At 38.1% G+C, this 72,089-nt stretch overlaps 2 protein-coding genes across 3 annotated transcripts; both read right to left on the bottom strand.

The window, feature by feature from the left end:
* Positions 1 to 17,055: 17,055 nt before the first annotated feature.
* ptger3 (prostaglandin E receptor 3 (subtype EP3)) lies at positions 17,056 to 44,784 on the bottom strand (the record flags this gene model as incomplete). Its single annotated transcript, XM_079245613.1, has 4 exons — positions 43,984 to 44,784; positions 43,020 to 43,338; positions 23,298 to 23,503; positions 17,056 to 17,277 (listed from the first exon to the last, which is right to left on the bottom strand). The coding sequence occupies exons 1-4, from the start codon at positions 44,776 to 44,778 to the stop codon at positions 17,056 to 17,058; spliced, it is 1,542 nt and encodes a 513-aa protein (XP_079101739.1). The 5' UTR covers positions 44,779 to 44,784.
* Positions 44,785 to 45,857: 1,073 nt separating this feature from the next.
* zranb2 (zinc finger, RAN-binding domain containing 2) lies at positions 45,858 to 50,577 on the bottom strand. Of its 2 annotated transcripts, none has more exons than XM_079244520.1 (10): positions 50,440 to 50,577; positions 49,810 to 49,862; positions 49,596 to 49,704; positions 49,309 to 49,391; positions 49,137 to 49,213; positions 48,854 to 49,003; positions 48,613 to 48,764; positions 48,076 to 48,135; positions 47,390 to 47,629; positions 45,858 to 47,264 (listed from the first exon to the last, which is right to left on the bottom strand). In XM_079244520.1, exons 1-10 carry the CDS (start codon positions 50,550 to 50,552, stop codon positions 47,207 to 47,209), a joined length of 1,095 nt encoding a protein of 364 aa, XP_079100646.1. In that variant the 5' UTR covers positions 50,553 to 50,577; the 3' UTR covers positions 45,858 to 47,206. The 2 variants fall into 2 exon arrangements, with proteins under 2 accessions (XP_079100646.1, XP_079100647.1); XM_079244521.1 differs by having other exon boundaries at positions 45,861 to 47,264; positions 47,480 to 47,629.
* Between the last annotated feature and the right edge of the window lie 21,512 nt (positions 50,578 to 72,089).

Here is a 72,089-nt window from a genome sequence, read left to right on the forward strand (position 1 = left end):
AATAAAACTGCTTTTCATGCTGGATTATCCGTAAAGATTCCATCATCCTCATGAAGCTGATCATATCATGATGTAAGAATGTTTTATAGTAAGACCAGTTTTTCCGAGCTGTTCACAGTGCGTTTGGCAAGCTGAAAACATCACACACATCTTCCCTCCCCATGATCTTTTAATGATTTCCCATTAAAACAAAGCCTCAAAACAAATGTCGCTGACATTTCACAGTTTTAAGGTAAAAAAAATTTCTCTGCCTATATAGATGAGAACCTGCTGAGTTGAAAATTACTCTAAAATACATTTTACAAACCATTCTGTCAGTCGGTGAGATTTATCCTTTTAAAATCCAATTTTATGACTTTTTATGGGGTTTTAAACTCGTAAAGACCCTCGACAGGTATACTGCTGACACTGAGCTCCTTGAATATGAAGTTCTCTTTACGAACACTTTTAATAACTTCTCTGCAGGGATCACATCAACATTTTGCAGAATCACAAGGTGGTAAATCTTTCACCCTATTTAATTCCCCATTATACTGCTGCAGATTCCCAGAGAGGGATGAGTGTTTTTTTCATTCCTTTCAAATAAAACTCCACCCGGCAGATATGTGTGCTATTTAGCATTTAACCACTGAAAGTAATTTATAATTCCTGAATTTTGCTGTTGAGACTAGTGTTAGGCCAGCAGAGAAAATGAATCAGACAATGCTGTGTTGAAAGGAAATATGATAAGTTAAAGCATGAAATAGTTTTTCCATTTGTAAGCAGAGCGTTGAGGGTTTTTTTTTTTTTTTTTTTTTTTTTTTTTTTTAATAAAAACAGTCATATTCTTGGATAATTGTGCTTCAAATTGATTTATAAAATATTTTCTTACGTAATTTTATTAATACATACTCATATTCTTAGCCTAAAAATGCTAAAATAAGCAAAAGATTAAGATCAGAATCACCTTTGTTTACAAAGTATGAACATAAATGCTCTCGTAGAAAATACAAATTTAAGTAAAGAAATAAAATAAATAGAAAGTAACAAATAAAACAGATTCAAATAATGGTGTCTATAATAATAATATTAAAAAATAGAATGAAAAATTCAAATATACCATCTGTAGTAGTTGCTGTGGAGGAGCAGCAAGAAAAACCTGAAAGTGAAAAGGTGCAAATACTGACTGTGTAACCAGCTGGCTGTTCGTCTCTTCAGTAAGATGACTGTGGTGGGAAAGTTGATGTTCCTGTCCCTGTTAGTCCTGGTCTGCAGGGTTATGAAACACCTTCCAGATGGCAGCAGTTCAAAAAGATTGTGTGCAAGGTGAGAGGAGTCCTTTATGATGACACAGAGCAGGAGAATGTCCCAGCTGGTTTAATTCCTGTCAAAATGCAGACTTGTCCCCTTTCTGGATGAGACTGATAATGGTGGTGTTGTCTGCAAACTTTAGGAGCCTCACAGAGGGGTCCTTAAAGGTACAATCATTAGTGTAGAAGATGAGCAGTGAAGAGGATACACCCCTGGAGGGAACCGGTTTCTGATGGTCCAAGTGACCTGTTGCCTTCTGTCAGTCAGGAATCTGAAGATCCATACACAGGCAGGGAGAACAGTGAGTTTAAACGGTTTGGTGCAGAAGAAATATGGGGATGATGGTGTTGTATGGTGAACCATTCGCGTTCAGAAGTTGATTTACTGCTATCCGGTCTACTATAAATTTGAGAAATTATGACTTGTGTCAATGTTTGATTACCTTTATTCTTCTCTGTCAACCATGACCCGTCTAGCTGTCACAACTGCAAGAGTCAGATAAACAACTCAAATAATCAGCATCAATCCCCATATTGATTCATGCTGAACTGCCTACAATATGTTTTGAGTCACAATGTGTCCATCTTTCAGTGGAGGAGACATGTAAGGCTAACATATTCTGCCTTTTCGTGTGTCTGTATCTGAGTGGAGAATTTAAAACATTTTCAGACAAGAAAAATGAACCAGTTTCATGCATGTGTGTCAGAATATAGAAATAAATGTCGAAAGTCATGTTACAGCAGAAAAAAAGGTGTTTTATGAATGAAATACAAATGCATTTAAAATGGAAATGGAAATGGAAACATAAGCAGGATGGTGCGATTGTCCATGTTCACAAGACCTCTGAACCATTTAGCACTTCAAGAAGTCACTGCTTTATGAAATGTGATTTATTTTAAAACAAACACACAAACAAAAAAATAAAGTAAAAAAAATGACTGATAGTTGTGGTACTACAAATAACTTGGGTGAAAAATATATGTCACGTGTACCAATTACACCGGTAACAGTTCATTCCCCTGAAACATGTTTACGTCTTTATGGTAGAGATAAATTGGAATTATACATACCAGTGAACTGTTTAGACCCAAGATTATCATTATAGAATAGTTTACGTGCAACTTAGTCACAGAGGAGCATGCACATCAAGTAAACTCAGAGAGTTTGGTAGATCCCAGCTCCTCAACACCAGTGTTGTGGTAGCTGTTGACAGAAAAGATTAATTTCAAGTGTGAAAAAATACCAAAGGGATGACGGCCCTTCCAATCCTGTGTTGTATGCTGAAGTATAAACTTCAATGGTGATGTTGTGTGCCCTCATTCAATGATGATGGGAGTGGATTGAATGATGTCACAGAACATCAAGAGTGGAATGAAGTGTGATACACTGATGTTGTGATGTTGTGTGCCCTCATTCAATGGTGTTGTGGGAAAGAGAATCCTGCTTTGCAGAGCTGCTTGCTTATCAACTGCTGCGTGTGAAACAACGAAAGTTATGGTCTCATGGTGTGTGTGTGCGTGTGGGAATGGTTACCACCTCCCTAGCGCTCCCACGTTATGTGGCAGAATGAGGGGTATTAAAGCGGGGAAGCCCCAGACTTCGGTGGAGTCTGCTGCGGGTCTGTCTGATCAGGACGCCCAGCTGGTTTTGGCACTCTCTACTGGGGTTGTGGGCTCCCCAACCGATCGCGTTACGGTAAGAGCTGGAAACTGCAAGTGCTTTAACCAATGATGTATTGCTTGCTCTTGTGCTGCCTGATTAATAAAACGCTGATTTAATCATTGGGGCAAAGAGTTTGCGTGTGTTCATTATTTGCCGACTTCCTACGATCCTGCAAGATAAATAAAAGTGTTTCATTACATATGCCTTATTGAATACCACAAATAACATAATTATCTACTCGTAATGATTTGCCTGGAGGCAGATTTCTCTTTGTACAAAATGAGCACTCCATCAGTACAGTCCATAATTCATCTGGTCAAAGTGTCACTGAATGTACAAACAGCTTTTATACACACACTCGTCAATGTGCAAAAACATGCTTGTCCACTGACTTACAATTACAAGTCTTTGCCTTACAAATAAGTAATAAATTAGCATAAACCATTTCCCAAGAAAAACAAGCCGATCATTTACTCCATCAGTGTAACCAATAAACCTGCAGCGTTCATAAAGTCCTGCTTTGACTGACTGCAGCCATCTGGTTGTAACTGCACAATCGGCCATGCTAAGGAACATTGATATGGATGATTTAATGAACACATCTGGGCAGTGAACAGTAAAATATTTAAGGTTTCACCTGTGGCTAATTTGTTTAAACAGGAGCTTAAGCTTTGCCTGGCTGCGGTGAACTCCATCTGTTGTGAAGGCAGGTTTAGCCTGTGAAAAGCACTAATCATCACAGCATTCACAGTCATTAGAGTCAGCATTGATCATGGATCTGCTGCATGTGATACTGCTCAGTCCAACTTTAGTGTAGCAGCTGGTGTAGATCAGTATACAAGGTTATATTTCTACTGTTTAATTAGAAGAGACCCAAATCCATGCAAGCTTTTTATAACCCAAACCATCAGGGACACACTTGCTGGTGCAGATTCTCAGTCATCCATGTCATGGTAGTTTGTGAAGGTAACTAGATTTCTTTTTCTTGTCTTTTGAAGATGTTTCACTTCTTGTCTGAAATGCTTCTGCAGTTCTAACAAGTCATTGGGGCATTTCTGCTTAGTTGTTAAAGGAACTTTTACACTTGGAAGGTCATAAAGGTGATGTGTGTCACTAACTCACAATGTGTGCTTTGTTCAAGTCAGTGATCCTCACTGTATCTGGATCAACAACTGATCTGAACATTAAAAATTCATTCATCACTCATTCTGTCATTTTCCAAACCACTTATTTAATTTCTGGGTCCCGGTAAAGCCGGAGCCTATCCCGGCGATTAGCAGGCGAGAAGCAGGGTTGAACATTTTACATGTAACTAGAAATTCAGTCCCAGAAACCGTTAAAAAACATCTCTGGTTTCATTTAAGTTTGACAACTTTCCAATTTAGCAATTCATTCTTGATGGAAAAACAATGAAAATCATAGTGATGGAGCAGGTCCATATTTATAATCTTCTTATTTAGCATTTCCTTCGTGTTGAGTGGCACTGTATCACTGATTACAGCAGAATCGCTCGTGTGGCTTCACTCAACATGTTATTGGTGATTATTGAGCTGTGTCGAGTGAAGTGTTCGTTTTCACTTAGTTTCTCAGCAGAAAAGCCTCTTCTCTGCCTTCTGATGCTATTCATCGTTTAGAAAAGACTTAAAGACTTGTTAAACACAAAATTATCTTGCAAACTATTTAGTAAAGTCACATTCACTATCTTACGATGTTCTACAAGAATGTTTTTTTCTCATTTAGACCAAAACTACACACAGATATGACAGCTTTTCAATATACTTCAACATTATACATATATTTAAATATGTGTGCTTTACTGGAATGCACGATCATTTAACCACTGATAGATTTAATGTCGCTAAATGTCCTTCCTAGTATTTTACAGTGAAAGAGGATACCTTGTTTTGTGTTACTAATAGTTTAAAAAGTCAACAAGTAAAGAAGTAGTTTATAATGGCTCTGCATATGGTGAGTAGTCATTATGAAGGGATGTTTATTGTATTCAGTTAGAGATTTAAGGGTCAGGGGGGAAAATCCAGGAACATCAGAGCACATAGATAAAGTATGAATTAATCACGCACACAAAATATTTAGTTGATATTGTGTATGCAACAAACTTGATGATTATACTCCAGTGTAGCGTACGGTATGCATCTGCAATCTGCACCAGGGAGAGGGAGGACTTTTCCTCTGAGAAAGGTTTAAGGCTATTCTTGCAGAATAAAAGTTTTCCATCCATTTATCTTGACCAAATTTAGCCTAACTAAATCAGTAAAAGGTTTATTGTAGTTACCAACATACACAGATCAGCAATGTCCTGCACAATAAAATGCTCTCCGACAGTTTAATCTCTGTGGTAATTTAAACTGCAACAGTTTAAACTGGATCGTAATGACATAACCAATGTTTTTCACTTCACTTCAGTTGCTTTAATGCTGATCAATGTTCAGTGTTTTAGTAGAAAACAGGAAAAAATTATCACCGTCTCCAAGGAAACAGAGTGGAAAGACTGGCAAACAAAACCAGATGGAGCATAAACAGTTTGTGGTATATTAAGGCTCAGAAAAGCATGTTAAAGAAGTGGACACAAATACTGGTGCAACCTTCAAAACTTCAGCAAAAAAGATTTCTTTGTTTAACAATTCTGAAGACATAAACTTCTATATAATCTGTATATACATTTATATAAAGGACATTTATATGCAGTGACTTTGCATGCAAATTAAATCTTAAATATGTCTGAAATTTAATCTTTAACTGTTCCTTTTATGGCAAAATTATAATTGCTCAACACAATCTTTGATGCAGAGAAATCCCACAAATGACCTCGAAGTGCTGATTTATTATTAATCATCTTCAAATATCCATTTCACAGCATGCACAAATCATTCGTGAGTATAATCCATGCAGGCTCAGATCTGTAAACAAGCCTGTCTATAATAATACGATTTGATGATGCTAAATATTCTAACTTACAAACACTTTATCTTACAGCTAATGATTATGACTGGCTAACAGCTTCACTGCAAACAACAAAGTTTGTTTGGCAATACTTGTTGGATGCTCTGATATGTAGCACCAAAGGAATACTCACAGTGCTTGGTTAAGATCTGAGAAGGAAAACTTTCACATGTTTTTATGCATAATTTGGAGCAATTTCCAAACAACTAATGTTCTTAAGATGAACAGTTGCACAATGTGAGCGTGGAAGAAGTTACAGTTGCCTCTTTGCCAAAGTCTGAAAGAAGAGCTAAATGTTACAATTAACTTACGGGACGTCGTTTGAATATTGAGGAATAAATCAAGATACTTCTGCTTCAACGTGTTCATGTGGAAAATGTAAGTTGTCAGGTTAAATTAGTTTGGCTGTAGCCAAGTTTGGCTGAATAAAGTAGCTACAATAAGATACGAGGCACAGAAGCTTTTTGCAAGTACTACAACAGTAAAATGTCTGCAAGCACATAAAAAATAGTTACTGAATGATTGGAGCAAGCCAACATTAAAATACTGCAATGCAGGATTTGTGATGTTGAAGGTTTATCTGTTCATACGGTTATAACTGTCTTAATTGCAGCCATTGGAGATTTGTTTACAAGCCTTTGCTAATAACCTAATTTAAAAAAATAACATTTTCTATGTTTTTATGACGTAATTTTTACCCATATATGTCAGCATTTTTCTTTTTATCGTAACATGGGATTTAATTTAAAATTCAGTGCAAAATTTTATTACTTGTTGATTATGTCTTAAATGATATAGGTCCCATGTATCCCATGCTGCACCAGCATGCTCCAGACAGCTCAGATCCCTGTGGAGGCCTTTAATTCCAGGCTCAAATCCAGGGGTGACAGAGCTTTTTCCATAGCTGTCCTGAAGTTGTGGAACAGTTTGTTGGTCCACATTAGAGCTGTCCAGTGTGTTTCTGGTTTTAGGTTCCTGTTCAAGACCCACTTCTTGGCACTGGCTTTAGAACATTGTTGAGCTTCACTCATTCTTTATTGCATTTATTTTATTAGTTTTTATTTCTTTTTCCAGCCTTATGCATTTGTTTTTACTGATTTTATTGTTTTATTGTGTGGTTGTTTTTATTGTTCAGCACTTTGGGCAGCTGAGGTTGTTGTAAACGTGCTACATTAATAAAAACCTCGACAACGTTATTTTCACTGACATGCTCAAATTCTTATAGTTAAGTTATAGCATCAGGGAAAATTACAGAAGAAGTGCTTTTCCTAAGCAGGCAGCAAAGTATGTTTACTCAGTTTAGATTCAAGCTATTGAAATAGTCCAGACAGGCTATTCAAACAAACAAACAAATAAAATAAATCAAAACAACAAAGACACAACAGTACAAGGTGACCAGTCATCTAATTGTTTTTCAAAAGGAGGAGACAGTGTGATCTAATGCTGCTCAGTCATGTGCACCACAACTTTGACACACTTTTTGTGTTAATCAAACTGATTTCATCCATCCCAGCAGTTAATCAGGCATGAGGCAGGGTACAACCTAGTCAGGTCCCCTTCACCGTACAGGCCCTGATATTATATTTTCTTTGGTCAAAAATACAAGAATTACCGGCTGATGCTGCTATCAGACATACTGCTGTTGTTTTTCTAATTTGCTTAAGTGTAAATGCTTTTATATTTTATGAGATATACAGTATTTTGACATGTCCATCATGTGTCTTATTGGTAAATAAATGTTTGTGTTTAAGTAGCACCACATAACTGCCTGGCTTTTAAAGCCTGTGTTTCTGACTTGTTTTGATGGCATAGTGACGTTTATTATGAACATTCCTGGAAAGGTCCCCGACAGCTTCCTATGAGATGGAAAGGAAAAACAGAAAGGGCCAGAGTAATATATAAGACAAGAGTCAACAGTGGACTATTTCACTTGCTGGATAGCGCTCATAGAAGCGAGGGTCTGCTAGACGGATGTCGAATTAGCAGGTTGGTTACAGGTAAGTTTTATTTATTCCTGATTATTATATATATTATTATATATGTTAACAGAGGGTGAAAACATCCCACCTTCTAAAACATCTGCATTATATGTTAACCAACTACTGCTTTGATTTGATGGCAGTGAAAATACAGAAATATCAGTTCAGGCTTCCTTGGTTCAGCAGCTCAGCATCATACAGATCGAAACAAGCTGAGGCTAAATCTGGTGTAATGTTTATACATATGGTCCCTGACAAATAAACTAATACTAATAATAATGAAAAAAAGAAAAAACAGTCTCACATATGTAGCCAAAATCGCCATGTTGCCTACATGGGCACTGTGTGTGAGGGCCTGTCGCGCTGTAACCAGCACAGAAGAGCGGGTTAGCGTGAGTTATGGCGTTCGGTATATTTTAAAGTTCATCTCATTTCTACATTATTTGTTCAGCTTCTTTTGTCTCTGTTTGACTCAGATGGGAAATATTTTGCTGCATTGGTCCCTATGAGTGTGCATCTTGATATACGCTAGCTGCATTCTCTTATGCAAGTGAGTTCATGGTTTCATTTTTGTGCATTAAAGTTTATAAAGGGTTGCAGTACATTTAATTTGTTTGCTCAGGTTTATTCTGTAACTAATGCACATTATATTGTGAAATGTGTAATATCAGGTCCCATATTTACTTGTATTTTTGTTTTGTTTTCTATCTTTGTTTTAGAAAGTCACTACTGTTGTCTATTGACAGGTTTAGGTGTAACTAAAAACTATAAAATTAATACTGTGCTACTATTGAGTACAGTCAGGAAATGAAAGACCCACAAAAAGAATATTTTGTGTCGTGTCACATTCTTCCTGATTGGGGTCACACATAAAACTTTTCTTAAGTAGAAAAAGCTAAAAGGAAAAGTTGGTGTCTTAACTGGTCACTTTGCTTTTTCTTCTTGTAGCATCCTGCAGTGGTATTTTTCATGTTCTCTGCACTAGATAAAGCTATGAGAAACACACTGACCTAGTTAGCCTGAGGTACACCAGTAGGCGTGTAATTTGACTATGTAACTGGTACCATCTGGGATTGATGCACTTCCCATTCAGCCTGTTAAAAGTATGCGTCCTTCCAATGACTATGCATACATTTCAAAGTGAAATTCCTTGATATTAATGCTTATTTTGGTATGAATGTTTCAATCTCAGTCAGATACTGAGCATAATGATTCTGCTTGAAAGTTTGGTTTGTAACAAAAAAGCAATAAATTAAAGCAAATAGAAGATTCCTCCATATGGTTTACAGATGTTTTGCCATGAGATCTCATGAGTCTGTGTTTGAGGTGGTGCTTTGCCTTGTTCCCTCTGGCCCAATAAAATATTGCAGAAACGTTTCATTACATTTTTGTGTATTTAAAGTTTGTATTTAAGACTGAGCATGTGTAAGTAAAGCCTCATGCAATCTGTGCCCAGCATAAATCAGATCTCCATTACACCAGAGTTTCACGTGCCTTTTCAAAAGTCCCACTATATAAAATCTATAGTACAATGTGCAATTATGATGTCATTCATTTTTTCCTGTTTATTTATGTCTGGAGTGATGACTTTCTCTGTATTGATCTCAGCTCTCGTACAACAGCTGTGATGGGCTGTCTGCCATGATGAGAATGGCAGAGAAGCAGTGAGCCACCACTAATGGCAACATAATTACAAAAACCAATGCCTTATGCCCTAAGCCAGTTGGGAATTTTAAAGTGATTGGTTTATGATTTACTGACACATATGAGTCCCTAACTGGCTTATACCTAATGCTTTACGGCTAACAAGCCTTTGTTCAGTCAGGGTGGTAAATGTTGAGGTTGCAAAAACCTTAATGAAATTCAGGCAGATGCTGTAGTTTCTACATCAAACTTTATGGATTTGTTGCTTTAGCTAAACCATTAAATCGCAATTCCACATCCCCATGCGCTTGGATGAGTTGCAAAGTACACAACATCTCAAGGGCTGAACTCTGTGTGTAGCAGTAGATAGGGCAAACTGCGTTGCTACGCAGAGCTCAAGTTCTAGACAGCACAAACATCCTCTATCTGGTCCACATTCATGTTAGCTTTGCACAAACCCTGTTGAAAGTATGGGTAAGTATTAGTAAATAGCTGCTGCTTATCTTAGTAAAAGTGAACTTCCACATTTGGCTGCTCTGTGGAAGCTTGGTAATCTTAAAATGGTACCAGCTTCCTCCAAGAGTTTGTGGTTTAGCCTAAGATGAAATACACTTTTTCACAATAAGGCAGTCATGGAAAGAGCATGCTGCAGAAGGAGAAAAACAGCATTAACCTTGAGCTCTGGCTGCTCTGCTAGAAGCAGACTGTGAGGATTTCCATAGAAACCAGAGCACGACAAGGACTTGGAATCATTTACCCAAACTGATTCGTTAGCAAGAACCGAGTTTGTGCCAGAGCCCTGCGTACTGCTGAACATGACTTCTCACCCTGTGAAGCCATTAGAAAGCAGCCAAACACTTTGTGACATCAGGGCATTAGTGGAATTCAGGCATTTTTGTCCAAAATGAGAAGCTTGGATTCATAAAAACTGTTTCAAGGCAGTGAAATTGTTTGATTACTTAACTGAACCATCTGTCCAGAAGGCATAAAAATACTCTGTTCCTGAAGTCAAATACACAGAATGGGTTTTTTTGTTTATTTTAGGAGGTACATAATAGTTGTTCATTCATGATGTTGTTCAATGAACATGACCTCACTCACACTGGTTGTAAAACTAAAAGAATAACACTTCCTGCTTTACAACCTCTATCCCTCCCTTCATTGATGCATGTGTAAATGAGACTGAAGCTGGCTTGTTCAGGGCAGTCCAATCTGGTATCTGGCTGTTTAAACATGAAGCAGTTCTTTTCTGAGAGGCGACAGCAAAAAAACAAAACAAAAAAAAGAACAAAAAAACAAAAACCTACACACTGTGTTTTGTGGATTCCTGGAACAGTTTTTGTCTTTTGTTCCATCAAACCTCAGTTACAGCTGCAGAGGTTCAGTAACAATAAGCACGATGAACATGGAGAAAACAGCTAAAAAAAACCTCAGAAATGAATTCCGATTAACTGGCTGAGATTTGGTGCTCTTACACAGATATTGTGCTGATGAATACAAATACTGAGGTCACATTGTAAAGCTTTGGTTTGCCACCAACTGAAATACAGTTTTCCAATATTTCATTAAAAATGTTAAAGAATTCCACTTTAAGACAAATGGTTGAAAGGAACCATCCAAATCTGTGCCCATGTTTATTTTTTCCAATTCAGATAATTAAACCTGAAAAAGGATTGAAAAAGGGAAATGACATTTGGGAAAAACTATATGAAACTGTTAACCATATGATGTGGAGCATCTCATTTCTGAACAGTCTCAGATCGAATGATGGTCAATAAAAACGCAGAATGAATCAGCAGGAAAAAATTGTAGGTTTATTTTTAACATCAATATATAATGTTGTGTCAAATAGTCTTTATGACCTTATATGGTGTTCTTATTGTGCTAATTACAAAAAAAAAAAAAAAAATCAAAGTAGAACTTAACTCTGATATTTTGTATTAAAGGCTCTCTTCTCATCCTGCAGCTCAGAATATAAAAAGTAATTAGGGAGATAAGCAACAACATGTTTGTTTGTCATTGAGGGCTTTTTCCTAAATAGATGAAAAGCCATTTGCTCCTCGGAGAGCTGCTCTGTTGCATGAGTGATGGGTTGTTTTCATGAATCTATTTTCTCTGGACAGTTGCTGTCCATCTGCACAGCCACAAACATCAGACTATCTTGTTACATTCAGACAACCTGTTCCTTTTTGTCATCTTTCCTTTCGGCTGTTGTCTCTTAATGCAGGCTCACAGAACATCACATTTCAATTTTTTCTTTTCAACAACATTGAGATTAACCTTAGTCGACGGTCAGGAGAAAACAAACTGTGCACAGGAGTAATTCGTTTTATGAAGCACTGCCAGCATTCTTCCACGTCAGCTGGGTGGTGAGAGGGAATATATTCAAGAATCCTTCAACAAGAAGATGAGCAGGGTTGGTCTCCATGTTGGCAAAGATCCACTGTCTTGATTTGAAGTTCTCTGTTGAGTCAGTAGTAAATGATGATGTTCAAGCATACTTCCACCACATTTTCTATTTTTAGAAACACACATGACATTTAATTTCTGCAGAAGTAATTTAAAGCATTACATTAGCACTTTTCCATGTATGCTGCCGTTTTTTAAAAGTTAAGTGTCAGTAATATTTCTTAATTAATATTTCATGTAAATGCATCGTAAGTTGTGCTCCGAGCAGCTATATGACCTGTGTAGGTGGAGGAGAGTGGAGAAAAGCCGGAAAATGTTATTGAAGATAATGAAGTCACGAAAAAGAATAAGGTGGAAATATCATAGGGAAATTCTCTAAATTGATTATGTTCCCAGTTCCCAGAATATGTAATAAGTTCGATTATCAGTGCCAAAGAGGTTTCGTACTTCCATGCTGCCGTGGGAAATAATGTGGAAGAAACTGAGAGGTTGTTCATTTCAGACATAAAAAGTTGTGCAGATACAATGATGTTGAATTGTTATAAACATTCTTACTTATTCCAGTCAAGGCTTTTCTTAAAAACAGGTCATTGAACTGGTGTAAATGAATTCAAGATGTTTCTTGCCTCATTTAAAAAGCTTGTGACTTGTGTGGAGACCGCAGTATATAACCTTGGTGATTTAGTAGGTCATATGTGAGTTGTTGACCCATCAGGCCAAAAGGCTTATTTATCTGAATTTAGTATTCTCTCCTCCTTTCTACTATGTACTGATTTCTAGCATTCATTCACAGCCATATATGTTAAAAGGTATCTGAATTCCTAACACACACCTAGAGACAGGATTGATTGATTTGATGGCAGTGAAAATACAGAAATATTCACCTGCACTGAAGTGAAACATTTGTGGAAGGATCAACGGAGTAAAGGCAGCGAGCCGTTCCTTCTGAAGAGTAAAGCAAGTCAGACATAAAAAAGAGGGTCGTTTATAATAAAATGCTTCCTGGAAATCCTCTGGTGCAGAAGCTTCTTAATCACATGTTTTACAAGGCATAGTGTTTATCATAGTTATTGTTAAAGGATATTTTGTATAGACATGAAGCAGAAATGCCAGATATAAAACAATTAATTTGTTAAGTTAATCTTGATTATAGTTATTATTGATGAAACAAATGAAACCAGCAAACAGAAATAGACATGCTCATCAATGAATAAAAAATGCTTTAGAGACTTATTACTCTTCATGACTATGGGTGACAGCTGCAAGTCATACTTATTATTATCCATCACTGTTGGATCTCAGTTCCACTTTTTGCTGTTTTCAAAGTGATAATCATTGCACATCCAGATGGCTGTGAGGTAGAGGATGGCACCAAAGAGAGGCAGCAACGATCTTTTCCATTTAGATCCATCGTCGTCAGAGTCATCGCAACCTGAAAATGCAATCTCACATCTTTCGCTGGAACATCTTTCTAATCCATCCCAAGAGTTACATTCACAGAGAAATGGTCTACAAGGCCTCCTTTTGCTTTCTGAAATAACTGAATATGTGCTTGGAGTGTTAAAACTGCACTACATAATTAGAGATGGGCTTTGTCTCTGTAAATATCGATCAAACTTTACATCAAGGACTGACTTCTAATCAGCTGAGTAAACTTTATTTTTTCAGACAGAGATAATTAGATCAGGGATTGCTGGCTGGACTTTTGAAGATTTTTGGACCAACACTCGAAGCCACAACTCTAATTCTGATTAAACACCTGGTTGGTCAGAGAAGGGCATAGAAAAGCCCACTTCAGTTTAATATTCTGTTCAGGAGCAAAGCCAAGTTAGCATCCATCCCACACAGCAGATGATTCTGAAAAGATGCATCAAACCTTCAGCTGGATTTCCTAAATGCTGTTTCTGTTCATAAACCCTGACTGCACAGACCAGAATAAAGTAGATAAAAAGCAGAAAACTACAGTGCTATGCCATTGTTAAGCCTTCACATGGAACGACTAAGAATCTTATCATCCTCTGCTGCATGCTTCATTCACTTCCTCGCAAATACGAGAAGACAGTTAAATCATTTAAGCAATGGATTAAAGAAGCAGCATAAACATTAAAACTGTAAAGCAACACTCTACAGGACTAGCTTTTGTCTGCAGGAAACAAGCAAAGTTGTATTCGGTTTTCACTTTGATTAATTACTGTTCTCCAGCAGTAATAAATCTTTAAGAGGCAAAGAAAATTCTCCACAGCTATAAACTCTGCGTTGGAATATTATTTTGGTCAGAGGTCAAAGGTTCCTGGATTGTTTCTCTGATATCAAGGCCTTGCAGAAGCTTGCTCAAGTAAAAGGGAATTAATGACCATTGTTGTATGTGAACTGAAACTAGGAAAATGCCATCTGACAGTAATAGATGGCAAACTGCCTTGTCTGGAGCTCCATCGGTGCTCAGTGTATAACAGAATAGAGCAATACTTTGTCTCACTTTAGTTACAGTTTTTTATACTGCAGAGCACACATTTTTATGTGACTTACCTCAGGGATCTGTGAACTTTCAAAGCCCATCTAAAATTTTGTAATATTCAATTATAAGGAGTTAAATATGTGATGTTTTACGTTATTTAAATAGACTTTACATGACTTTTCCAATGTGAAGATGGGAAGAATAAAAATGTAAAAAGCTGCATTCAACGTTGATCCTGTATATTCCCAAAAATTGAAAAACAAACATGTAGAATTATTACAGAAAATTGTAAAATTAGAAACTGAACCCACCAACCATCTATCCATAAAACATGGAAACATTGATGCAATACATCAGGAGGTGAAACAACTACAGAAGAAACACTTCTATTCTATCTGTTCTATTTTGTTTGTGCTGCCAACATGAGTTTACAGAACAGACAAATTTGCCCAAACATATTTACTTGTTCTGAGGTCCTTTTTCATGCTCATCCACATTTCATCCACAGAAGGAAAAAAGAACATTAAAATAATCAACAAGTGAGGTGTAATGATTTCCAGGAATGTAATGAAAAGAGGATGAGGATGGTGTTAATGTAATGAGAAAAACCCCTGGACGCTATCTCAATCTTTTATGCACAGTATATGGAAACACACACCCATGCTCAGACAGGAAGTATTACCCACAGTTGTATCTGTAAAATACAGATATACACCTGAGCAACAACTGCAGCTTTAAACATCACATTATCATAGCAGGTCTCCTTCCATCCACAGACAGGAGTAATAAAATGATTAAATTTCAATCACATTTATAGAGTTTAGCTAGCACTTTGTGCAACCCTCCCCATCAAGCCTTTTTACCACCATACGTTCTCAGAAGAATTCTGTCTCCAGCTGATGTATTTCTTTCTAAATCAGCATCTCCCAGGGGAGTATCTAACAAACTGAAATATTGATATGTCGAGGTAATGACACTAACACCATTTCCAGTAATAGAAAAAAAATATTCTGCAAGCAAGAAAACATAACCCACTTTAAAAATATCTGCCGAGTCACCAATTTTGATCAATAATACTGTCAAACAGCGACAGGTGTATTATGACCTTTTTTCTGTGCAGTAATAAAAGTCAATTTTATTGTCTCAATCATCAAACAGGCATCCTGTGATGTATTTCAGCCATTGCAGGAGACTGTTGTTCGCTTCTTTTTGCTCTGACTGTATTTGGGAGAGCACATTACATATAAAAATTTAATTAAAAGTGCTGATGAAGGAGAAGTGAGTCATTACTTTTACCTCAGCTGAGCTTTCAAACATCCATGCACCTCCACAGTTATTCAGCTTGTAGGTTGTAACAAAGTCACCAGCGTGGTTTTTGCATTGGCACCTGCGACCCATGTTTTTGCATTGCAATACAAACTAAGCACGCATTTTAAAATTCAATTCACACAATCTGCTTCTAAAATGAGTCACTTTAATAAGAGCAGAATAACTTTCAGAGTGCTCCTTGGAGCTATTCTGCTCTCTTGACAGAGGTTAATGTAATGGAGAAGTGGGAGCCCAACTTTACTGCAGACTATCAGACAGATTTTGTGGCTTAATGTTACATCATTATGTCTTTAATGGTATTAATAAAAATGCAAGGTTACCAGTGCCGTCTGTCTGTGGGACAAGAAATGCACAGATGAAAACAAGACAGAAACCATCATAACATAAATGGTTTTCTTCTTCATTTCCCAAGTTTGTTTGCATTGGTATGATGCAACATTTTTGACAGAGGTGCTTCAACATAAGAATAAGGAAAGGAAATCAGCATCGGCTGCCGTCATAATTCTCTATATGAGTATTTAAGATGTTTTCCTACATTTACGTCTGAGCACCTGTGCAGTAGTCTTTATTTTAATGTTGTCATTTTACTGTATATTTACTTTTACTTGTTGCAATGAGCTGAAACACACACACACACACACACACTGGGGCTCCAGTGGTGAACACAATCAGAGGATATCTGTCAGAGCTCAGCTGCTGTTTGTGGTTATAGTTTTACAAACGTTTGTAAGGCAAAAACATACCACTGAATTCATCAAAAAGATCAATTTTCCTCTTCCCTCCACTGAAATAATATCTGGGTAATTTATTTATCCAGGACATAAATTCAATTGTGACAGGAGCAGAAAACTTTGGGGCACAATAAACACTGTCACACAGTGGTTGAATTGGTCACATTTGAGAGAAATTCATTGTTTAACTTCTGCAACTGCTTGGCTTTGGGCTTTGTGCCCCCCTGCAACACAAAAACAACCATTTTTTAACCTGCACAGCTGTTAACAAATTGACACATCAGGTTTTTTTTTTTTCAATCTACAACAGTTTTACTAACACTGAATGAAGACAATTAATCTGGTTTGGCTGCTGTAATTGTTTTTATAGGATTACCTATAATATATATACTGTGTTTTTAAAATGTTTGTCATAAAACTCCAAGATGAATCCCTAGTGCACAGATAACTGTGAAAACATGTAGAAATGTGAGCAACAGCATCAACATCAAGCTCCTTTTGGTCCCTGTGTTTGTCTGAACAATGTCTGTGTCACGGTCAGAGACCGGGGTGGACCCAAAAGCAGAATGCACAGATGGAGAGGTAAATGAAGTATTTACTTAGTAACCAGATCCTGTTGGTCTGGTCCAGGGCCAGGGATGGACTTCTCAGATAACTGGAGTTCTGGTGAGGGTGGAGGTTGCCGGGGTGTGGTCTCTGGTTGTGGTGGTTGATCTTGGTTTGAGGCAGGGCGAGCAGGCAGGCACAGGAGGTTGGTGAAGTTTGGCTGAGGAGAAGGATCCTGATCCAGGAAGTCGTCTATAATGGTTTGGACGTGCTAAGGAGGCAAAGAAAAACAAAAATGAAATCTTGAGCTATGAGTCAAAGGGTAAGCACTAGAATTGGCCTGATTACCACGCAGAAAAGAGAGACAATGTAGCGAAGACTGGAGCTCCAGCTTGTCCTTAAATAGCAGGCTGTCATATAGGATAATCAACCCGGAAGATGGGCTCCAGGTGGTAGCAATTCAAGCTCCAGACTCTGCCCCGAGTTCCCCATGGCAACCTGCACAAACTCAAACAGTAAACCATGACAGTCTGAGGTTAAAGTTATGCACATTTGTAAGTTTTATCCCAAATCTGTTTATCTTCTTTCATCAAAGTAAAGTTTTCTATTTTCTTGAACATTTTTCCTTAATTTTGCTCTAAGTTCTGAGGATACATGTAAAATACAAGCTGAAAGAAGGAAGACTGCACAACAAGCATAGATGTATGCTTTATCTCAGCTGTTCTCAACAAGGGAGTCTAAATAATCCTAATCTGTATTAGTGTCTTTTTTTGCTTTTATTCAAACAGAAATAAGTGTTTGAGAAGAACAAATAGCTGCTCATTTTACTCAACATACTGAATGAGTTTTTTTGGCTTAAAGGGATATTGAATGGAAAATGTCACTTTTCTAAGTGATTAGAATTGTCTAGTGTGGTGTTTTAAGTCACAATCAGACAAAAATCTCCTATAAAAAACAAACCCAGGACCAATTAATTTTTTGTTGACTTAAAATTAAGCATCAAAAAAGCTTGTTTTTTAAAATATCCATTTTTATGATGTTATAATTAGGTTCCTACCTTTGCTGATCTTCAACACCGCCCATATCTGAGTCTGGTTTGCTCACCCTGCTCGTCTTTGGCCCATCTTAAAGTGCATTCAATTTCCCTTTAAAAGTGAAAAATTGTCTTTTTTTTGGTTTTAAAAAGGGATGTATGTTGGAACAATGATGATTGTCTGGCAAATGAGACAAGCTCTCTTCAGAAAAAAAACTCCATAGCAGTTTCAGCTTGTCTTTTTGTTAACACTTAACAATAAGGGACACAAAATTTGCTTAGTTACTGTATTGTTACTTTTTTTCTTTTTTGCGACAAGCAGGCCTTTTTCCACAGATTGATATGATGTGTGGTTTAGGACGTCTGCACATACAACATGTAGCAAGACTTACAAAATTGTGGAAATTAGTGTGAGAAGAGAGCTGAGTTTGGATTTCTCACAAATGCTACGACTCTTATCATCTTCCCACTCAAATTTTTCTTATAAGAGACTTTCATTTGCTTGTCCACCTCCCACACTGCGACCTCGGCGGGTTTTGGAAACATACAGCCTTAACTTGACCTGATTTGTGAGTCCTTGGCCAGTGTTTCCTTGAAATAAATTTTGATCAGTCCCTGCCTTTTTGTGCCAAACCTTCTAAGTAATCATGAGCACTAAATAGTTTCACTGTGAAACTAAAATAATTTTATGACTTTGAACTGAAAGTTTTAAATATTGTAACTGTAAAAGGTCAGTAAGATGGTAGAATATGACAAAGAAACTGTGAGTAAAGGCCAGACATGTAATGATGCTAATCTTCTTTTTCTTTGTGGTTTGCTGCAGTGATCTGCCTTCATCTAACTCAATCCTCTCCTTCCTCTTCTTTTACACCAATGAACTACATCAATGAACAGATATGGCTAAAAGCTATTTTTTTACACATACAAATCTTTGTAATTATTTCCAAACATTCATTTATGGCTGCAAACATCATGCAGTATTTTTGTATTCCTACTCTAAACCTACTCTTATGTGCTTCAAGTTAGATTCAGTGACAAAACAAGTAATTAATTAATTGATTATTCCTTTAAAATGTGACTTCTCTGTGTTTTCATAAAAAAAAGAAAAAAAAGACACATCCCAGTTGTGAAATAGTCCATTTAATTCAGCTTTCTGGATGCAAAAAAGACTCAATGAATGAGGGATTAGTTTGATTGGTCTCTTACTGCCAACTCTAAAATTCACTGAAGCAACACATGACAAAAACAAATTATGAACATTGTGCACAGTATGGACAGAAATTTCTCGCAAATGGTGCATGCATGAGCACAGCTTTACTGTGCATGAATATTAGTTTCCTCGTGACCTTTCCTGCTCAGATCCTCAAGGCCCAGCTGCAGTCCTGTTTAGTCTTTACTGTAACAAGAACAATTGGAGGCTGCGATCTCAGCTTTTATTCTGTTCTACAGACATTTGGCTGATCCTTTTATCCTAACTGACTTACATGTGACAAGTGGTCAATTAATCATAGTAATTAATTTCACAAGCATGTCTTGTGGGAGGGAGAAACCCGAAATACCCGGACAGAACATACAAACGCCACACAGAAAGACCACTGTTCAATTGCTAACCGCTACACCACCATGCTGCTTAAATAAAATCTGTGGTGACAACAGTCAAGTAAAATGTGCTTTAACTGCTGATCTATCCATTTTCTTAACTGCTTAATTCAATTTAGGGTGATCACAGATACACAGACAGACAGACAGTAACATAAGTGACATAAGTGATCAAACAAAGACATATCAGAAAATGTAAACACAAATAAAATCAGAACAAACACAATATGTGAAACATAGCAATATATACAGAAATATGTACAAACCTTTCACACACCTCTCAAATGAGACAATGATGTTAGCTCAGTCATACAGCAATTTTTAAATTACCAATCCCCTCCAACGTGCAAGTCTTGGGGCTGTCAAAGGACTTTGCAGAGCAGAGAAATACAGACCCCTGTCAGTCTTCATCCCAGCAAACCAAATCAGTGAGAAGAGGAGACCATTAGGGAACCTACTGAACAAATGGAACAGACAGTAAACTTCCAGCAGAACCGCACTTAATATAGTAAAGTCCAATCAGCCACTTGGACTGTGGGACCAATCGATTGACCAGCTACATTTAAGGAGAGGAAATAAACTCTACAGACAGGTTTCTAATTAAAAACCTGGTGACCGACCAAAATGCATGTGTTTCACCTCGGACTCATTTGATCAACATAGGTTTTATGTTAGCATCAACCACCTAAAAGGATTATTAGCAGTTATGAATATTACTGCTAATCACCTGTCAGTGCATTTCCAAATCTCCCATGCAGTGTTATATACATAGTACATTTCAAATGTTTGGTGTGTGTATTATGTGCTTCATATAATACAAAGAAAATCTGAAAAGAGATCAAAACAGTACAAAAACAATTAAAATCGTGTTAAGATCTAATTAGACGTGTGTGTGTTAATCACAATCAAATAAAATCGTATTATTAGCATCACAGCATTATTGCCTAAATCATATTTTAAGGTTTCATAGGTAATAATGCATAGTCAACATGTAATATTAGGAGAATTACGTTAGACTGATATCAGAATATGGACAAAATATTGCTTAGGCAAATGTGCTACGAGGCTAGGGATACAAAATTACTAAATAAAAATAAAATATTAAAAACAAGCAGCTGTTTAGTTTTAACTTTTATTTAAAAGTGTCTACTTTGTGCCCACTTGCTTGCAGCATAAAACACAAAGGCTGCTTCTCCATGTTCAGTCTGGACCCTGGTCTGGACAAGCTAACTCTAGTCCTTCAATCTAAGAGCGCAGCAAAGTTTATACTCTACCACAGATCTATACAGGGCCTAAACCATTCTGTGGTTTGTAAACTATTGATGGGATTTAAAAATCTATTCTGTGACTGACTGGAAACCAGTGTAAAGATGTTAAAACTGGCATGATGTGTTCAGATCTCAGTACCAGTTAAACTGGATGAGCTTCTGCTGTTTAATGTTCTTTTTGGGAAATCCAGTTAAACAACCATTTCAGGAATCCAGTTTACTTGAGAAGAACATATAAATGCATTTTCCCCTGATCTTTTTGCGGGACAAAGATTCAAATTCAAATTGATGTTTTAAAGTTGGTAAAAAGCTGCCAGATGACAGTTTTGATGTAGATTTCTTTTACAAAAGTAGGGACACAGTAGGGTAACACACTTTTAATGCCAAAGCTTTGTCCAACATGTGATTATTTAACAGTATTGAGAAATAGAATATGTCTTTTTTTATGTATGTGGGGACTGAATTAACTTGTTGTTAGATATAAAGTCATGGAGATATGGAGACCACATACTATAAAATTCACTTGAAGCGAACATGCAAACAGTGTTTCAGAGTGTAGGTGAAATCATTAGTAAAAAAAAAAAAAGCCATTTTGATATTGATTTCTTAAAATTCTGTTAATTTTTTACATGTATTGAAAGCTAAATTAATGTTTTCATTTTGTTCCTATACTAAAAACGTATAAACACCATCTATATTGGAAGAAAACACAATTTTTTCACAATTTCAAAATTTCATTTATAAAAAGAGATTACATTTCATCCGCAGGCTTGTGGATGCTAAACTCAGTCGATGTATAAGTTTGGGAATTTAGACTTTTCAACTGATTGCCAGCTTACCATAAAATCACATTAAATTTAATGTTTTATGAAGTGTTTAAATTTAGCTTAACCTAATCTATATTAGCTGTAACTATTCTGCAACTCTGACCCTGACTCTCAGTCAGGGTCAGGAAAAAAAGGGTTGTCAACCCAGGATTGACAACCCTTTTTTTTGCTGTGGAGTGAGTGAAAAAAGAATTCTCTTCAAACGTGCCAACTATTCAGTCACAAGGGAATGTCAACAGGGAAAGGCTGACTGAAACCGCATGGGAATCAAAGAAAAACTGAATGAGTGACCCTGCAGAACAGCACAAATTGGCAAAAGGCAAAACCAAAAACCTTGTTCACTTAGTATTCACATGTGACTCAAAATAAAGACCTTTAGCCTTCTCTACACAAATAACATGCAAAGGATGTTTTAAATTACAATATGTATCAGTAAATGGTCACAGTGCTTCAGGTCAAAGTATACCTCCCACATACACACTCACACACACAGACTTTACCTTATTTGCACATTGTTGCTTCTCTTTTAGAAACATTTCTGCTTCTTTGCAGTGTATCACAGTGGCTCATTGGTACTGCCACATTAATACTGTTCAGTTTTCCAAAGCTGGAAGGCGTAATAATCAGCAGCTAATGATTGCATCCATCTTGTCGGTGTAGAGTTAACAGCAAATGTAAACATTTATACATTCAACTCACTTAATTTGCATTAAACTCTTTGGATCCATTACTCAGTCGATAGCATTTTCCAGAATCATTATATTCAGGTGCTGATGAAGCTGAAAGAACAGCTCTAATCAGACGTTGCTTTGCTAATCAATGATCTCTCTCCAGCCTACACACTCTTCTGTTTAAGCCCTTGTTTTTTAGTTTTCACAAACCTACTTGTGTCTGTTCTTGTGTAAACAGCTGATTTAAATACTGACATTAGATTTCATTTCAGAGAAACCCGTGAACGGACTGCAATCACTTAAAGTTGCATTATATGTTGGAGTCTGTTTAATAGTCTGATATCTGTTATATTTTACACTGCTCATCTAGACAAAGTAACTGAGTTAACTCCCTTTACTTTCATGATATGAACATTTATTTCTGTATTTCTGTGCATTTTTGTAGATTTTCAGTAGTTTAGATGCAAACCAAAGACCATTTAAAAAGTCAATGTTGCCATAGTTGTAAAAACCCAGCCAGTGCAGCTGTGTCTTAAACGTGGATTTGACCTGAAGGTCTTGTGGTTTATTTTGCATGCATGGTCTCATGTACAGCAATATGTCCGCTGCTGTTACCTGATCTGTCACCAGTTTGTCAAGCCCCTTAAGTTGGAAAACAGCACCACTTTCAGTGCTTTCAGGTGTTATGAGTCTCCCAGTAGGTGTGTTATCCAAATGGTGACCTGGTCGAGTAAGAACAATGTGAAGCTTAACACTTTAAAAATAGTGGAGATGCTGGTGAACATCACACCATATGTCCTCATTCACCTCACAGTGGATGACTTCCTCCTCCTGGGAACCGCTATTCCACAGGATCTCAACTAGGGGCTCGGTATCTGCTTCCTCATCAGCACCTCATCAAGCCCAACAGAGGATGTGCTTCCTCTGGCATGAACCTCCTCCTCTGTGAACAATGCAGGTGTGCTTCTGCTTGTAATCAAATGATCCATCGTCGTCTCCTCAATCACCATCTGCTCTGTTTCTGCCATTGTCATAGCTCTGCAGAGAAAGCCATTAAAGTGTGTTCTCACTCCAGAAGCTGACACTTGGACGCTGTAGCCTGCACAGAAGATCACATTTAACATGTCCTACCTCAGATATAAACTGTTATAATGGCATCTCACCTGCTGCAGGAAGTTATCGGTCACTGCTTCTCAACCCCTACTCCTAAAAAAAAAAATCATTTCCATCATACAACAACCTATTTGATAGAAGAATGCACTTCCCATCAATATCAAACACACCTTTTAACAATGTTACATGTTTGTAACTTTGTCATTTTGGTCTTTATACCTTTCTGTGTAACTTATAGGTTCTTGCATGTCCAGCTTCATTATCACTTTAGTGCCCATGTCACTATCACATGAAGTTGAAGAATGAAACATGTTGATAACAACAGACTGTTTCAATCATATATTGCTTGCTTTTATTTCATATTTTGAAGTTTAAATAAGATTTTAAGTGACCCAGCTGTAGAATCTATTAGCCATTAGATAGTCATGCACGCATCCATGAAGATAGATCAGGTTCAGATGAAGAAACAGCAAGAGGAAGGACTGGTGCCATGCAGATGTTAGAAACAGGGCTTATTATTTAGGGACTATGCATGTGATCAGAGAAAATATGAACGGATTGTGAGATACAAATCAGAGCAGGATGCTTCTCTAACAAAGTAGCCGACAGGTGGTAGAAGATGTATACTTCAGCTGAACTGGAGCAGGTCTACAGAGGTTTTAAATGAGACCCAGGCAGGGTCGCTAGCTTTGTCCAGGGTTGTACAGAGACTTACACTAAAAGGCTAAAAATATTTTTGTTTTAGCCACATTCAGTTTTTATCAGTTTCTTTACGAATATTGGCTGTTTAACTTCAGTCATCACATCTGGTGGTTTTATGACAGATGTTATCACCATGTAGATGGCTGGTGAGATGGAGATGAATGAATTCTCCATTAAGATTAAACGGTCATTCCCAAGCTTGGCCATCAATGCATTGCTATGGAACAACGTCCAGAATTACCGTATATTACATGCTGCATTTACTGGTTCTGGACTTCTGAAGTTAATCCAAGGAAATATTTGTTTGCATTTGATTCTCTGTCCACACACACACACACACACACACACACACACACACACACACAAACACATATACTGAGATGTTCTGTTTTATCAGAATGTTTTAGCAGAATGTTTCCCTCAAGCAAGGTGATGATGGTGAAGTTTGATATCAGCTCAGAGAACTACAATTCTCTGTGAGAACAAAGACAACAAATCCTGCAGTGACGGTGTGCAGACATGAAACATAGACCTTCACATTTCGGTCACTGTGGGGAGGGAGACAAACATTGGATAGTTGCTAAGAAGTAATGATGAAAAAGACTTCAGGTTGGGGTGTCATGGATCAAAACGACAGAAATGTCAAATAATTTTCTTCAGGGTACACGAGGAAAATGGAAAATTCATCATGAATCATCAGATAAAACCCACAACATCCAGGAAAAGCGAGATACTATAAATCACTGTCTTCTTATGTTTCTGTGTGATTCAAGATAGAGATGGAGTCATTGTGATATTGTACTGATGCACCAAGATGTGTATGTATGTGTGTGTGTGTGGGGGGTGTTAGTTGCTTATGTCTGTGGGCAAGCTTGGGCCATTTTTTTTTCTCTCTCGTGTATTTCCTGTTTCTGATTGTCTAACTTACATGCTTATTTCCAGAGAGGGAAGATGTCATTGCCTCTCAAACAACAGCCTGCCAAAGACGCTCTTCGTCCTCCCACTTTTCATCACCCTCTCCAAAACTCCACAGGATGCATTGGAAATATGCAATTTCAAAAATATAGTTTAACAGTTCAATTTAATCAGTTGAAGTTAGTTGTCATGGCAATAACCAAAAGGATTTGCACATCAATTTATTAGTAAGCTGAGACAGAAACAGCCACTTTGTCAACCTGGAATGTTTAAGCAGAATATTATAACAATTTCTTCTATTATCACGTTATTTACCCATGTAATGGTAAATAGCATATTTCTTACCTATTTTATCAAATTAAGGAACACTTTATTGCAAATGTGGACTCAAAGAATCCATCCATCCATTTTCTTAAACGCTTGTCCAATTCAGGATTGCTGGAAGATGGAGCTTATTCTAGCAATCACTGGTTAGAGGCAGGTACACCCTGCTAACCACGACGCACTGTGCAGCCTATAACTAGGGTAGACATTTTCTTTTAAGACATGTCGCTGTGAAACTTAAGTTTGGATATTTAAGCTTGTTTGTAATAAGCACTGAAGCTCAAATTTCCCACTCAGTCATCTGAGTTTTTAAGGTCACTTCTGACCTGGTTGATTTGGACAAAAAAAAAACAAAAACAAAAAACATTATCCCTAAGGAGTAATGCTTTAAGAATAAAATTTGGAGTCTAAAGTCAGCTCATTTATCACTTTTTATGTCATGGTTTGACTTATAAATTCAGTTTTCAGCCTCATGTTTATCTGTTATTGTAAAACTATTTAGTAATGTATACTTTTTATGTTGTATTTGGAATGAATCTCAAGACTTTAGAAAACGTGATTTTATATGTTGGTAGAAAAATTCATCAGATTTTCAGTTTTTATTGCACATGATTTGTCACAATTTGTGGAAGTGTGGGGACCCAACTGCAGGAACAGAGAGGCAGATTTTAAGTTTTAATCCAAACACTAAACTGATCAGAAGACGGGACGAAGACAAAAGAAAAACAACTACAGATAAGCTAACACAACGAACAGTGGGAACAGAAAGCAGGGAGTATAAATACAGGGAAACAAAACAAGACAGGTGTAATGAATCAACTAGTTGGATCCAGGTGAACCTAACGGGAAAGCAAAACAGGAAACCAGAGATGAGGAAACTGAACAAGGAAGACTACAAAAATAAAATAGGAGACCAGAACTAAAAAGACAGAAAAAAATCCAAAACATGACAATATTTGCTGTAAGTGTTTGCTTCTATAACAAAATCTTTCAACCAAATTAAAAGTCTGACATGGGTGAATATTTACCAGAAATACAAATTAGCTCCTTTGTCCAATAAATACTGCAAAGATGTTACCTTCTGTCCTGCACAAGATTATTTTTTACCCATTGGATTTAATAAAGAAAACAAATTGAAGCTAATTATGGATGAAGTCTGGGTCAAAAGATGACAGTTTCCATTTTCCACTCAATGGTGCAAAGAATCTAAAGCGAAGTTTCTTTTTCATTTCTTTTTTATTTCCCCTAATAGAAAATGCTAATCAGCTATATTTCTAATATTGTTTGGGAGCTAATAGAAAAGGTTGTGTAGTGGGATCAACAAGTGGTGGTGTCATGCTGCACATGCCGGCATAAACAGCATATCTTGCTAACTGGAGAGAAAAAAACTGAAGCACACACTGACGAAACCAAATTATCTTGGTAATATAGTAGAGAAAAATAGAATAAACCGGTGTTGAATTTATTGTCAGTTACATGATTAGTGTTTTCAGTGTCAGAAACAAAATGCATCAAGCATTTCCATCTGAGCTGGTGTGCCACAACTTTCCCTGAAAAAGCAAAAACTGCTTGGCTAAAAGCTTTTTTGTGGCATTATTGAAGAATTTGTCTTAGTAGCCAAATTGATACCAGTAAACAGTTCAAAGGCCTGCTTTTCTGATAGGGGTTGCATTAGTCCCTGTAGCAATGCTTCTGTGGAGACATACTGTGTCCATTACAACTGCATGGCTTTGCAGGAAAAGTGTCTGGATGCTGGTAAGAGGGACCCAGGACTGTTTAGCATCTGGAGTCGTGCATCACAAGCGCATGGGGCTACAATCCTCAACAAATCGATCAACTGGTCTTCCCTTCCCAGATCTTCACGGACAGTTGCTAAAAGAAAATGTGATTCATGGCAATGGTAAACGTCACTCTGTGCTAAATATGATGTGTTGCTGATATTAAATTGAAAATAAGCCAGTATTTTCCAGCAAATTTTAAAATGTCTTTTCTATCTGATATATTTTTTTATGTTTTTATGTTTAATAAAAAATGGGTTTATTAGATTTATAAACGAATATAATTGGTTTCTATTTCCAATTTACACAGTAACTGAACTTTTGAGGATTTGAAGCTGTAAATTTAGGGTTACTTTTTTAGGATGTGACTTGGATTATGTAATTTGAGCGAAGATTTTCTGTCACCATTTTCACATTTCACTGCATTTTTAATGTTGCAACAGTAAAAGCATAATTTACCTTTAGATGAGATACATACAAACATTTGTTTGGCACTGGTTGGAACTGAAAATCCCAGTTTCTTTTCAGGAAGCATTTTGAATGCAGCGTGGGCTCATTTCCTTGCCATCAACTGAAAAAAAAGACTTGATGAACCCCTAACCACATATCATTACAGCTGCTCTGAATTTGCAGGCTTTGCTGGGATTTTAAGTCTGATGACTCAGTCTTGCATTGCTGGAATGTGATTTTCCTTATCCTGCATTTCCCAATTTACTGCACATCTTCCAAAATTTTAATTAGCATCATCTGAAAGACACAAATTTCCAACCATCTGTAGTAATATCTCAGGAAAAAGATTGAGAGTTCTACAAAAACACCCTAAATATATTCAGTATACAGTAAACTGTATCTCTCTCTCTCTCCCTCTATATATACATATATATGTGGTTGGAAGTTTGTGTCTTTCAGATGATGCTAATTAAAGTTTTTGGAAGGTGTGCTGTAAATTGGGAAACGCAGGATAAGGTAGGTCACATCCCAGCAATGCAAGACTGAGTCACCAGACTTAAAATCCTGGAGAAGCCTGCAAATTCAGAGCAGCTGTAATGATATGTGGTTAGGGGTTCATCAAGTCTTTTCAGTATATATACAGTATACATAATCAGAATTAATGTGGTTGTAATATTTATGTAAAATTGAATTCCTACTTACATGAGTCAGTGTTTGCTGATAAGTCTCCATGCTAATATTTACAGCTATTAATTTTCTTGCTCTAAGCTGCTTACACTTGTATTAATCACAATTTTCATTTAACCTCTCAGAAGTCCTTTAGAGTGTGAAATTACAGGCTAAATAACACCTAAAATGGTAATTGACTGCATTCATGTTACATTATTGGTCTTGTTGACCATGTGAAGGGCTTCATACCACAAACTATATCCACCATTAGCATAAAACCTTTTAGTCCATATGGTTTTCAGTATTGATGAAAGAATCCAGGGCAGGGGTGAGTGTCGTGTCCACAGGCACTTCAAACTGTGGACGGGAGAATCTATAGATGTTGAACCACTAACAGCTCCATAGTCTCTTAATTCACTGTGGTGTAGTTTTCTTTACAAAAATACATAAATAAAAAAGTAAATTGAAAATCTGATACCAACAGCTATGTATGAGGATATATGTTTGGTTAGAAAAATTGAAATTAATTTCTTTAAACAAGATTTTACCAAATGATTTCTCAAGACAGCAAAAGATTTATTGAGAAGAACAAATTTTCAGCTGTGTATATATAGCCATGAAACTGATAATCATCAGCACAAATAAACGTGACGTTTTTGTAATAGTCATGAATGCAAATATAATTTTTTTCTCAAGTGACAGTTATGTTGTTAGTTTAATCTGTATATTGACTGTTTTGACCTTCATTTATTCTAACCTTACTGCACGCTTGACATGATATTACTCTTCTTTTGAAGAAAACCAGAGGGAAGAAATTACAAGCATCTATCCTCTCACATATAGACCTAAATCTCCTGTCATTAAAAGGCAGACCTGAACAGTCAGATCAGTTTATGTGGATTAGACACTGGAGAGGATGATTAAAAAGCAGCTAAATCTGTAAGAAATATGTTCCATCCTCCGGAGAGGTTGTCTGAGTGAGATTTTTATGAGGGTTCAGAGGTTGATGAATGCCATGATTACTCAAGAGTGGCTGGTTAGAATCACTTCTTAACATCCTCTTACAGCTAATGCCTCTCCCTCAGCACCATGAAGATAATGATAACCACTGTAATCACTATGTAATCTCCCATAGCACTCCAAGTAATAGCTACAGGATATCATCATTGCAGAAATATCCATTTTTTTTATCCTGTATTTGACTCTCTATCTACCTTATTCCATAAAAACAGGAATCCTGTGGCATAGCTTAAAAGGTATGAACTTGTTCAGGTATTTATTTTGCTTTCAGACCAATGGACCCTACATTGTGGCAATTTCAACTTCAAATATTGATAGGAAAATAGAAATGCATTTACTGCTTACAAAACATAATTCACAAATAAAATTCAAAAACTACAAAGTCCTAATGAAAAGAAAATCTAAGAAAAGTTGTCCAGTTGAGCCTCAGAGGCGTGTTTTTTTCTGCTGAGAATGGATTAGTGGTATGGGAAAAGCCATTTTATCTTGATAACACTCAGTTATAGATGCAAGACGGTCGATTTTTTTTTTTTTAAATGTAAAACAAAGCACTGTCACTACTTAGAGAAAACCCCAAGTCAATATGCCATTTTAAAAAATGAAACCACCAAAGATAAATCAGCTGCTTCATCTGCAGAACTTATGTTTCTGCTCTTCATCACCAAGACAGTGTGATTTTTATGAAGAATATTTAGCCACAGCTTAAGTGATCTGTGGTGAGTACAGCCTTCCACTTCTACATTACAGCCAAATTTCCAGTAATGCTTATATGTAGTTTCTCCATGTCAGTGCAGACTTTGTTGGGCGTCAATGTGATCACATTAAAATGTACAAATGCATGGATTTGATACAGGTGCATTCATTCTAGCGCCAACCTGGTCTCAGATATATGTGAAATAATCCCCCACACCCTCCTCCCAGTGGGATGTGCCTGGAACACCTCTCCAGAAAGGAGTCCAGAAAGGAGTCCAGGAAGCATCCTATCCACTGCCACTACTTGCTTGAAATCTTGTTGAACTCAAGATGATACTTGTCTCCTGCCCCTGTTGGATGCCAGGAAGCAGAAGATTACTCTATATTTATTTTTCTTATCAAATGGTAAGAAATAGTAAAAAATGCAAAACAAAAAAAGTAATTAAAAATGTCAAAGATCCAAATAAAGACTGGTCAAAAAATCTAAATATTCTACATGCCGATCTATGAGTTAAAAAGGATTTGCATATTATTGTAATCTGTGTTTGAAATTGGAATTGGGTTTGAATATAAACACTGAGGTCAGGTATAGATAATACGCAGAACATCCCATAAAAACCATAAAATGATAAAACACAATTTCACAATTTTATTTGGACTTGAGTGAGGACCAAAGAAGCAAAACCTGGTTTGTTTACAAACCAGGGGTCCCAGGGGTTAGCTGATAAATCCATCTGGCGAGAGTTAAAATGTAACCAAAAAGCATTTGAAAATGTAAAATATTCATTTAATGTCTCCAAATATTAACTTTATTGTTCCTTCTTTAGTACAGTCAACAACTACATGAACATAAGGTCCAATTTTATGACATCTGATGCATCTTCTTTGTTATTAAGTTGCATACTCTTTTCAAAAATGGACTTTTAGGCATTCAGTTTGAATCAGTTCAGCAATTATCAAAGTTGCTGGGTACGTTACAGTCAAGCAAATGAATAAGGCTGAATATGGCCTGTTTGTTCTCAGGAGCACAGACTGAACAATGTAGATCTCATTGTGTCTTTTCCGAAGCCATTCTCAATGCACTTATCTACAATCAGCAAGGAGGAAAAAGATTTTGATGACTTTTGGTACGCTAAATTAAGACTGACCTGAAGGGCACATAGCACCAACATGCACAAGCAGTCAGGCTCTTGGTCATTTCTGTTGTCCAGCTGTATTATTGTTTTTAATGGGAGTATTTTGCTGGAGAATGTGGCTATCGTAAATTCAGTCATGATCAGGCTGTTTCTGTATAATGGTCAACAGGGAGCTAGTAGCACAATGGTTAGGAGGTTTCCACTTACGTTACAGAATACAAATAAGAATTCCTTATAGACCATTTGTTTTCACACTTGTTTAGAGATTGCTCCGTCATGAAAATGCTAATGAAGTTCAGCAAGGCTCATTGACCACAAGCAGCGTTAAGAATCAATGAAGCAGAGCTGACTCATTGTTGAAGGTTAGTCATTCATAAACAGAAGGTGTGTGGTTAATAACTAAACAGTGTATCATCCTTGTATTTGAATGGTGCTTATAAACACATGCTCATGAAGGTTTGCCTTCACAATGGACCACATTGCAATGTTGTTTTTAGCCACACCAGGGTCATGGCAGCATTTGAATGAATCCTACTAACAGCTTACTTGTGTAAGTTAAAATGATATTTAACATATGCAGATGGTAAAATATGTCATATTTAAAATTTCCTGATTACCATCAAGTTGAAAAAAGGTCTTAAGACCGTGTTTCATCCTGGATTCCACCAACACATCAGATGTATGTTTATCTTCTACTGGGAATAAAACAAGGGTTCATAAGATTTATAAATTAGAGCATTCTGTTTTTACTTACAATTTTCAACAGTGTCTTATATAACTTTCCTTAATCCAGCCTTAATTTTGAAATAGATGTTTAAAAGTTTTGGACCAATTTTTGCAAAGACAGATTTGAGGAAAATATATTAAATCAGCAATGTGCTTCATGATACGGTAGGTTAGCCGTAAAACATAATGTTAGCTTAATGTGTGCAGCCTATAGGAAAATAAAAGCAGAACAAACATGGCAGAGTATAACTCTGAGGAAGACTGTTAAATTATATCTAATTTGTTTTGAAAAATCTAAAATATTTATATATGCTAACAACATATGTCTGAATTACATTCGTCATGGCATCAACTGAGGTAGCTGTCTCAGTCTCATTTCTCGGACTTCTTATTTTTCTTGACACTTGTAACTGCACTTGGCAAAAAGGAACAGCCCCCCTAAAATCAGAAGTGTTAAAACAGTTTGTTTCATCAGAGCTGCAGTGTGAATCTTTTTCAGTAGCTCTGCTAAACACAGACCTGATGAACACATTTCTGCAACAAAGTCATTGCACTTGTTCATCATCACTTTTGTTTTTTACCTGTTTTTGTATTTAGTACACTTGTTTAATTGTTAACTTATTGTTTGTTACTGTTGCTCTTTTTCTAGTATTTTGAAAAAGTAATTTTGTTTTCTTTGTTTTTCCTTTTCTTTATTTTTTTTCTGTGTTGCCTTTTTATCTGCTTCTTGGTCAGGTCGTTGCTGTAAACGAGGACAGATTATCAGTGGGCTGACCTGCTTACAAATAACATAAAGGTGACTACAAACACCGCAACAGGACGAGCCAAATCCACATCTTTGCCCCGGCTTTGTTTTGGTGCTCTAATCTTGATGACACAAGGTCTTAACAAAGCTTTATTAATATGCTAATACGAAAGACAAACACAGCCATTTAAGCTTAACCTTGCAGGATGCTCTGAGCTGAGACACACACATACACTTGTGTATGTGTGTGTCTAATTTAGACAGCCTTGTCCCACAAGGAAAAATGACATTGGTAAAAAGATGTCTTTTATCCGTGGATAGCAACCAGCCTCTGATCCGCTCCGATCAGTCTGACTCATCATTGTCATACCATTCTGTTGTTGTCATGCCGTGTACTTTCCGTGTATAATGGCCATTATGTCCTCTCATTGTAAGCAAGAATAGATCAACTGTTTCTTTGCATCTTTGTTCATTTATTTAGTCTTTAACTTTGTTTTCACTATTTTTCATGCTTAATAGCTGCTTGGTTAAGGTCATGCAGCACAGTTTCCCTGTTAGGTCCAAGTATTAAAGATACCCGGTAAGGCCAAGAATAGATCACAATTTTGGACAATTTTGCTGTAAATTGCTCTGCTGGTTGCTAAGGTCATAAGTCAACATGAAAATTCACAGCGTAAATCACAGAAGGTATCTACTGGTGCCCATGAATGGCAAGATTTAGAACAAATAAGACCCATAGACTTGGCGTAATAATAACCATAGTCCACACCCGCTTCCTGAGGAAAAAGGGAAAAAATATTACAATGGTTCTCACATCTTTACACACACGTCATATGCACCCAAGAAATTATTTTAAATGTTCCTGCTGGTGGACAAGGCCCTGAATGGTTCTGTTTTGAAGTATTCATCTAATGCCATCTGAGGCACAGAGACGTCTTCTGGATTAAGTTTGTTTTCCATCCTGAAAGTTCAAACTAAACAAGGAGAATGTGATTTTAGTTTGTATAAATGCTCTTAATATCTGGAACAAACTCATGGAAAACCTGAAGGCAGAACCGAACCTTCATTCTTTTAAATAGGGTCTTTGATTTTTTTTTGTTTGTCATTACTTTTAATAACGGAAGAGAGTTTTTCTTTCTCTTTAGGAAAATAATTGTTGTTTATGTACAATGACATGATGATGATGGTGATGATGATGATAATAATGACTATGCTACTTTTCTTGCTTTGCATCATATGTACCTGTTCTAAGAATTTTAACTTGTACTGTTTCTATTTAATGTCTTTTATTATTTTTATTTGTTTAATGCTCCTATTAAAGTTTCATGTGCACCTTGTTGTAATGCTTTTAATATTTTATTTAAAGCACTTAATCTTGTACGTGAAGTGTTTGCCACAATAAACCAGCTTTGGCGCGAAGAATGCTGGTTGCAACATGATTTAGACCAGTAACCATCCCAGAGAAAGTAAAAAATATGCATGCAAACATAAGCTTATGAAACCATCTTCATAACATTGCATTGAGCTGCTGTCATCATATATAGCATGGTCCAATCCATCCACTGACCATTTAATCTAATTTGAATGCTCTTTCGGTTTAATTAAATTATGATACCAACAATAAATTTTCATTCCATTAAGTGTCTTCCACTTAGTGTTCCGCTTTTCCATGTGGTATAACAATACTGGGCATTACTTTTTAACATTACACAAAAATATTAACACAAAAGGCACCAAAACGATCATTACACACCAAATACAGTCGAGTCACCAGACAAACAGTGAGGATACAACGGTCTCCTGAACACATGAGGCAGAACCCTGGTCAGATAATACTCCTTCATACAGGCATGGTCCATACCTTCAGATTTTATAAAAACTGCTTCTCAGTGGAGTGTTTAGGATAAATAAGTTTGGCAAAATGTGTTCAAAGCAGGACAGAGCAGTTAGTATATAGTATATAGTATAATAAAAGATATTTTTCTCAACCTACCACACATTTAGGATTTGAAGAGACAGTCAGGCAGTCAGACAGTTTTTATCAACCATTTTTTACAGGGTAAAATACACCAGTCTTACCAGTTGCAGCTAGCTCTCTATTATCTGAGATACAAGTAAAACGAATTTTACTTTTCACTCTTCCAGGGTTTTCTATTTAAATAACATCATATCTGCTGGAACAATATTCACATAAGGAGTGACATGTAAAAATATCTGAACCTGCTGAAATTGAACTGAAGCTTCTCTGTGGTATATTTTTACATACCATTTGAATGTATGCAAATATTTGTAGCAGCTTTAAGTACATGAACAAAACGATTTTAGCCCCGTCTTGTCAAATGATCGGGGGTGAAGCCTTGAATGACCAGTCTGTTCTGTGCCTCCTTTGAAACTTTAGCATATAAAACATGACAAAGTCAAGGTAGTACTTATTAATACTGACATGGTCTATAAAATGAAAAAAGTCAGTGTTATATAATCTAAAGGTTGCACATAACTGGTTGAAAAAAGCAAAATGACCATTTATGTAAAAGTCTCCGAGTCATTTACTATCTAAATCGACATAATCCACCTTGGCTGGTGCAAATAAATAGTCACAGAGGGGTTGATAGAGGGACGGTACAATATATTTGCTGAATATTATGTTTTTCTGGTTGTTACTTCTGATTCTTAGAGTTTGACATTATTTCATCAGGAAATTGTGTTCCCAGTTATATTACAAGTATAATTCTTTCTGTCACACTAGAGGTCTAACGGGAGCATACTAAAGGTAATCCAGCTGACATAACTGACTACTCCATTATCAATAACAACCCCAGGAACAACCACAGATAATGAAGCAAGCACGGCAGAGATCACACCCACTTCTGATGATTGTTGCAATGCATTGTGCACTTCTGCTTCTAATAATGAAAGTTCAGTTATTTATTTATTATAGCTTATATTTTGTAAGAGGAATGAATTTAATTAGTTTTGTTGTGGTTTCTACATGGATTTTCTCTTCATTAGTTTGCTTTAGTTGAAGAAGCCAACTTCTTATAAATAATCTTGCAACTCAATGTCATTACACACGTTAGGGTGATAGTTTTGCAGACTGCAAGCTAGAGTATTTTAATGAGAAAATCAGTGATCATGAGCAAGAGCTTTTAAAGTGGGCGGAACTGTGAAATGGGTGCTAAGTGACTTTATTAGTTTGTGAAGTGACTGCAGAAAGACAACAACTCCTTTAAGTTCTGTTAGCTGGAAGGTGGGACCTCTTGGGTTGCATTTGTTTTTCCAACACATCCCTCAGATCCCCATGAAGACTTAGATATGAGGAATTTAGAGGCAAAGTCAAAACATCCGCCCAGTTTTCTCAAACCGTCCCAGAAGAATTTCTGCAATGTGACAGGAAGTATTATCCTAATAATTTCCCTGACATCAGGGAATATCACTGCAATGATGGGGTGTATCCACGTTGCAACAGTTTTTGGGCGACACAAGCATGGGTGAACATGACTACTTTAAGGCAACGCTCTGACATCATTAGCAACCACTGAAGCTTTCAACAGTTTGTGATAAAGCGGTTTTTCTGTTCTGTCAGTCAGCCTTGATAACGTGTGACCCTGTCACATTGTTAGTGGCTTTCATTTTTCCTCTGGAGATTTCCTGAATTCAGTCATTCAGCCATCAATCTCTCTAGCACTGGATAGTAACTCAGGTTCTTACTCATAGCTGATTGTTCTGTTTCAAAATCAAGACCTTCCAATGATTTCGCTGTCCATCACTCCAAAAATGCAATTGTAACAGCGTTTGTAACTAATCAATTTCCTTAAATGCTTATTGCCTGTTCACATTTTAATAATTACGAAGTCGTGTTTGAGTTTTGTGCAACATTAGTTTCTCTTTTAGTTTGTTTCTAACCGGTTTTGTCATGTTTAATTTTCTCATCTTGACATTCCACTGTGTTTTCATCTCCACTCAACATGCTGTTAAGCTACAATGTTTAGGGCTAAAAGGGATATATTAAGATGCACAGCTAAACCTTCTCCGAGGAACTAATTCAAGAACCACGGATGCTCCTCCCCACAGTCAGTGTGTGACTTATTGGCTCATCGTGGTCGTTTACTGGACCTAAGGATCTTTGACCTGATGGGAAACACAATTTCACTGTCTGGTCTGATTCCTCCAGCTTCCAGACTGCAAATAAAACTCCAACTGTATTTCAAAGTGTACATTTTAAGGGAAAATTGAGGTAAAGTACAGGCATCGATCAGTCGGCTAATTAATTAAATCTAAGTCATGCCTCTGTTTCTACTTGAGAAATCCTGAAAGAGCAATTATGTCATTTAGAGTGACTCAACATTTATCTTTCTCAGCATAATAGTCCATGAAAGGAAAACATTTGCAGCTAAGTGGTCTATATCAGCAGGATTATATTCAACATGAAAAGAAGTGCAAAAAGCTTTTTGTTTTCAAAGTAAACAACTCTCTCTTTTGGTGACATTAAAATGAACAAAAGTGTGACTTCTTTGCTGTGAGTTGAATTAAACTGAACCAACCTAAATCCTCCCACTTTGCCCTCTCTATTCTATGCATTTTAAACTCAGGGAAGTTACCTTTCTATTTTCCCAATACTTGTTTTAGTTTTAAAAACACATGTAATTCTGTTATGCTATCATGCCTTGCAAATATTTTGTTTTCTTACAGACACACTCCTACTTTAGAAACAAGATCATTTAAAAATCACTTTTATCCAACTTTCCATCTTTTTTTCCTCCAGTTGAAGTAGTTTTTGTCACTGCTTTCTTCAAAGAATATGTAAAAATGGTGTCAATTATACTTAACTGCAGTGAAAAATGGGACACTTAAGCTTTTAATGGCTCCACTTGAATGGGCCGACTTGAATTTATCAGATGCAGACTGTCCTTACTCAGCAATAAAATGAGCATGCAGCGCTGCAAAGCTGGGACACTCAGGCAGGTGATTTACACAAGTCACGACATACCGAAGCTAACCTTCCAAATTAGTTGCACACACAACTCCCCGGGCAGTGGAGAAGATACAGAACTCTGTATGTCCACCTTCAAACATCCATCTCTAGTTTCATTTACACCTCGACACCATAAAGTACTTGCACAGCAGTTGCCAAGCAAGAGTAGACAGCAAAAAGACAAGAAAGTCTGTTTAGGCAGCAACATTCATGTAGAGTGTGACTTATCTGCAAACATGTAAGCATATATACATCCCTGCATTAATAAAAGAAATCTTCTTGCTGCTGGTGGTGTAATGATATGTATGTGTTTGGGGTCATTTTTACACAGACTTTGAGTCCATCAGTATGGCAGAAGAGCTTATTTTTAATATTGTTGAATTTATCAGATGCAGACTGGAGTATTGCTGCAGACAAAGTCTGTTTCAGCTCAGCTTTACTCATCTTCTAATGGCTACTTTCAGCAGAATGAAGCTGCTTTGTCAGAAAGATTACATCATCTCAGGCAGGTTTGCTGAACACGACAGTGAGGTTACTTTCCCAGAAAGGCCTCAGCAGTCACCACATCTTAGTCCAAAGGAATAACTTTTAGGGTATGGTCGTTTTTCTCAATATTTCACTGATTAAATGAATCTGCAACAACAGAAGGATACTTCCATGTTGCTGTCATGGTCAGTGGTTTTTAAACATAGCTTTGGTTTTGATGATGTTTAATTGGTACTGTTGTGCTTTTTTATTTTTCTACCTGTTCATGCTTTGCATCAGGGTTAAATGACTGATTTGCTACGCTTGTATTGCAGTTTTTAAAAGTGTTCATGTTATATACACTTAAAGGCTTCCATTGCACTTTGCCAGATCGCAGCCTTCCCAACCACTTTTCTTGTATCTACAGCTTCCTTTAACTTGGCCTGTTTCATCATTTTGCTTTCTGTTTTTTAATTGACCTTTTCTGATACACTTCCTACTGTGACTTGTAATGTCTCTTGACATTTATGATATGTGGAAGGGGACTGCTTATTATTTTTATTATTGACTTTAAGCATTAAAGCAACTCTCAAGGCAAAAGGTGGCCAAACATTGTTTCTAACGATGTAAGACTAACTGTATTTTGTGGCCTTAAAAGCAAACCCAGCTCTTATACCAGGGTTCTTCAACTTCAGCCCGTTGCCCTGCAGGTTTTAGATGTTTCACTATTTAAACACACCCAGTTCAAATGAAGCAGAACCTTGTGCTCAGGTTCTGCACAAACCTGTTGATGAGCTACTGCAGAAGGGAATGAACACAAGATAAAACAATAAAAAAAACTCTGCAGGGCAGTGGCCCTCGAGGGCCAGAGTAGAAGAAACCTTGTCATACTAGTTGAACAGGATTGTTAAACTTTTGGAGACTTTTATGGAATAATTTCTTAGTATTCTATTCACCATCTTAATTATCCTTCTTTGCATTTTTTTCACATCAAATTTTGTGTGTGCATATAAACAAGGGAAGATTAAATCCAGCAGTAATCACATACCAGAGAAACCTGGAGGGATTGCATTATGCTAGGAAGTCTGGATATTTGTAAAACAGAATACGCTGTTTTCACCACTGATGAATTAACATAAGAGAACAGACACTTAAATATTTAATAACCAAATGTTCCACAGATGAAGCAAAAGCCCAACACATACAAAGAACGTATGCTCAATTTGTCAAATGGATTAAGAACATTACAAATTCACATAAGCTGAGAACACAGCAACACCATGACTCAAAAGTGCATTGCATGTTGAACTGATACAAGCAGAGGACAAAAAGACATTTTGTACCAAAAGGACACTTTGCTAGGCAGGTAGATATCTGTTCTCATCTCAGTAACTTGTTTCATAAGCCTATCAATGAGAAGTATGTTAAACATCTCAAGGCCAAATTACAAACTGTAGCGAGGTTTCCAGCATCTCCGAGCTGAACTCGAAGAATAAACTAGAAAAGAAGCGGTTGCTATGAGAACACGATGAAATAGCCCTCATCCGAAACTTGTGTCCCAGAGACTGTAGAGAGTTTGACGAAATTTTAATCAGTGTGTGTGCAGAGTTATTGTTTAACATTCAAAAGCAGAGGCGTCATGTAAACAAAACTATGTGCAAATCAGAGGCACTTGCAGCGGTGGAACGTCTGGAGATGGGGAAAAACCTGTTTCTGTGAGCAGATGACACTGACATGTGCTCTGTAGATACATGGGCACTCATGTTGACATTGTCTTACAGAACAGCAAATACATTTATTGTCTCTATGTATGCCATCACTGGGTATCAGGTATGGAAAGGAAGTACATGAACAAAGTTTCTAAAGTTGCTTTTTCATTATTCACACTGAAGAAATAACTTCAGGAGATTGTTGTTTAACTTGTCCGGAAATGACGTGTGATACTCAACATGTTTGTCTGCCTGTCATCGCTCGATGCCTGATAAACAATGATTGGATAAGCTTTTTAGGTTTTTGAAAGAAACTACATCAAATAACTGTGTAATAACTGTGTAAAGTGTAATAATCAGCCGTTTATACTCAGTGGTCGTGTCAGGGACACGACCACTGAGTATATCTGAAGACATCGAGCTCATGAGACAATCAGTAAATGACTTCCATATATTAGTGACTTGAGTGAGTGTAAGCAGGCCAGCTGGCAAATCTGGACTCTCTGGGCTTTTGCAAATGGTTTTATAATTGGACTATCCCAAGTCTTGTGGGCAATTCCCTGCTAAAATGGTCTGGTCCTGAAACATAGTAACACCTCTTCAACAAATAACAAAACCAAACCAACAGTTCCTGCAAGACTGGTTAGCGCTTTTCTTTTTCTTTGTTAAAAAAAAATTTGTTCAACAGTTTGCATCAGGCAGCAAATAAAATTTCAGCACACCTCTTAAGACAAAACAGTAGCCATTATCAGCTTTGAAGGCTGCGCCTTGAAGATCAATACACCGAATTGCTGATATCTTCATGTCATGTTACTCTGTTGTACCCTCAGATCAATTGAGCATACATAATTCAAAAGCAAGACTGTGCTGCAGAACAACAGGAAATGCTCCTTGTAAATAATGCCGCGGCTTTTGCTGAGTCCATTAAGGAACGTAATATGTCTGAACACACAATTCTTCCATTTTCCTTCCACCGCCTTTCCATGGTGGGGATGGGGCTGGATGTTGTAGAAAGGAAAATCCACAATTATATGCAGGGCCAGTTTGCTTGAAGGTTTTTTCCACACAGTAATTATTTTACCTTTGTTAAAGAGAACTGAAATAATTACACAATGCAGAATCAAGTGGAAGCTGATTGAGCCACATCCTGCAGTAACCTGTGAATTATTATTCATTAAATAAATTAAACTAAAACACAGATTGTTAATGATTAAGTTCATATTAATTTGCTGCATGTTGTAAAGAAATGCTCGGAAAGAATGTTCTGTATGCATGTCCACAAGCTGTATGATGAGCTCTTTTGATTATTCATTTAACAAAAAACTACTAATGACAATGTAATACCACCAAGATGTTCATGTGTTCATGAAACGTATGCATTATACATTGTCAGTCAAAAGTTATATATAAAATATAAATCTTTATGGAAAATGATGAGCTAATCCTAAATTGTGTCAAGAGGTTACAGGCAGAAAAAGCTAAAGTAAACCTTTTGTACTTTTTAACACCCTCTTATATTCTTCTAAACAAACAACATTAATCCTTTGAATGGGACAGTAAAGCAAACAGGTCTTAAACAAGATAAACTCTATATCAGCTGTATCTGCTGGCAGATGGAGCAGTTACATGGCAACAGAAAATGCTCATCTTTCATGTGGCTTTTAGCGATAATTTCCGATGAGCTTGTTATCGCGGAGCCTTCTCGCAGTTAAAAGACAACAGCAGAACCAGACAAGGCAAGCAGCTCACATTAGCCTGATTTTTGTTTTTTGGGTCGCGCACTGAAAAGGTAGAGCTGTAGGGAGAGTTCAACCTATATCTGAAGGTTACCGTGGTGACAAATGTGCCAGACCTTGAAGTGTCTTTCGGCAGCATTAATAAACATATTTAGACAGTAATCAGAGAATCCACTGATAGGTAAAAAATTCAGATCTACCCCAGCAAGGAAGGAACGGTAAATTGACTGAAATCAGTGGTCATCCTTTCTTTTCTCATTTAGAAAGTTGGCACAGAGAGCACACCAGCTCATTAGATACTACATTGATTTGAGACCTCTGATAAATGGCACTTTGAGCGTTAAGGACTATGAATAATGCACTATGTTAGGGATAACATTGTGGTTACAAGAAAGAAATTTAATGACACTAAATAAAGGCTGGAATTAATTTAACTACCAAATGTTATTAAAGCTTAATGTGAAGCTACATTACCAGCTTCACATGAGCCTGAAAAACTTTTGCGATGAAGGAAATAGTATTCAAACCTTCCTCTTAGCAACAGTTTTATGCTAACTAGCCCTGACGATTCTGCTTTTATTGACATTTCTTGTGTAAGAGTCTCAAGCTATTAGGTGTGCACACTTAGCATAAATACTTCATCTACAGCAAATTTCTCACTTTGACAGCTGTAGTTTTGAAGTCTCCTTTGAGTCACATGTTTGTCACCAGATTGCTGAGAATAGGCCAGTTGTACAACATTCCCCCTCTGTTTCACGCTGGAATGAAACATAACTTAAATACATAACATTTCATATCCCAAGGAGCCGTGTGCTGTAGGCAACGTCATTAATTTTCAACAACTGATTTCAAGCAGATATTATCAACAGTCATCACAGAAAACAACAAAATTAATATTTACAGACATTAATAAATAATTTAATCAACAGCTGGCTCCAGGTAATCTGTCTTTTCTTCTGAGCAGGCAGCTCTTTTTTAAGCAAAATGACATGTTTCTTGTGAGATATTTACACTTATTTAGGAACTAAGTTTAAGATTCTTTTTTTTAAATATACAAACATTTCCAAAAGAAATGGCATTTAGTTAGCTTATGGCTTCAAGTGGCTCAAAGCAGTGCTCATTAAATGCATCATCTGTCCATCTGAAGTCACCCTTGTTCAGGTCTTGGGTCAAGCAGAAGTTGCTACGAAAACTGGCAATGAGCAAGTTCATGGCGGCCACACAGCAGCCATATGTAGGAGATGACGCAATCATGCATCCACATGCTGGTTAGGTGATGTTCAAATGAAAAATGATGAAACAAATTAAATACTTTAAGTAGACTTGGATCCCACTGTGTGAGGGTAAATCCAATCAGTTCTTTCTCCATTTCTGTTTTCATTTCAGGATATTTTTGTCTTTGAAAGCCTTCTAGCCCCCGATTCATAAGATAGCAATTACTGTCAAAGGTTGACTTAGTTACTTTGCGATTTATAAAGGTTGTTAGTCTCTTGGTTCTGCTTGTTAAGAGCATCCAGTGCTGTCTGAGTCTCCTTCTGATCCTCTATGGAGCAGTTGGAGACAGCGTTAGCCACGATACAGAACTTGCGCAGGAGGATCTTCCTGAGGAGCAGATAAACCCACGGGTCCAGGATCTGGTTGAGTGAGGCGAGACGTATCGCTGTCAGAAAGAAGTTGCAGTCTAGCTGGGAATCACGGCCAGACTTGTGATGGGCAAGCAGTGCTGCTGAATTACATTCATGGGACGACATCTTGTTGGCGATCATCCTCAGCATCAGCACCTGAGGAGAAGATGGCCAGACAGATCTTAAAGTTCTTTACATTTAACATGCTGCATGACTGAAATCAAAAACTGCTTGCAGTGAACAAAACAATAAATCAATGTTCATCTTTAAACTCCCTCTCTGTGCAACAACGATACTGTGGTTTCCATTAATATGCTGGATAGGATGATGAAATATGTGACTGACAGTGCATGACCTCATAACACAATGAACAGACCTCAGACAAAGCTCCTAAGTGGAATACTTGATACCAAATGGAGTAGCATTTTAAAAGAAATACAAGAGAAAATTGTTTTCATGTTTGCTCATTTTAGTAGATGCAGGACAGACAGAATAAAAATCAAGTGAGAAATAAGCTATTTAGGATCATAAAGGTTGCACTGTGTACTATTTTTCTTAATATTTTGCAAATAGAAGATAGAAAAAAAGTACTTACAGAGATGGAAAGCTGTATATGTTTGTAAAAAACAACTAATAAAGACTAAAAACGTTTAATTATATAATATTTCAGACTGTCACACTCTACATGACTATGAAATCAAGTCATTTTTAATCAATAAAACATCTATCACTATTTGATGACATACATTCATGCATTTGGATAATTAATAATTTTAGGCTTCAGTTGCCCAAAAAACGTACCAGCAGAGGAGACCAGCATATCAACAGGACGCACATGATCCCTAACAGCTGAATGACGGTCTCCGTGGTGAGACGTTCCCACTGTTTAGAAGATTGAGAAGTCCCAGGCTTTGTTTTACACCGGATAATTAAACCCCGGATCGTCATCACATTGCAGGAGAGAGTCACAAGCAGAGAAAAAATCCCAAGTACAGCGAAAGTAATGGAGAAGAACATGCTGCCCGCGACTTCGCTGTCCCCCGTGCTGATGAAGCACCAGGTACCCGGCCACTGGAGCGTGTATTTGCCCACCCCTGCAATAGGCAGGAGAGCAAACAGCAGCACAAGACACCATATGACAACCAAAACATGCTTGGTCACACTTGTCCTCATGTTATTCGAGTACCAGTGGGGATTTGTTATCGCCATGGCCCTTTCCATCGCCATGGCACTTGATAAGAAGAGGGCACACAGGCCAAAAGTTGTCATGCACACGCCAAAATAGGCGCATAGCTTGCCAGATGGATCGATAACTTCCCATTTCAGACCAGCCCTGTAGACTGATATCACAACTGGACTGGTCATGAGCTGCCCGAACAGGTCAGTCAATGCAAGTGATCCAATGCAAAGCAAGAAAGACTTTTTCCTTCTGTTTTCCTTTTTTCTGTAAGATATGCACACCAAGATGAGAGCTAAAGAGTTTCCAACCATGCCAGTGATCATCATAGTTATTGGGAATCCAACAGATACAGTTCCACAACTGGAGTTTTTAGTGACATTGCTTTGGCGCAGTGTCGAGATGTTGGCGCCCACCATTTCTTCTATGGTGTTTTTAATCCCCTCCTGAGAAGTGCAGTCGTCAACAGTCATTTTTTTTTCCAGAATAAAGTTACATATACATAAAAAGCGAGTGTCCTTCCCGAATCGGTCCCGCAAGATTCTGCGCTCCCAGCTTCTCTGAGTAAATGCGGTGCGTAAAAGCGCGTCAAGCTCTTTACGCGACGGAGGCGGGATTTCAGAAGGAGCGCCTCTCAATAAAATAAAATAAATGAAATAAGTAGAATCCTTGTAAATCTTATCCGCATATCTAGTTTGATAAGAAAAAAAGGGGGCATTTGTACGAAATGAAAAAAATTCGAAAGTTTACCATGATTTACCCGTCAGTGGCGTTTCATTCACCAGGGAGTTTTCAGCATCAGCCTAGTGCAACTGAGTAGTTTTCTTCATTTAAAACTCTTGATTTAACTTCCACATGTTTAACGTATCCTATCATTCTTGACATTTACACAGATTAAATGTAAGTCGTCTTATTTATTTGTAGGCGCTGTAATTGCCTTCACAAGGTGCACCTGTTTCAGCAGTTTTGCCCATATCAGAAGCAACAGCCGCCACCTGCTGGTTGTAATGCGAAGTGCATCAGAAGTTTTGCTAAAGGCGATTGTGGTGACAGAAAAAAAAAGCAATCCATTTTCTGCCGCTAATAGTTTTAACAAACTAATAGTTTACCGCTTCGCTTTAGGCAAGACAATAAAATAAAAAGTCACTATAATCATTTAGTACTATAAAACACTGGCTTTTAGTTGCATTAAGACAAAAAAAGACATTAAAGATTAAACAAGACATAAACCCCCAGTTTAAACATTACACTACTCATCAGAATGAACATTACTGGAGAAGGCAATTGAGGAAAAAGTTAATCAAAATGTCTCAAACTTCCAAATCACAAAGTGCTATTTTATTGATATTTTGCTTGATTAAGGTGAATAATGTTTTTCCTTTGTACAAAAAAGCAAAAGTGTCAAACATGACATGAACCTTCTAGCAGGCATCCAAAACGCTGCTCCTCAAGGTACATCATGATTCCTCTTGGTGCAACCAGCTTCAAACTTGACTATTTTTCTTTTTTGACTGTTTTGTGCCTTTACAATGTGCAGTCGTGCGACTCGTGCTTTCAGCTGCTGTGATGCACCATTAACGTTGTCCCAAGGGACAATGCAAATCTGAAAGGTGGTGTTTAAATACAAGGCCACTTCATACAGATTGTAGGGACAAAACTCCATGGCAAAGATTTTAGAAATGTCCCTGCTTCAACATAGCTGACTGTAATGAACTGGCCATTCTGCAGAATTTGGCAACCTGATAGGATTTATTTCAATCGATTCAGGTGTGTTGGAAAGGACCAACAACATGCAGGTCAGTGGTCCTTATAGGCCAGCTTGAGAAATTATACTTGACCACACCATGTCTCTATATCCATTGCTTCCTTACTGACTGCATGCATTACATTTGAACCTCCAGATTGGGAGAAATGGAGTGGTTTGGGAGGTTCAGCTTATAAACTATAAGTTTCTTGACAATTTATTGCATTGATCCCCTTGAAAGAAAGAAAGAAAAAAAAGCAGCACAATATTCAGACATTCATCAGAACATAAATCTTCACAGGTTGCCATGTTCATTAACAATTTTTGCCATTGTGGAATTAAACGCAGTATTACTGAGAAGCAATGTTGACAGGATTTTATTTACATGTGTACATATTAGTTGTTATACTAATAAAAAGACTGTACTGCCACATTTTAACCACGAATGTCAAATAACTGCCAAATTGAACGGGAGGAAGAATATATTTTGAGTTCATCGTTTCTTAAACGACCGGAGAATAGCTTGGTACAAAGGTGTCAAAAAAAAGTCAACTGTGAGACAAATACAGAAAATAAAGTTGAATTTTGAGATTCAATTAAAACAATATCAAAAAGTAAAATACTTACCTTGAAAACACAAAACAATGAAATAAACGGCCAAAACTTAAAGCTGCATCATAGTTATTCTTGTTTAAATTGATCATTAAGTACCTTGCTTTTTATCTGAAAATAAACAAAAAGAAAGATTTTGCTGAAAATTTAGCAAACATGAAAAAAACTTGATGTTCTTCAGAAGATATCAAGCAAAAATGGTTAAAAATAGAGCGCACACTCTACACAGTTTATTAAGAGTTTCTTTTAGGACTAAACATTAATACTTATTTGACACCTAGAATTACAAACATGGGATGTATGTGGCTTATAAAAGGGAGTATGTAGGTAAAGACACGGTCAACTCATGTGCCTGCCTTTCTTGAGGGAAGTAAGACTTGAGAGGTTTTCTGACAATGAGCGGTTTACTGAAGGGTTACGGATGTTTTCTTTGCAACACAACATGCACTTCCACTAAGACTCCTTTCCTTGGATTAAAGGCCGTAAGAAAGTTATTTCTTTTTTGAACTGGAGCCGGAATGGGATGATCCAGATGAATGGCCACGGCGCCTGAAATCACACAAAACATCACGGGAAGAACAAAAAGGTCAGCAGGCTCAGCTGAAATGCACATGACGTATTTATGAAGCAAGGTCTCCGGATATAAAGTATTACAACACGGCAAAAATGCCTACATCTGCACGGAAATCTGAATTCCCAAAAAGCGGGCCGAGAGATGGCTAGAAATAATCAGTGCCATTGTGGTATTCCACGGAAACCCAAACCTTTCGGACGAACTGGATCTAGAACGCCTCCGTTTTCTCCCTCCAGATGAGGACCTGGAGCGACTGCGCTTCTGTCCCCTCTCAGGTGAGGAGGAGGGTGAACGAGACCTCTTCCGGGGAGAGGCCGCCTTTCCAGACCTGGAGCTGGATCTTTTGGAGGAATAAACCAAGTAATAAGGTCAGTAAAATCACAACAGGGCCACACCAATGTGGGTATTTATCAGGCTTCTCTGCGTAAGAGCGCTTCACTATAGATTAATGGTACGGAGAAGGTTCGGCCTACAAAGCTGAAGTGGTCACTGATAACTGAAATCTATATTTGTAATATAGTGGATTATGCTTGTAACACTCCTGAGAGGCATGATAAATACCCCAGATGTCTAGCTGGAGACGTGAATACAGTAGAAGTAAAGCTCAATCAAGCTATTTAAGATAATTTAGACTCTGAGACTAAATCTAATGTGAAATAAACCTGAATCAATATAAAGAACTAGACACTTTGCCAAAAATATGAGTTTAGGAGTAGAACTGTTCTGGAGCTTTCTGCCCCATACATACACTCTCTAAAGGGAGAGAGTGCATGTCACCTCATTCACCTGGAGCGAGACCTCGAGCGAGATCCAGATCTGGAACTGGAAGAGCTTCTCGATTGGGACCTGAAAAAAAAACATAAAACACTTTCCAATATTTTCAAAAAGACGGTAACAATGGTGCACACGGTTAATGTGCCACTGCACAGCCATGATAGTCAACTGGACTCGAGCTTAAAAGAAAGTGCTCCGGATGAAAAGCCGTCCAAACAAGTCCAAACACATCAGTCACATCGGGATAGTGCATCAATGGATAAGAGGGGACAAAAGGACATTTCTGGAAGTTTTTTTTTTTTTTTTTTTAAAAACCAAGCTGTTATTTAAATTACAGTAATAAGAAATCAAGGCATTTTGAAACTTAACATGAGATAACCGAATCTCCACATGTTCTTGCATTGCAGATGGAGTGGGGTTAAAGAAAAGGTGAACACATCAAATCAGTACAACAGAACACATAATTTATAAAGATGATTAAATCCAGAAGGAAGATTGAGCTGATACTGACATTTTGCCCGGAGTTACCCTTGACCTGTACCCTTTTACCTGGACCTCGACCGAGAACTGGAACTGGAGGAGCGTGAAGAGGAGCGGGACGAACCGGAGTGGCTGCCCTTTTTCTTAACTGGTTTTTCATCATCGCTGGCAACCAGGTCGTACTTTGACAGATCACCATCTTCGTCGTCGTCATCATCATCCTGGAGAAAGATGGTATCTTAGTATTACGCAACATCACTACCAGCCAGTGCAACATATTACAATCCACACATGCCATGACCGATCTTACATCTAATTTGTATTTGGACAGGTCGCCATCTTCTTCATCTTCTTCTTCTTCCTCTTCCTCGTCTTCTTTTGGCACTGGTTTTTTTTCGCTTTCTTTTGAGGAGGATGTGCTGTTGCTCTTCCCACGGTACTTTTTCTTTTTCCTACCAAACTGTAGCAAATAGAAATAATGCAACCACTTTATTCGGTCTGCTGTCAATCACTTCTTATGGTATTTTTTTTCCAAGACTTGAATACATTTGACTTTTTTTTTTTTAAATCCCAACATGGTTGACAGTACTCACCTCATCATATTCACCATCAGATTCCTCCCGTTCAATATACTCCACATTCTCCCTTTCATTGAAACCGCCACCATAACCTGGAGCAACATGAACGAACAAGTAAATAACAGATAAATTGTGAAGATCTCTGAATAACAAAATTTGATCATCTTACATAAAACTATTGGGTTACCTGTTCTTTCTTCAAGCTTGGCATATTTAGGAGTGTTACACATGTTGCACTCAGATCGTCTAGCCCAGTTTACATTGCCACATCTTAATGGAAACAAGGGACAAGCGCAAATGGTAAAAAGAGTTGTTGTTTTTTTCCTTCAATTTAAGGACTGATTAATCTTATCACATCTGGAATAGCTGAATACCATTTTAATTGTACAAAAAGGTGTGACTAAACCTCCCAGTTCAGACTTTTCAGGCTTTGTAAGAACAGTATCATTAACACAACAGAACACAGTGACCTACGTTTTGCACTGCCAATCATTCGCACTGAAGAGGCCTCTGCTCTTCTCAGCAAGCGTTTTCCCAATTTCTGTTCCTCCTGCCTTCATCATCTTCGCTTCTGTGGTTTTCTCTGTAGAAAAACAAACAAAACAGGCATTTATAACAACATAAGAATGTGTATGTTCATTTTATGCAAGATAATATTAATTGATTTAAAAATAAATAAAAGATTCACCTCTGCCACATCTGTTGCAACTTGTTCTTCTAGCAAAGTTCACATTTCCACACCTGGAACAGCAGAAGATGTGTGTATGAGCGGAGTTATGTTGCATACAAGCAGGGGGATTGTTCACCTCTCCATGTGCCTCACCGCAGCTAGTTCAACCGTGTGCTAGGAAGTCATCATCTGCAGCTGTCTATGCTTGTCTGTCACTTGAATTACGAAATAAACGCGGGGCCTGAAAGTGCTAACTTCGTATGAAGATGGTTAATTTACGAAAGCATTATAATCACGACCCACACTGCTCAGAGGAGACACTTGCCCAACCCACACAACAGAACTAGTAAGCTAACTTCATAGCTAGTGCCTGAAACAAAAGTCTTAAGACGTACAAACAACCAAACACCTAAATGTACATGACCAGTAAAGAAGAGCTGATTCGTGGTAAAACATTAGCTGTCGCAGTGGAAAATACCAGTAAAAATAACTTGTTTGCTTCACTGAGAAACATTTGCATGAGCAGAAAGCTAAAAGGCCTAAGCTAACTCATCTCAGCCTGTTAGCACAACCAGCCATTAAGTATTTGTCTGCAACTAAATCTAACTCAGCGTGCAGGTTGCGACTGCATTTTGCGGGTGGCCTTACTTTTTATCTGGACAAATCCAGTCCCCATCGCTGACTCGAAAACTCTTCCCCGACATTTTCGTGCCTGCTAGCTCGCTGACACTGGCGGCGTACTCAGTGCTCTCTGTGTTCATGCAGCGTTAGCTCGAGCTCGATGCCTGCTGCTGCCTTCAGGTGTCTTTCAGTAGCTCGTAATTGTCATAAACACGGCCCTTGTCATTTCAAAACCGTATTCTGACAAAGACTGCGTAAGATATTACGCAACTGTGTATTTTATATATACACTGCCAAAAAATAAAGGGAACACTAAAGTAACACGTTGTAGATCTGAATGAATGAAGTATTTTTTATTAAATGCTTTGTTCTTTCCATAGTTCAATGTGCTGAAAAAAAAACAAAAAACAACCCACTAAAATCAATGAAAATCAAATGCACCAACCCATGAAGGTCTGGATTTGGAGTTATACTCAAAATTAAAGTGGAAAAACACACTACAAGTTGATACAACTTTGATGTAATGTCCTTTAAACAAGTCAAAATGAGGCTCAGTAGTCTGTGTGGCCTCCGGGTGCCTGTATGACCTCACTACAATGCCTGGACATGCTCCTGATGAAGCTCCTGATGATGTTCTCCTGAGGGATCTCCTCCCAGACTTGGACTAAAGCATCCGCCAACCTACTTGGCGTTGGTGGATGGAGCGAGACATGATGTCCCAGATGTGCTCAATTGGATTCAGGTCTGAGGAACGGACGGGCCAGTCCATAACATCAATGCCTTCGTGTTGCAGGAACTGCTGACACCCTCCAGCCACATGAGCTCCAGCATTGTCTTGCATTAGGAGGAACCCAGCATGTGGTCCCAGAAAGGGTCTGAAGATCTCATCTCGGTACCTAATGGCAGTCAGGCCACCTCTGGCGAGCACATGGAGGGTGGTATGACCCCCCCAAAGAAATGGCCCCCCCACACCATTACTGACCTACTGCCAAACCGGTCATACTGGAGGATGTTGCAGGCAGCAGAACGTTCTCCATTTCGTCTACAGACTCTGTAACGTCTGTCACATGTGCTCAGTGTGAACCTGCTTTCGTCTGTGAAGAGCACAGGGCGCCAGTGGGGAATTTGCCAATCTTGGTGTTCTCTGGCAAATGCCAAACATCCTGCACGGTATTGGGCTGTAAGCACAACCCCCGCCTGTGGAAGTCGGGCCCTCATACCACCCTCATGTAGTCTGTTTCTGACTGTTTGAGCAGACACATGCACATTTGTGGCCTGCTGGAGCTCATTTGCAGGGCTCTGGCAGTGCTCCTCCTGCTCTTCCTTGCACAAAGAAGGCGGTGGTGGTCCTGCTGCTGGGTTGCTGCCCTCCCACGGCCTCCTCTACGTCTCCTGATGTACTGACCTGTCTCCTGGTAGCGCCTCCATGCTCTGGACACTACGCTGATAGACACAGCAAACCTTCTTGCCACAGGTGGCATTGATATTGATGTGCCATCCTGGATGAGCTGCACTACCTGAGCCACTTGTGTGGGCTGTAGACTCCATCTCATGCTCATATCTATCTATCTATCTATCTATCTATCTATCTATCTATCTATCTATCTATCTATATATCTATATATATCTATATATATATATATATATATATATATATATATATATATATATATATATATATATATATATATATATATATATATATACATATATATATACATATCTATATATATATATATATACATATATATATATACATATATATATACACACACACACACATATATATATATATATATATATATATATATATATATATATATATATATATATATATATATATATAGATATAGATAGATAGATAGATATGAGCATGAGATGGAGGTCAACCTTCAAAACATTCAAGTATAAAATGTAAGTAAATAATCTGCTACTTAATAGTTTAACAGTTGCATCACAGGTAAATAACTTTTTGTGGATGTTTTGTAAAGAGGGGTTAAGACTTTGTAGACAGATAAAGCCCATACATTGATCGTAGGGCAATAGATGTCCAGGTCATAATATTGCCAATGCCATCAGTCAGGCTTAAATCTGTCAGGCTGATTCAATATATTTTAAATAATGATTACTTCTGACTATACTGCCTCATCTTAAAAAAAAAGTCTGGATCCAAATTTAGGAACACTGATTAATCCAGTTCTGCTTCTTTGCAGTGTAAACATTGACCACTAGATGGCAATTAATACCAATATTTGACTACATTTCTTCACAGACCCAGCTGTTCTGTTTGGCCGTGCTCACGGACAATGCCTACTTCATCTTGATCAGGGCTGTATGAGACGATGTGGAGGAAAACCAGACCAGCCACCAAAAAGACCAGTCTGTCTGTTGAGCACAGAGCACTATACTTAGTATGATTTTGGGTAGTTCTTCTGATTTGGTAGAGTGTATTGCCAATCCTCCCAGCATAATTTTGCATTGTTAACGCAAGTCGGTGACGTCCACCACACCTGTCAGTGTGTTTTGGTTTGAATGATACAGCTTAGTGGTATTTGTGTGTGTGCAAAGCAGATGGAAGTTAACTTGTATCTTCTGCTTTGGAGAATAGTAAAGATACAGAAACATATCTGACATATTCTGGTCTTAAACCCTTGTTGATATATATATATATATATATATATATATATATATATATATATATATATATATATATATATATATATATATATATATATATATCAACAAGAGTGAAGTAAGGGCTAATAGTACAGTTATTTATCATGTGATAAAACTGAACTGCTAGGATTTCAATCTCAAGCTGCTCCAGAACCACTTTATCCACCCTCTTGGTCAAGAACAAAGACCCTTGCAGGTTGCTGTCACAGCTGGTGTGTGACCCTGAAGCCATGCCAGCAGTTGTTTCAACAGACTATTTCAGCTGGATTCTTTTACTTGCTTTCCTTTTCTCTCGGTTCCTTTTTTTTTTTACCCGTTTTTGAACAGGGTGAAATGACATGGTTGAAGTGTGTCCCTCTTGTACAAGATGAGTTTATTTGATTAAGCTCTGTGGAAATTAAGTGAACAAGACTTTTTAATCATGCGTTATTATAATCATCATGTATCTGTTAGCTGGACATGTACTTGATTTATGAGCCCCATGCAAGGTTTATTAGGACTACAAGCCAGAAAAGATAAGATTCAAGAGGCGAGAGAGGCATGTGTTTTGATTTAGCCTCATGCTGTGGAAATTATTATCTGACCAATGTAATATAATACATTGATGTAATGTATGTGCATATTTATGATATATGTGTAGATTTATCATGTCACTTTCATTTATCATGTAGCTTTCAGGAATACTTTCAAACAATGAGCAGAGATACGAAGCAAGTGAAACCATGAATAACTAATAAGGAGACATTGTTGGCTTATTTGCAGGATATTGTTGCATTAAAGATTCAGAGACAATGAAGACAATTAAATAGCACTTTGGTAAACAACATTCAGTTATGCTGGAGTGGTGCCACGCTTTTTTAACTTTGCTATGTCTTTTTCTGGGCAAGTATGGCACACCATCTGATTATATCCTTGGTCAATAACACTACTAAGAGAGCTTTTTCATGGGTGTCAATGATGTTTTGGCTTGATTCACGCCGTTTCCTTGCCCAGTGGCTGGTTACAGTTGAAAGGTTCATGCACAGCAGAGGCTCAGACAGGGAGAGGCAGCCATCTATGTAGATTTGGAAAAACCTGCCTCAAGCCACCGAGACTTTCCACTACTGACAGATAGTGGAGGGTTGTTTCCTGGAGAAGGGACAGCATAAGGGTTGAAGGGTTTGAGTCTGGTGGACACTGACATACAGCTTCAACTGTTTTTGTTCATTATTCAGTGTTAATCAAGGATTTCATGTTTTTTTTATATACATGCAAAAGAGAAATGAGCTCTGGGACTAGTTGTTGACTGGATATCATTTGTACAACATACTTGTATGTCTAGTTGTGTTAGCACATATGTCAGAGGACAGTCCAACACAGCAAGAGAGGAGGCCGTGTGTGTTCACACTTTCAGTAGGTGGAGTGTAGGGAGCCAGAGAGCCCCATCAGAGTTATATAATGCAGACTACTGCACAGTGAAACTGCTTGTGCTGGGAGATGTGCCACTGCATTGTGCCGTATCTTCTGTCCTCTCATCCGGTCCTTATCACTAAAGCACATTCATTTTGAGAGCCAGAGAGCATGAATTTTACTACCCAGTCTCACCACTTCTTGTTACAGCAGTCCACAAAGTGTGATATGATGTGAAAAATTTGAAAGTAATAAATCTAGTGTTTAGTTGTAATAAAACGCAAGATGGAACAACTTGCTCTGGATCATCAGTTATGATTGTGGAAGTGCGTTAGAGCACTTAATGCTGAATGTTCATCTACTGTGGCAGATAGTTTAAAGCCATTCATAGAGATTTTGTTTGAGACTCCTTATTTTAAGCATAAATTTTGTTCACTTTATACAATAATTATGAATGAATATTCATTTTTAGAGTAGTGAAGATTTCATTTGGAAAAAAAAAAATCATACAGTGTTCCTCTTTAGTGAAGGCATCAAGCTTTGCAGGTAATCTTCAGCTTTTCTCTCTGACAATATCAATGTGTCAGGTCCTGTAGATCATGACAAACCAGACAAGCGAAGGAGTGATGCCGACACAAAGTCTGAGACCAGACGTTGTTCTTCAAACGGAATCAGTGGATTGCACAGATAAAGTGTTTACAGGGTGAGAGGCGATCTCTCCTGATGATTCCTGTGTGTCTGAACAAAATGCAATATCCAAACCCCTGCTTCTCTCAAATAGTTTGGTCAGGTCTGTCACGCAGTCTCTCGTACAACAGTTGCACATCACTTTTGGGAAACACTTTGAAAGGAAATAAATCATAAATTACTGCTTCAACTGTAGTAAAAGCTTTCTCTACAAAAAGAAATACAGTAACACATTACTTCTGTGTCAGTGCTGTTAATAATCACTTATCAGAAAACAATGTCAGTGCCTGAGTGTGATAAAATTTATGACTTATTTCATCAAACCATCTTTACAATTTCATAATTCCATATGTATATGACTCTCCACCACATTGTCCTCTATTTTCTGTTGTGCCAAAGGATAAAAATGAAAATGAGGAGAGGAAGTGCAGTGCGAAGGGAACCTGGCAGATACACAGAATTAAGCGGGTGAAAAAAGAGATGGGCTCACAATAAACAATGCTCAAAGTGTAATTAAGTGACCTGACTTCCATTAGAAGCATTATCTAGGGAAAATTGTTTTTGTGCTTTGATGCACTGAACCGTGCATTTGATCCCACAATTCTCCCGTTATCTGTAACCCCCTCAATCCATTGGCCTTTATTCACTTGAAGTTTTATGTCTCCACGGTGCTGCCGGGCTGACAGTTACTGAGGAGGTAATCTGATTGCCGTATAACAATGGCTAATGCAAGGAAATGGGAAGCAGCTTCAGTGCAGACTTGGCCTTTGCGTCATCTGCCTCTACTCTTGGCAGTGACATAGTTCTGGCAGTGAGGTGATTAATGTGATAGGTGGAATTTGTCTCGTTATGTTGACACCAGCTAATAAATTCCTTGTAAACAGCCAGTCACAGCTGTTAATGCATCATCATAATCCAGGATTAGGAGGTGCCAGGCATGGCCAATAAATGCAATTAAGCACTGACAAAATTAATTCACACATACTCTGACTTTCCCGTGCCCTGTCCATTCTTAGGAAACTCAAGTGTGTAGTGTGATTCTGCAGGGTCACGGGGGGATAAGCGCACTGAAAACCTTCCTATTAAATAAAGAATATCTGACTCAATTTGTGCTCACTAGAATAGGTAATTTGTGCAATATCAACTCCAAGTAAGACTAAAATGAAAAGAAACATCACTGCTTTGCTTCTCTAAACTATTTTGAATCATGGAATTACCAAAGGGCAGCAAGTGTGGAAAAATCATCAACATACTTGATGTGGGTGAAAGTGTGAAAACAATACAGAGCTGGAACTTATCATGCAAATACTGCATTTCACCCTTTCTATCCTCATAGCCCTCCAAGAAAGACAAGACAGGTGACTTTTAAATCCTACTGGTTGTTAGAGAGGTCACCAAAGCAGCCATTAACTTGCTGTCACTCAACTCCGTCATGCCTCATTGGTGTAAAACTGAGATGCATTTCTTCATGTTTTTTACTCACCTGGCTTATTTTTAGCACCTGGCACTTTGGTGCAATGTTTTTCTAAAGATTTTAAAAGACACCCTCCATCCCTACCACCGCCTTCCCAATCACCCAGTCAGCCCATCCTATTACCCAAGTGATGGTCAATTGAGATGATCAATTTGCATAATGGAGCATTAAATTGGGCCCATCACACCCACCACTCAGCAGCTTGCTCCCATTGAGGGCTCACTGAGAATGGCAATTGCTCTTGAAGGGGGGACATGTATCCTCCTTGCTGGAGTATCCTTTCACCATGCAGGTAGAAGTATTTGGCTTGTGGATATAGTACCAGGCACTGAATAATGCAGGCGCGCTCCTATTCATGAGCAATCTGTTAAAGGACTGAAAAGTTTGTGTTAAAGGTGAGTTCAGGAATGAGAGGAAATATTGAAGTTCATGTGTTAAAATCGTAAAACCAGCACTCAGACTGACATTCAGACTCACTTTTATTGTTGTCAAAATGTATCTCACATATGTTTTGACGTTACACACAAAAAAAATTCACTCCTATTGATTTAACTTAATAAAGACTCAACCTTTTATAATGTTTAAAAAAAAATCCCAACCTGCTCATCCACAAGCTTAACAATGAGCTTAATTATATTCAACCTCTCAGAGACCAGTGGTCATTTCTTGGACACAGAGCAGATCGTTTTGATTAACATCCACCAAGGAAATCTAAGACTGTTATCTTAGGCAGATTAGTTGAGCCTTTTAGAAGCATGTCAGCACCTAAAGACCTGTGACAAATTGCAACCAAGAAGCTGGTTGAAAATGAGGCCGACAGGCTGTGATTGATGTCTGTGCTCCTTGAGTGGCAGGGAAGAATGAGATAAAGCAGTCTCGGCCTTCCGCTCCACCATGTTGGCTTTGTTCGAGGGGATTTCTCTTGGGGTGCTGCTGTCCAGAGTACAATATAGCAGAAGCTCCTTGGTGTGTAGGTTTTGTTAACTGGCCGGTGGTAAGTCCCCAGTTGGCACGGTGAGATATATAGACTGGCAGTTTAGGCAAATTTCATGAAACTTACGACTCCCTAAAATGAATGCATGTTTATATACAGCCTTACAGACACTGATACATCAAAGTTACATGGAAATATCTTTTTATGACATTTATTACATTTTAAAAGAGACAATAAATAAGTGATATTGCTCATCTCATGAAAAGTAACTGTAAATCTTTAAATACAATGCATGAGTGCTGCCTTTATTCTGCCACAGGCTGCCTGCTGGGCTGCTGGCAGCCTATCAGCCGCAACCTGACAGGTGATTGACGTTAAAGTACTGAGAGACTCAGAGTTAGTTGTGAGGCAATGGTTTGATGGGTTTTTATGAAGCTTTTTTCAGGTATTTTTGTGACATTGCTACTGGATTACAAGGATCTGTGGAAGGTAATTCTGCTTTTTGACAAGGATTTACTAATTTCAACCAAACATTGGGGAGTTTGATTTAAATGAAGTTTACAAATAAACAGGAAAAGAACATTATACATTTTAGAATGGAGAAAAGATTAATAATAAAACTGCACAATGCACTTTTTTCATGTAAATTAAATTTACTTTGGCAAAAAACAAAGGTTTTATGACTGTGCTTCTTTTGGCATGTGTTTGTTTGGACTGTAGGTGTGTATTCAAATGTGCTTCTCTTCAAATCTGCCCATATGTGTCTCTGTGGGTGAGCCAGAGAGCCTGTTTGGATCGGCTTTGTCTCTATGAGTCTGGTGCTTTGCACTGCCTGGTTGGTGGGGGGATTAATTGGTGATGCTCTGCATGCACAAGTGTGATCTAATTTACCTCCATCAGTTGATGCACAATGGTAAAAGTGCTGGAACAGGCAGCAGTGAAATACATCTGAAGCCTGTTGCTGTTTAGTGTCTGGTCTGGTGAGTATAAGTGCAACCTGGTGCTTTAACTCATGGCTATCACTATAATCAGAGTAAAAAAAAAAAAAAAAAAAATGCTGTCGGGCTTGAATCTAACACTTTCCTCATTCCATTTTAAATGTCAGGCCCGAAAGACAACATGGCTGATTATTTGCTCCTCTACGCTCCAGATCCATACCATTAGCATAAATGGGGAATCAATTATTTCAGCCCTGATGGAGCTGATTATGCAGAGACAATAAAGGAAGGAGGAGGGAGTCATAATTACAAGATGACCTATGTCAGCTTCCCACCATCACCAGTGTACTGGCGATATGCTGGTATTTCATGGGTGAATTGGTAATTACTTGATAAGATCTGCAGGAAGCATTTTGCCCATTTTGTCCATCTCCTTGAATTTAACACATTGCAACTGCAGTAACCACTGCCAACTACCCATCTCCTATGCCTTCTTTCAGCACATACAAGACACTCTCATCATGCACATACACTGAAAAAAGCTCGACTCTTCAGCTTCCATTAGATGTCAGACCTAACTGGTGTGTCAGACTCCAGGAGTTGCTGGCCAGTTGATGATAATATCCAGTGTGGCTCTCTGTGGGCTGAGTTATACAATTCAAATGGCGTTATCTCCTGAGGCAGAGGTGCTGCGATGTGCCTGGCACTCGGCAACACAGTGCACAACCAGCGAGTGCACAGAAACGGGGCTTACAACTTCCATGTCAGGTCTGTCAGAATGAGAGAGGAGTTAACAGTCAGGCAGATAGAGTGAGCAAGGGAAATACGTGTGAAATAAAATGTGGAGGTGCGTTGGTGTGCAGCAAGTTTCATCTATGGTGTTGCTGCTGAATAAAAACCCCACCTTATAAAATCATCCCTGCTGGAAGCCAGGGGAAATGTCAAAGAGGCGGTATTAAAGAGCCACAAATGACTATCTGCTAAATAAGGATTGCGCCCACATCTTTCACACAAATCACGACCAGAAGCACCCTCTACACCATTAACCATTTTACCAAAATCCATTCCATCCAACTCAGTTCACTTTAACAGACCACTGAGCATTTTAAGCAGGGCCGTACTTGTTCCTTCGTCTTCCAAGCCAGCCTGAGCCTTCGTGGGTAGTCGGCTGAATTACTTCTGAGTGACATTAGCAAATGTGTTGCAAGATGTATTGAATTATTTACATTGCTGGAAACACAGAATTCTCTCATGAGGACAACTTTAAAGCATCTCTTCTTCCCACCCTCGTAATAATGTTGACTATATTAGTGCGAACAAGCAGCATGCTTGTGTGTTTCAATCTGAGCAGGAATCAGTGTGAGATCAGACACTGCCTCGTCATTTCTCCTCCGCTGTCCCACAGCTTGCTTTGAAGTGCCTGGCTGCAAAGAATAATGAGGATGCAAGGTCATTTGGGATGACTTGGGTACCAGCCCACACACACACACACACACACACACACACTCGCGCAGAATCATCCCTAAAATCACTAGAGAAGATTATAGAGGAATGGAAAGAGGAGAAGAGAGAGATGTGAGAGGAGGCAACACTACACCATAACAAACAGAGACATACAGTACCAATAAAATTTTGTAACCCACTAAAGACAGAGTGCAGATGCTGAATCACTTTTACACAAAATGTCAGCTCTAAAAGCATGAGCTTAATTGCTGAGCACAACTTAAAACAAACATTGTCAAGCGGGAGATGAGGAGGCATTTATCAAGACATAAACCTGGTTATGAAAACATGAGGTGGCACGCTTGTTGTCTTGATAGACAGAAGAATTAATATGACCTAATGGTGTGTCATCCAAATGCAGGAAGCCAAATTCTCTCCTAACACATCACCAAGCTTGATTTCCTTGCAAAGCAAGCCACATTGCTGCCACCTTTTGAGACAGCTGGGCACAGTTGTGTCTGGCAGATGTCAAGGCATTCTGGCAGAACAACATGAGTCTGGAAGGGTTGGACTCAGCGACAGGATGGTCTCTAAATCCGTGCCACATATAGAGGACACTGTTGATATAGCAGCCCAAGGGATGTTTTTTTCTTCTTTTTATGTGTCTTTCTTGTATTGATATTGACACCCCTGTCGTTTTTATATTTCAAATAACCTGAATTTAACAGAACACGTTTAAGACGAAAAGGTAAGTAGGAATATGTTTTCAAGATCATGAGTAAATTGGGTTATTAAATAGCTGAGAGGCCTTTTATTGCATACTCTGTGAGAGGGTATGTGTGTTGAATATAGTGAGGGGTTATATGGCTTGCTATTTCATTCTCTAATAACCTCTGTTGAAATGAGAGTTTTGGGTACTGCGATAACAAACGATTATCATTCTGTGTTATTGTGATAAGCACGCAAAGGAAACTACACAGAGACACAGGGTATGGCCAATTATGAATATGAAAACCTATTCATTGAGCCGAGCCCCATTCTTTTCAGACTGTATCAGCCTGACACAATAGATATCCTCTGCTGATTCCCAAATGACTTCCTGTCACAGTGATACAGATACAGATTTAGTTATAGTGCACTGGTGTGGTGAATTCTAGATTTTAATACCTAATCACAGAGAAAACACTATTAGGTTACGTTGCAACAATCTCTCATTTGCATAAACATGCCCAGAAGTATGCATAAGTATGTCTAAAGACACCTACTCACCAAAACAAATAAAACCTACAGAATACATCCTTTAAAAAGGAGAAAGAGAGAGAGAGCGAGCAAGAGCGAGAGAGAGGGACAGAGAGAGAGAGAGGGAGAGAGAGAGCGAGTGAGAGAGAAAGAGAGAGAGAGAGAGAGAGAGAGAAGGTTTTTTTTAAAATATTTGAATCAGTGTTGTCATTTTGTGCAAACAGGTATTGATTCCATATCATCCTAAAATCAAATAAACTGATCTAATAATTGAATAGTATTTATGTTTATAGAATAAAACACAACAACATATACACATTTGTTATTGCATACAATCCACAGTCAGAACAGTGATGTTGACATTTAGAAATAAAAGATTACACAAAATGATGATAAGGTCAAATACAAGTGTGCCCTGCATGGCACCAATTACCTCTGAAACATGGCTCCTCGTGGAGCAGCAATGCTATCTGAGCTGGGTGTGAGGAATGGATACCTGTTCTTTGCTCTGCAATTTCTGGAGGTGTGGATGATGATGTGCAGAAGAGCTGAGGAAATCCCAAATTATTTGATGTGGTTTAGAGGAGATTTGGATCCTCTTTTTTTAAAATGTGTACATGCCTCCATGTTGTGTCCTTGTACAAAAATGCAAGAGTGTGTTTTGCATTTTATAGCTTGCCATAAAAATACTTGCACAATATTTCACACATTTCTATAAAATCTCATAATACAGATACAAAATGAGGTTTAGTTGCTGCTGTGTGACTGTGGTGGTCATCGCTGGAATGCAGTGTCTTCCAACAGTCCTATTAACTCACATAGTTTATAATGAACTAATATTTTAGACACCTTCCATTATTTCTCTTTCATAGTCATACAGATGTAGCTTCCTGTGAGATGTGTAAGTTCAATCAGATGCCAAGCATTGCAGGATACAGATAAGGTCAATGACAAGTGTGCCCTGTATGACACCAATTACAGTGAAATAAGGCTCCTCATGGAGTTGCCATGCTGTCCAAATGGATACGTGACAATTCTTTGCTCAATAATCTCGAGATTTAGATGCTTTGGGATACAACCACCCAGGAAATCCCAAAGATCTTTGATGTGGTGTAAAACAGGTCAGGACTGAAAGGCCAAGGCAGCAGCTAACTACTGTTTGTTGTGAGATATGCCATAAGATCAAATAGTTTTAAAGCCATAATGGACAAATATTGATCACTTTTGAACTTTGACACATTGTCTGATGGGCTTGATGAAAGGTTAAACATCAGATTCTAGTATGCTATGATCATCAGTACAGCCTGACCTGATTCCATCTGAAGAAGTTTCGGTGACATTAACTTTACTCATTCATGCTGTGATTGACATTCATTCACCTGGCTGCGCTTGTTTTCATCAAACCAGCCTTAAGCATGAGTTTTTAGTAGCTCAGTGGTTTTTCGTGGTTTTGCCAGTCATGGCACTGTACAGGCATGTGTTACAGATGTGATTTTGTGATTATATATATTATATATATTTGACATGTTAGAAGGGTATGTATGAAGTTTCTGTAGTGCAAGTTATGAGTCGTAAAAAATGTTTTATTCGTTTTACAGGAAAATATATATAATACACAGATATGCATATTTGAGTTGACTAGGAAAGTGGAAGCCACATAAACTTATTGTTTTTTCTGAAATGTTCATTGTGCTAAAATAGAAGTTTGTCATACTGTGTACATCAAATGTCATCATCACATGACAACATGTTTTTGACTATTTTAAGTCAGCTGAAGGCGAAGGCAAAAAATTTGACTTTCCAGGGTCAGTTGAGCATAATTTTAAGTCAACACATTTGTAGCCACGCCAACATACCTTTTTTCAAGACAACAAGTCCAAATTGAAGCGTATTTTCCTCCATGCAGGAGGAACCATTCACCCCCACCCCTGTCATCCTCCTTTTAAAATATCCCTGTTGTGGCACATTGCTTAACAACCCTCATTGACAGGTTGACAAGGATGTTTATCTCAGTCGCAATGCTGATTGGCAAATTGTTAGTTTTCCTGAGGTGCTCATTAGGCTGCTTGTTTTTCAATTAAGAAAGTATTGTTCCATTTCATGATGGCAGACCAATAAGTGCTTGGTGGAGCACATGCAAGCATTACTACCTTTGGGCCGATCTAGGCAACCTAGCAAAGGTAGAGGGTTGGAGCTTCATATTCAACTAACAGCTAATAGAGTCGTGTCATTCTTACTTAAACTCGTTTGGCAAATTAGGGCATTTGCCAATATTTTGAAGGGTTTATTTTACATATAACAAAATGCAAAGTGTTTTTATTTTTAATATACTACCCCCGACTTTCTTAGCTTTTTGCAGGAGAGACTCACTGTCATTGTGCATCATGTTGTGCAAGAGAGACATGCAGTAACAATCCATTGTAATTTATGTGTGTATAGCCATTTTTTATAGGTTACCAAGCATGTCAATATTAAGCGTGGGCCCTCTATAAAACTAGTCTGTTGTACAAAACTAGGTTATAGTCATTATTTATAACAGCTGGTTCATTTCAAGCAGAAAATCAAAATAATACTCTCCAGATAATTCTGTAATGTGTCAGGTAGATGGATCCAAATCTAAGCATAGTGGACTTATTTGCAGCCGTATTATACAACAGCTATGCTCACCAACTGACCCAGCAACATTCTCATCAGCTTCCACTCACATGAATGCCTGCTTGGAAATTAAATGTCAGGATTCAACTAAAATAGTGAAATGTGTCTCACTGGTACTCCTAACCTCTGTGAATCACTCCATATGCCTGTTTTGCACTCTATTCATGTTCAAAGCTCCTTTTCCCTCATCTCAGAGGAGGTTTTCATGATTGCATGCTGTGTAAACATGTTATCGGTGAAATGAATGGGTGTATGGGGTTTGTATCTTGCATGAGGGGACATAAATCTGTTTACACTGCCCCACTCCAGTCAAAAAGCTCTGGTTGTCTCTCTATTATTAATATAGTTAAGGGTAAAGATTTGATTTAATTGTAGGGTGAAAGGTCAGGGAAGGTGATAGGAGTGATGTCTTCTCAAGTTGTTTAATCATGAATGTGTGAATCGGTGCCAAGGCATTGGCGAATGCTCGGTAGTCAAGGAGGTCAAGCACAGAATGTGTTATATTTCTAAAAGGGGTTGATGATTTTTCCGCATTCATAAGGCTGATTCATGAGTGATATTTTTATGCTGCAGCTGCTGGTATTTGTGTTTGCCTTGTGCACATCCAAACTTGACATTTAGCAATTTCTTTTCTTTCATGTGTCTATTTACACGAAAAGAAAAATGTAATTAACAGACTGTCACTTGAAGTGGTAACAAATAGAACAGAACACTGCTGTTTGATGAGTTCCTCTGAAAACACTCACCCACTTTCAGGTAATATGTTATTTTCCATATGGAAAATAACATATTACATATAACACTTAATTTGTAAGTGTTGTGTGTTTAATCATTTATTGCATTAAATTTTCAGCATGACATTCCAGTGCCTTCTGCATTGCTTACAGCACCATTGTTTGTCATGTCTTGAGCCGCCTGGTCTGCGAACACTTTATCAGCTGTTTTTTTTTTTTTCTTTAGTTTGAAGAACTTTACATTTCTTCTTGTGTCAGCTGCACACACAGGTAGCAAAATGTTTCCTGCAGTAACTCAGTTTTTGACAGTATTGATATATATGCATATGCACGACTTTGGAAGTTGCTGTGCATGGCAAAAGTAAGACAAAGGCCCCTATGTAATTCAAACCTTGCCTTTAAGGTTTATGTTAATCTATCAGTCTGAAAACACTTGATCCATAGCTCTACACTCTTTAGCCAGAAACATTATCAGTGCTGAAACAAGCGTTGCCTTTGAAGCTCATCAGAAAATTCAATACACCTCATATTAGTCATTTCTAATTCAGGGAGCTGGAATTAAAGGGGTCTGAAGATAAATCAAAAACTTATTTTCCCGTCTAAAAAATTTGAAAGTAAACCTTTGACTTAAATTAATTACAATTTATGTCAACAAGACAGTCACCTGTGAAGTAAACGCTACATTTATAGCATAATCTGATTTTAAGAGATTACAAGATAAATGAGTGGCACAACTGATCTCTTAAGTATTGATCTAAGGCTGAACCCCAAGGACGACAGAAATATTGAAAGAAAACCATTAAAAAGGAAAGACTGATGGTCAAAGAAGCTTGATAAGCCATCGTCTTTCTTGGATAAAAGGCAGGGGTCTGCTGCGTCACCATTAGCTGGGCGATAACCTGGGGAGAAGTGATGACGAGCAGTGGAGGAGGAATTTGCTCCTAAAAAGGAGGGAACGATTTTGCTGGTGGAAAGAGGCTTTGCTGGTGACACCAGATGAATTTCCTATCCCTCCACCCTCCCTCAGTCCTGGTGGTTATCCACCATTTCCCACACCTCCCTTTCTATTGAAGCGCATGAGGCACCACCTGGGAAATTTTCCCCTTCCACGGTCTGGTCCGTAACTCATCCTCAGCCGTTTTCCATTCTGTCCTCTTCCCTCTCTGTAGCACACCTACTTTTAAAAGGTCTCTGATATACCGTCAGCCAATCCAGTTGCAGGGGAGGGTTTAGTGTCACCTGTCGTCAATTAGTCCATTGGCATTATTCAAATTCATTATATCAAATAAAAAAACAAGCCATTTCAAACCTGCAGCAAATAGAATAATCATAAAAAAACAGCAAAACCAATATATAAAAAACAACAACATACAGTTAACATGAAAATTACAGTCCAGCCATTTTTACACATACTGAGACACAGCAGTATTTGTGTGTTTAAATGCCACATGCGCTGTATACATTTTCATTGTTTCTCACTACTAATGAGCTGTTAAATAAAACTTGCATCCTTGCAGCACTGCAGCAGCAAAACAGTGGAAGTGACAACTTTCTGCTCCATACTTTTCCACCTTAACTACTCCCAACTCAAATGTCTGACCAATCACACAATACTTCAGAGTCCCACCTGAAGAAAGTTCTGCTCTGTTTGTGCATCAAGAGCAAGCTAGAACATGTCCCCAACCATGTCTGCAAGAACAAAATGACGTTATTTGTTTTCAGGGCCTCAGGAACAATGAAAAAGTTCTCTCTTCTTGTGGTATGACAGGCCAAACTTCCCTACAAGTATACATTCAATACAGAAAGGCACACAAAGAAACGTGTGTTGTGTATGTGTGTGAGTTACCTTCATTAATTCAGAAAACATTGATCCACTAGGAGGCAGTTCAGAGTTCACCTCTGAGTTCTGATGTTTGTTTCAGTACAAGATATAATATATAATAGGATATCATAATAACAAGCATTCTCAGAGAGAGACATGAAAAGGGGCCCAGTATCAGTGGTGGTCTGTGTGGCCATTAAATACATCACTAGTTATACATGAGCTATACTGTGCAACATTCTCCCACGATTTCCTGGGGCACTGCCGCATTTGGGTACACATCTGCAAGCTCTCTGATAGCATACTGGAATATGCATGAAATTAATGCAGAGGATAGGCTCTGTCCAGAAGCACACGGCTAGTTTAAAAATAATATATAGCAGCAACAAGAATAACTCCTAGTTGATCATTGATATTTCTGCATGTTTACTCTCCCATATAAGTAATGTTTAAAGCCTTTCTTTTTTCTCCTCTTTGTGTTTCTAATACAAATAAGTTCCTGTTCAAAGTATATATTGTTTTAAACATACTTTAACAATGCAGAGATAGTGGAGTTATGTGCAGAGAAGTGCAGGATTCATGGACACCAGTGACATTATTACCCCTGTCACTCAGATCCCATCTCTTGGAAGGCCTATCTTTAACATGCAGGCTTGAGAAGACATTGACCATGCCAAGAGGGAATTTTTATTGGCCTCAGATGGAAGACTATGCACACCTGGATCCAGGTCTGCACACGTTATGTGTTGCACAAGACCAGAGCTCAAGGTAAAGCACCTCTAACCACCACTACACCCAAAGCTTGTATGCATATTAGTAGCTGTTAACAATCTAACTTTGATTTGAGGTTCATCAAAAACTGTCCCAAATCTTTGGGTGCTGTGAAACCTGCCCTCCTATCATCCATTGGGGAATGGGGCCTGTGCAAGGTTCAACCAGACCTTCCTTAGCACCTTGAAAACTGAGAAATTAAGCAGATGGGCGGAGTACCTAAAGTTGGGCTGGTTCAAGCATGCAATAACACTGTTCATAGGTCCACAGGCTACACGCCAGCACCTCTTATGTTCAGTCAACTCTTCAGGACCCCTGCAGAAATGATGGCTGGGACAGATGGGCCTACACCCCATGATAGCATGATGGACTGGGTGTGTAGGCTTCGTAAACAATTGCACCATGCTTACAAAAGAGCATCTAAGCGTACAAAGAGTACAGACAAAAACAGAAGACTGCATAACTGCACTGCCTGAGAGATCCCTTTTGCCCGGTGAACGAGTCTTGGCGTTGGATCAGAGGAGATGGAAAGGGGGCAACCTCAATGGCAAATGGGAGGAGCCACCTTATGTGGTGGTAAATCAACTACAGTCTGAGCAGCCAGTGTACTTCATCCAACTAGAGGGCAAAGAGGGCTCTGAACGTACCCTCTACCACAACCTCCTCAGGCCATGCCTCCACTATGGCCCCTGCAGCAAACTGTGGTTGAAACTAAACAGGCAAATGACCCCCAGTGGTCTGCCTGATTGGGAGCAGCAGGAGCAATGTATTGGAAATGTGCAGCTGCACCAGTGTGATGGGCAATGACCACAACAGAGAGCAAAAGCAGATTGGGTTAAGAGCTACACATCACTGAGCCAAAGAAATGCAGGGATCTGGCAGCAGGAGTGTGGGTAAGTATGACCGTAGAGTACCTAGAGACACCAAGCAGACCTAAGGGCAGTTGAACAGACCCTGCTAGGAAAGCAGTGACTAGAGACATGACAGACACTTGGAGGGGTGAAGTTTGTTCTGTGTTCAGCCAAGTAGCCTCTCTCATTGTTATCCAGTGAAAGATTTCAACTGCCATTTCCATCAGTTGCCCTGCCGAACTTTGTCTTTAGAGTAGTTTATTGGTTGGGTATATTAAAAAAAAACTGTTTTCTTTATATTGTTTGCACTGGATTTAAACCAGGACATCTGAAACAATTGATCAACGCTAATTAGGAGGGATTAAATGACTTTTTGGTCACAGTACCAGCTGTATTTACGCATTCCCCTTTCACCTGGCCACACCATCCATAACAGGCCTGGAGGAGTTCGGAAGGACTGCATCACCACTCTGGGTCGCAAGAGACTTTTTTGTGTGTTTTTTTTTAAATTTTTTGTTTGTTTTAGCTTGGACTCTTTTATTCTATTTTTAATAAACTGTACACATTTTATTACAAATTGGCTTGGTGACTGACAGCTGCTTCTCAGTAGAGCTGGTTCCAGTTTCAGACACAGGTCTATTATTGTTAACCTTGTATATGATTAAATATTTGAATTTGCACAACCTGTATCAATCCCCCCTAAAAAAAATAAGACTTGTTCTAAATGCTGATTGAGAGGTCTATTAAGGACTCAGCCACATCTGCTGGAGATAAAAAAAAAAAAAAGCCCTGCATGATATATGTTCACAGAAAAAAGGATTGTAGTGTAGATTCTGACACATCTTAATCATACAGTCTAACAGTTTGTTTACAAGTGACAAAATTAAGTCCAAGAGGAGCAGAACTCCTTTCTTTCATTAGAGCGTGGCAGAGGTTCGATCCTGTTGTGGGGCTCTCTTTGCTGCCTATTGTACAGAAATACTGGCGGTACCAGTAGAATGACAAAATCACAGGATTACCAAGAAATTATGAAATGAAATGTTATCCAGCAGTGCTGACTACTTACTATCAGATTTATATATTGTATTGCAAACAAATTAGTGAACATGGTGTTGACACTGAGTTCACAAAGTCATTTAAAGTTCTTGAATTTACTTATATTAAAGCTGAGTAAACAAGAACAGATTTACAGTGTCAGGTTAAGCTTGGACACAAATGCAGGACCAAAATATTAAGATGTTTTTTAATCAATCTCAGTAGAGTAGCGAGGAACACTACATACACAGATCAAAAGTGAAAGCCTGGCAAGGGAATGACAAGATGATACAGGGAAGCTGACCGAGCACAGGGATTAAATACAGGGAAATGCAAGCGCAAGGCATGAAGCTGATCTACATATTGGCAGGGGCAGGAGAATCCTGGGAAATGTAGTACAGGCCTGTGATCAGTAGGCCGATGGGGCTGAGCGAACCTGAGGAGGAGGAGCAGGTATGATGAGGGACGATCTCTACCTCTTTTCTTTCTCTCCTCTGCGCAAAAAATGTTCAGTTTTGACCTGTATGTTTGTGGAGTATTCTAATTTTCAATACCGATGTGTTACTTCCTGTTTTTGATATTGAAGCTGCTAAATCTGTTCAGATTGCAAAATGCCTGGAGGCAAATATGATGGACCTGATCTGGCTTGATTGTAAGCATCACATACACTATCTATGGAATTAAGTTTCTACCTTTTAGCAGTTTTTGCAGGTTTTATAGACTGCAATACCTGAATCAATATTGCATATTATTGTAATTGACCAAGATATCTCTGAGGGGTTAGCGTAGTGTCTGTTCCTTGTGTGTGCGTATGCATGCAGTGCTCAACAACGGACATGGCCGTCAACTTGGCTCACGCCTTGAAAGCCACATCCAAACATTCCCAGCAGCTGGGTAAATCTTCTGTGCCAATACTGGCACACATTCACTTTGTTAGCAATTATTTCTGTTTCTGTTAGAGGCCAAGTTCAAATCATGAAGCTTATATGAAATTCTAGCAGAAACACTTTGGTGTTACCACTCTTACCACTCGTACCAAGTGTTGATTCATCCCTATGCCGTTACAATGCCTTTGATGAGTTCATCACATCAGGGTGGGCTGAGTTTGAAAAGTATCTGTTTTGCTTAGGGCTTACTGACAGCAATAGAAGCCTGTGAGCCTTCAGCAGGGATGTTTTAGATGAGCAGTGCACTTGTCATGGATTGACAGCCATGCCAGACACACCCTCGGTTATGACCTAATCAATCTGAGGCTGGTCAATAATTTAGGTTCAATCATTTCAGCTGCTCTGATGGTGCTCCTTTATCCATCCTTTATTTGTGTGGGTGTGCTGTATTTTGCAATATTTATGTATCATAGGTTCTTCTTTATGCCCATTTGCTCTTTGCAACCCCACTTTCCCAGCTTTCTGTTCTCATTTTTGGTGGTTATTTCCTAAAATGAAGGTGCTACATGATACAACAGAAATTTGGAATGGTTTCTGTACTTAATGTCATTAACTGGAAAAAATACCTCTGGGTTTTATGTTTATCAGCTGCATTATTTTCAAGCTGACAACTACGCTTTCAATTTTTTAAATTTTTATTGCACTGAATTCTGAGTTTAAGCATAAGCCTTATCAGGGGCTAACCCCTTCCAATGGCTAACTCGTAATATGTCACAAAATTCCGGTAATATTCAGCATTTCTAACAGAATTGTATTAGTATTGATCGGACACAGAACAGGTCTGTAAATTTGCAGGTTAAGTTACAAATGGTCTGCTAGGCTAAATCGGTTCCATGTTTATATTGGTACTTATGACCAATAATATGCTAATTAATTCCTTTTAAGTTCATAGAAAAATTGGAAATCAAAAATAGTATCATTGTTTGACTTGAACTTGCCCACTGCTATCACAAGAAAGTAGGATTTGAGACATAAAGCACAGAGGTGGGAGTGTGATGAGATGGTCTTGATTAGTGCAGTTAAAGGGTTTGGGAGATGGTATTTATAGATAACAAAATAAATGTCAGGATACATAAAAACATTGACAATAAAGATGTTTTCTGGTGTTCAGAACTTTATATAAAAAATTTAAAATAAATGGTCAGTCAATTAAATTTCTGGCTTTGATTCCAGTACAATGGATTTGATTTTAAAGATAAAAATGTAACAAAGAAGACTTTACTGATATAATGTATCTAATTACATAAGGATGAAACTGTAGTTTAAATAAACACAAATGTCCTGCTGCTCCACTAACTGCTGATACAGTTACTGTGATATGATGCCGTTTTAATTAATTTGATATTTCACGTTGGACAGGCATGTGCTCACTTACTTTACACAAAATATATAGGTCATGAAATACTAAATGCATCTGAGCCTGTGACCTATAGCATGTACCATGTATTGTAATCTACACAATTTTATCTCTTTGCTAACAGCCTCAGTCTTGTATAGAGGGCCAGTCTTAGTCCAGAGAGGCAGTTTAGCACATTTCAATCTGGGGCACTTGACTGAAGTATACCAAGCAATCCCTGTGGATATAATCTAGGATTATCCTGATGCATTGCTTATCCCCCCACATCGCTGAAATGGATTTTCCCAAGACATCAACAAGCACATGGCCTCAGACAGCAGAGAACGCAGCTCCTGTCATCTGTATTGCCATTCTTGTCCATATGTGAGGGGGAGATTTCAGAGAACTGGTTCATGCCAGAATGGCCCCTGATGATTTTGCTGTCTTTCATGACCAGGGGCAATGGCCAGTGGCACTGTGCCAGTCACCACAGCATTTCATTATGTCCATGTGCGAGACCTTAGAGGGCTGTCTACTGAAAGGGCACACACTGTGGGTGGTAGGTATCTTAATCACTAATCCAACTTCTGCCAGTTTTCCTCAGTCACTGGACCAGGATATGTCAGTTGGTTCCTCTGTTGCTAGGGAAATCTCAGGGAAGAGTGGACTTCCTAATAGTTTGGAAACACACACCTATAAGTGTCTGAAAGAACTATAATATAAGTAATGTCATTAAAATATGTACA

This window comes from Telmatherina bonti (assembly GCF_933228915.1).
Source record: "Telmatherina bonti genome assembly, chromosome: 8".
NCBI lineage: Eukaryota > Metazoa > Chordata > Actinopteri > Atheriniformes > Telmatherinidae > Telmatherina > Telmatherina bonti.

What these genes read in the sequence shown, in the direction of transcription:
- zranb2 (XM_079244520.1), bottom strand. Translation starts at nt 50,552, where the DNA reads ATGAACACAGAGAGCACTGAGTACGCCGCCAGTGTCAGCGAGCTAGCA. An exon ending in CAAGCTTGAAGAAAGAACAG is followed by an intron (nt 49,214 to 49,308) that starts GTAACCCAATAG and finishes ATGTTGCTCCAG; the next exon opens with GTTATGGTGGCGGTTTCAAT. An exon ending in TGTCCAAATACAAATTAGAT is followed by an intron (nt 48,765 to 48,853) that starts GTAAGATCGGTC and finishes ATCTTTCTCCAG; the next exon opens with GATGATGATGACGACGACGA.